The sequence below is a fragment of the Pantherophis guttatus genome, chromosome 4, assembly GCF_059756535.1.
Source record: "Pantherophis guttatus breed Tessera chromosome 4, ASM5975653v1, whole genome shotgun sequence".
Lineage (NCBI taxonomy): Eukaryota > Metazoa > Chordata > Lepidosauria > Squamata > Colubridae > Pantherophis > Pantherophis guttatus.
The window spans coordinates 86728162-86800250 of record NC_142066.1 but is presented as its reverse complement, the minus strand read 5'-3'; the positions used below and the strand labels follow the sequence as shown (position 1 = coordinate 86800250).

The 72089-nt window shown below is 39.3% G+C and overlaps 1 long non-coding RNA gene across 1 annotated transcript; it reads right to left on the bottom strand.

Annotated features, from left to right (window-relative positions):
• Positions 1 to 39078: 39078 nt before the first annotated feature.
• Positions 39079 to 47125, bottom strand: LOC148114213 (uncharacterized). Its single transcript, XR_015733917.1, has 2 exons — positions 47029 to 47125; positions 39079 to 42145 (listed from the first exon to the last, which is right to left on the bottom strand). It is a non-coding gene; the product is annotated as an uncharacterized LOC148114213 (long non-coding RNA).
• Between the last annotated feature and the right edge of the window lie 24964 nt (positions 47126 to 72089).

The following is a 72089-nucleotide window of genomic DNA, read 5'->3' as shown; positions in this document are numbered from 1 at the left end:
AGGGAGGGCTTCTTGAGGAGGGGTCTCACCACCGCCTCTTTCAAGGCGGCGGGAAAGGCACCCTCACTCAGAGAAGCAGTTATAATCCCCTGGAGCCAGCCTCGTGTAACCTCCCGGGAGGCCAGTACCAACCAGGAGGGATACGGGTCCAATAAACATGTGGCGGCACTAATCCTACCCAGAACCCTGTCCACATCCTCGGGAGCCACAGGATCAAACTCCTCCCAGATAATATTCTCAAGACCTGCCCTTGTCTCCTCCCCTGGACTCATCCAATTGGAGTCCAAGCCATCCCGAATCCAAGTGACTTTATCATGCAGGAATTGCACAAAATCCTCAGCGCGGCCCTGCAAGGGATCTTCCCGCACTCCCCCCCCGAAGAAGGGAGTGGGTCACCCTAAACAGGGCGGCTGGGCGGTTCTCTGCAGATGCGATAAGAGCGGAAAAATGGTTAGATTTTGCCGCTTTTATCACCACTAGGTAGGTCTTGATATAAGACCTCACCTGTGTCCGGTCGGAATCGGATTGACTAGTCCTCCAAATGCTCTCTAGGCATCTTTTCCGACGCTTCATCTCTCTCAGCTCCTCAGAGAACCAAGGAGCCAATTGAGATCGGCATCGGGTCAGAGGCCGCAAGGCACGACGTGGTCCAAAGCTCCAGCAGCCGCACTCTCCCAGGTTAACATAGAACCTTCCAGTTATGAGGATATCAAGATGTATCCTGAAAAGGAGCAGAATGCATGGAAAGAGGCAATGAGTAAAGAAATCAACTCATTAACTGAATTAGGAGTTTATGAAAATGTTAAAATGCCACCTGGAGAGAAATTGATTGGTTGTAGATGGGTGTATAAATTAAAGAAAGGTATATATGGGACTGTAACCCATAAAGCTCGCCTTGTAGCTCAAGGTTTTGCTCAAAGTGAAAAAGATTTTGGTTAGGTATTTGCTCTGAGTTTAAGAGCTAGCATGTTCAGAATAATGCTAGTGTGGGCAGCAAAGAATAAATATATAATTAACCATATAGATGTGGAGACAGCATACTTGCATGCTCCATTACGACATACCATTTATATGAGAAAACCATTAGGAGTTAAAACAAATAATCAAACTGATTGTTGGAAATTAAAAAGAAGCCCTTATGGTTTAAGACAATCAGGGTTTGAATGGAACCAGTGTATAGTTAAAGAGCTTAATAATATTGGTTTTTAGGAAGGTGTAGCAGACAAATGTCTGTTTAAAAGAGAGAATGATGGTTTGATATCATTTTTGCTATTATTTACTGACGATATAGCAATAGTAACTAAAACTGATAAGGAAGCAATGGAGATTATTAGAAAGTTGCAAGATAAATTCAAGATCAGGAATTTAGATCATATTAGACATTATTTGGGCCTTGATATTGTTCAAACAGCTAGAGAATATAAACTGTCTCAGTCTAGCAAGATAAGTCAGATGTTGAAATGCTATAGTATGGAGCTATGTAAGCCAGCTAAAATGCCTATGGCACAGGATCTTCAACATGGAGAAATCCAAAGTCCTGGATTTAGTAAGGAGATCTATCAATCCCTAATAGGAAGTCTATCATATATCAGCAATTGGTCGAGACCTGATATTTCATATAGCGTGAACCAATTAGCAAGATATAATGCAGAGTCAACAGATCAGCATTGGCAGGCCGCAAAATGGATATTGAGATATTTAAAGATGACAATGCATTATGCATTATATTTAGAACCTAACCATGATCTAATACTGAGCGCATATGCTGATGCCAGTTTCACTACTGATTTGACCACCAGAAAGTCTACATCAGGTATTGCGATAATGTTAGGTAACTGTCTAATTGGATGGAAAGCAATACGGCAGAAACATATCAGTCTATCCACTATGGAAGCAGAATTCTCATGTTTGTCACTAGTATGTACTGATCTGATTTATTATAAACAACTAATGATGGATGTCGGCTTGAAGGTAGATTATCCAATCGTGATTTATGAAGATAACCAAGCTGCTATAAAAATGGCAACCAATTTAGCAGTTAAGAGAAGGTCTAAGTATACTGATATTCGTTATTTAAATGTTCGTCAGAGTATTCAAAGTGATATGGTCCAGTTGGAATATTTTATGTCCGAAAATAATATTGCCGATAATTTCACCAAAGCACAGGGTGAAGTCAAACATAAGATGTGTTGCGAAAGCTATGGCTTGAGAATATGAACTGGTATATATTAGCCTGTCCAAAGGGGAGAATGTTAGGATATGGTGCATGGCTAACAGGTTGTCCAGGCAATATATGGACAATAAATGTGTTCTATGACTTTAACATGAATATGTATTCTATGACTTTAAGAAGTACTGTTGAGTCATTGTAATGCTGAGTCATTGTATCCTGATTGGATAAGCTCTGTAGTAACTGTATTTAGGAAGGGAGCTGAAATGTAGTCATTGATGAGATGCTATCATCGTGGGTGGATATGCTACCATCGTGATCTGTTACCAGCTTGAATGTGCTGCTATTTATTACCTACTGCTGTTTTGTATGGTAAGAAGACTTTTGTATCACTGGACTGATTTGACTGGCAAAGAGTTGGATTGTTTAAAGACTATGAGATTGCTTTTCACTATAAAGTAAAAATTTTGATAAACCTGTTTGTATGTATTTTATTCATTGCTCTCAGCACCGTTTCCCTGTGCTCGACGCTCTGCTGGTTGGTTAACACAACAATATCCTTAACAGAAATGATATTGGATTATGAATTAATTAGATTGTGGTGAAAGTAGAAATGATTAAGTTGTTCTTTGAAAAGGTATAGATACATATGTTTGATAAAATAATTGAAAATTAGAGAAGATTCAAGGAAATATATGGTGAAAGTTATTTGGTTTATTATTATATAAAAAGAAAAGATGACTATATAACTAACTGACTTTTATTAAGATGTTGGATTGTATTATTTAGAACAAGATTTAAGGAAATGTGTGGTATAAAACAATTGGGTTTATAAGAAATGAACGATTGTAACACCACATAATTAATTGATTTGTATTAAGATGTTGGATATTGAAACAGCTGACAATGGAAAACATTAATGATTATATTAAGGGAATATAAGGAAATACTAGGAATTATATTATGTGAGATTTTAAATCAAACCATTGCAGGGCCATCATGAAATGGTAGAAATCCCGCACTTTGGTGCATTGGAATTATGCAGGGTCACCATCCATCTGGCAACGGCACCCTCCAGGGCTAGGGTTGGGATTCTTGGGTTTGGAAATCATGCCCGTACTCTTGCATGTATGTGAGCATGTATGCCACAAAGAATCCTAATTGTTGTGGATCCCCATCAAACTTCACCCCAAGGGAGGGAGTTTTTCTTTCCAGGTGTGGTACTTGAGGCTGGTTGGGCACCAGTGTGCGTGCTGCCTGGAGGGGAGGGTTTTCTGGGTCTTCTAACACTGCTGCTGTGCCATCTGCTTGATAGGTAGGCTCCAGAAGGGAGGTGCATCCCCTGGCCTCATCCGCGGCTGCTGCCCTTTCTGCACTCCTTGGCTGTCGTCCTGTCTCTCCTCGGATATTGAGATTTTCCAAAGTTTCCATCACCAATTGGGTTATATGCTTCTTCAGATGATCCTCCCTCAGTGATGCTTTGGATAGTTTCCCCTGATCAGCGAGGGCTTCCACATCCAGTTTCCACTCTGGTTTTTGGTTACCGCGGCTGAGGGTAACTCCTCTGGTTCTCTCATCCCAGGTATCTTTGTTCCCGATGCCTATTGACCAGTAGGGCTTTTGGGGATTCTTCAGGGTTACCTTATCCTCTCCAATGGGGTGTACGAAATAGGCATCCAGGCGGGTGGTGGTTGATGTCCCCAGCATTCGGCTTTTCCCAGTTCCCTGCTTCTTTCGGACATGGTTTGCAAGATTCCCTCAGTAGACTGAAGATTGCTTCTCTGGGTTGACCATTTTGCAGATGTTGCTTTCTGTAAGGACTGTCTCTCCTTCCAACGTAAGAAAGTAAAAACTCTTGAAACACAGTATTTCAAAAGGAACCTTTTATTAAGCAGAAGTGACAGCAATGGATTCAAAGCAACGTCTGAATACCCTTAGGCAAGACAAGTAGGATTAAAGCAGTAGAGACCTTTCCCTTTAGCCCAGGGGGGAAATGCTCCCGGATCGAACCGGATTACTTGATCCAGTAGCAATTTTTCCATGCGGTTCAGCGATCTGATAGCGATCACCATCTGGGTGTCATTACTTCCTGGTTTTAACCAGAAGTAATTTTTTTTACCTTCCGCACATGTGCAGAAGGTTTTGTGCATGTGCAGAAGGTGTGCGCACACAAGTGACAAATCGGTAAGGAAGGTAAGTAGATTTCACCCCTGCTTTAGCCAGAATGCAGATTTTAGCCAATACACAAATATGAAGATGTTTTCTTTACCTGCTGCCCTGAGCATTGGATAAGCATGTATTCCCATCGCTATCCTCCATTATTCTTTAAAGTGAAACAGCCCACATGGCCGTCATAAACATTCCCCAAAGTTAAGGGGATCTCAGGGCGCTTTGGTGCCAGGATATAGGTTATAAAGTAACTGTTGACACAGGCAATGCTAATAAATTGAATCCAAGCCCAACCCTTCTCCCAACTAAATGGCAGTATCACTTATAGGGATCTGACATTTCTATTATCTTTTAGGAACAGGTATTATATGCTAAAACCCACAAAAAGTTATTTTTTTTGAACTCTACATCAAGCAATCTTATGTTTCAATATGTCAAAAGTACACAGAAAGTAAAACTGTTGTAAAATCTGGCCTTGAAAACTCCAAGCCAAATCATATTCACCAACCCTGAACCAATTTAAATTCCAAAAAGAAATTGCTGACAAAGATAATTTTCCTAGATTAATATTTTTCATCTGAGTTTTATATTTCTAGAAGAAATATACACCACATTGGTTATGCATTGATCAAACTTTTATTGTGCCAGCTGTACTTCACAGAAGTACACTGAAAAAAGTGATTCAAGCAAAACAAAAGAACATTAAAGCACAAATATAATGATATTAAATCCCAAAGAGGCAATTACTAGTTTGATTCCTGTGATGCAGCTGGACTACAATGGAAAACTAAACACTTTATCCATATTAAGTAGATATGAAGGCTAAGACTTAAATTGTAAATAATGTTTTGACTCTGCAATTATACTAGCTTTTTGGGTTATACTTGGGAAAATATGACAGCAAAATTGACATGCATTTGCATGGAAGACATAATTTCAGATGAGCTAAAAAGTCATCCATTGTTTGATAAACAATGATAACTTAGAAAATGGCAAACATATCACTGAAAACGTAGAAAATACTTTATTTAGAATAATTCAAAATATAAGAGATTTTAATTCAAACATAAAATATAGTTTAATATATTAAACAATACAGGTGTGAATACACAATATTTTGAAAAGATGGAAAACAGAATGTTCTTAATTCTCATCCCTGACAATTCATTACTTGAGTTTCCATTTAAGCCTTACCATTACTGGAACATAGTTTAGCTCCAGATGGTTCAGAAATGTAACCTCAGAAAACTTTCTGTGTGTTTTTGTGTAGAGAAAAGGCCAGATGCAATTATGAGTGAGAAGCCCTGCTCCCTTTTTCTAAGTATCACAAATAAATTCTAACTTTTTGATCCTCTCCATTATGGATGCCCTTTCATAGTTTTGTCTAGGCTTGGAAACAAAATTTATCCATAAATCTCAGTCTTCAAACTACTTTTTTAAAAAAAAAAATTTCCCCCCAACATAAACATAAAAAAGAAAATTTTTCAAGAACAAAGTCTTGGTCCGGTCACAAATGAGTACATTAATTTAACAAATGAGAAACAAACAATTTTAACATAAATTCCAACATCTTAAATAATTTTTTCTATTATCTCATCATACATCCTAATCTCCTACTAAGGCAAAGCTCCTTTTTATATTCAATTATGAATTCAATTATAAATCAGAATTCAATACCGCTTTATCTAAATTTTTTATCCCTTGCTCCTTTTGACATCAACATTAAGCACAAAAACAATCTTTTCTATTAATCTATATATTTACCTTACAATTTTATCACCACAAATCTTAATTTCCAAATGTATACAACTCAATTTTTATTTCAATTTATTAATCAAAATTTCTTTCTATTTTTCTCATTTTCTAAACCCAATCTATCCTATCATATTCTTAAACTTTTACACAGAGATCTCAAAATTTACCATTTCATTTTAATTATCACCCAACATTTCTTTTTCACCCCTTATTAATAGTTATTCTTCAATATATTCTCCTCATCTCCTCCATTACTCCACTTATTTATTTGGCTGATTTCCAGCATAGCATATTTTGGCTGAGTTTTCAGCATATTATCCACCTCAACTTCCCCCTTTGTTTGGCTGATTATCAGCATTTTCCATTGTTTTGGCTGATTTCCAGCATGTTTTGTTTTGGCTGATTAACAGCATTCTCCTCCTTAACTCCACCTAGTTTTTTTGGCTGATTAACAGCATTCTCCTCCTTAACTCCACCTATTATTTGGCTGATTTCCAGCATTTCATTATTTGGCTGATTTCTCAGCATATTCTCCTCCATTAACTCCAACTTCTATTCTACTAATTTATTAAAGATTTCTTTTTCCATACATTAATATATATTAATCCATTATTTCCAACTGTACTCTTCCAGGGTGTTTCCCCATTTATTTCTTAATATTAATCATTCCAAGATATATTAAGTGTAATTACAATTATAACATCCATCTGTCTACCTTAATACATCATCTAAAATCATTAACAATTAATCATAATTATCATCCACCACTTTGTTATCAAATTAAAACTAAAATATGTTACAACGAATTATGCTTTTATAAACATATCACTTTTAGTCACCTTTACTTCCCATTTCTATTTTTAATATTTCTACCTTTGTTTACCATGGACACTTCTTATTTTTATTTAAAACTCATTTAAATTTTGAACCATTTATACAATTAAACATTCAAACATTGCTATCCAATTTATCTATTTTGCTTCTTGTTTTCCTTATCTGTCCAAATGCATTTCAATTTAAAGTCAATACTTCCACGCTTAAAACTCTGCATATCCTTTTTAATTCTATTATAAAGTCTGTTTCCAGTAAAACATCAGCTTCTCTACTTCTGGTCCTGCGCCAAGTCTTTTACTGCTGTGTTAGTTAGTTAAAAGTTTATTAAACATTGAATTTCTTCTTTCTTTATGTAGCCATCTAACAACAGAATAGGAATCTCCAAAGTTCAAAAAGCCATAGTTCTTTTCAAGGCAATCCACAATATGTAACAAGTCAGATAGTTCTTTTCAGAAAAGAACAAGTTACCACAATAAACACTTTCACTTAGTCACAGCTTCAAATGCCATTTTGAAACATTTATGTAGCAATCCATTTGATCTCTTTGTCTGTCTTTTAAAGGTGGCAATTAATTTCACTTTTCTCTTTTCAAATTCATTTCAGTTTTAACAAGAAAGCTCAAATATCCAGTTCTGTTAATAATCAATTCCCTCCAATCAATCAGTGATGAAATAAGGTTCTTAAAGGGTTTAAAACTTCTTTCTCTCCCCGTTTTTTCCAAAATCTTCAAGCCCCTCAGATCTTCAGCCGCTAAGTAAGGTTAGGGGTCTTATTTACTAATATCCTCTTTAACGCGGTGTTCTTGCCTGGGCTGGTGTAACTCACCCAAAGCACATTGTCTTTTCTTCCTTCCTCCTGCACTTTGCTTGCTCTGATCTGTCGCAGTCTCGAGGCAACCGTCATGGCTGCCATCCCCCATGCTGACTTAGAGGGTTGCCTCTGGCCTCCGAGGAACTTGCCTATTCCTCTCGGCCGCCCAAGGGGTCCCTCTCTTTTCCCCTGTCCCTTCAGGACAGGGTAGGTCTGCAGACCTGTCAGTGGCACTTAGCCAGTCGGGGTTTTGGCGGGGCTCATCAGAGCCCCGCCATTTCCCCAACTGCATCCCCGCGATACCAAACCGGAAGTCAATCTTCAAACTACTTGATCTAGTTGCTGTTTGAAACAAAGATATTTGAGGTGGCAGGAAGCAAATATGTATTCAACAATACACAGATCCTTCTTTGAATCCAGAGCAGCCATCCATTGAATTCAACTATGTAAACTAAATCAAGTTAATTAGTTAAAAACAAATGGCTCAGGTCTCAAAGGTGCTTTTTCAAAATGCAACTGGACTGTTTTTTTCTTGAGGAAGAAGATGTTTCAATTCTCATACAAGGAGCTTCATCGGTTCTGGCCAGTGGTGGGATTCAAATAATTTAACAACCAGTTCTCTGCCCTAATGACTGGCTGGGTGGGGGTGGGTGGGTGGTCATGTGACTGGGTGGGTGTGGCCAACTCAACATCACTCATGTCGAGGGGCGCCTTGCCTCATCCCGTTTGCCTGGCCTCCTGAGCTCTTCTGATCTTTGTCTATTGATTTGTCTACTACTACAGTGTCTGATTGATTATCTAATGCCTGTTTGTCCTTCTGGATCCAGACCTCACACAGATTCTGAGCTCTATTATTCTCCATGATCTTCTGTGGAAACTTCTTGATGGCTGGCTAGGGAATTCTGGGAGTTAAAGTCCATACATCTTTTAGCTGAGAGACACTGATCTTCCCCTTGGGTTCTGTCTAGTGTGGTAAATCCCTGCTTCTATGGATGTGGTGCTTAGTGCCTGTTCTTGTGCTGTTATGATCAGTGATCAGTGATCAGTGATAAGAGACATCTAAAATGAAGATAACACTGCATATATCATAGTTTACCTTTATGCTCATAGTCTATTTAATTCAGAATTATTTCTTCTGGATCTTAATTGGAAAAAGAGCTTTCCTATCACTTGCTGGATATGTCATGGGTTAATTTGGGAATTTCTGTGAGCAAATTCTAATTTACTGGAATTGACTTACAATTGGCTTAATTGTAATTATATATTCAATTAAATTTGAAGCTTTTTATATAATTGTTTCTCCCACTTCAGGAATAATTATAAAAATGATTTCTCATTCATTTCTTTACTAATAGTAGCAACAAAATAAGCAGCTAGAAATCTCACCTAAAGTTGGAACCCTATATTTGGATTCTGATGGATATTGTTGTGAATGTTTTTGCAAAACAGTGGCTGGGAATACTTATGTAAGGATTGCCTCTCCTTCCAATTTAAGAAAGTAAGTACTCTTGAAATGTAGTATTTCAAAAGGACCATTTTATTAAGCAGAAGTGATAGCAGTGGATTCAAAGCAAGATCCGAATACCCTTAGGCAAGACAAGTAGGATTAAAGAGTAGAGACCCCTCCCTTAAACCAGAATGCAGATTTTAGCCAATACACAAGTGTGAAGATGTTTTCTTTACCAACTGCCCTGAGAACCGGATAAGTATGTATTCACATTGTTTCTCCTTTATTCTTTAAAGTGAAACAGCCCACATGGCTGTCATAAACATTCATCAATATTAAGGGGATCTCAGGGCTCTTTGACACCAGGATATAGGTTGTAAAAGATCTGTTGAAACAGGTAATGCTAGTAAATCGAATCCAAGTCTCCCGCTTCTCCCAATTGAATGGCAGTATCATTTTTAGGGATCTGACATGCTACCTTCCTTAGAAAACGAAAGGGTCCACCTGTGAAAAAATATAAACAAAAATTCATGATAGTATATTAATAAGGTTTGTTAGGGTATTGGGAGTGAAATTTTCTCAGTAAGAGTTGAAGACCTAACATGGTGTTTAGCGGCCCAGTCATTGTGGGCTGAGGGTAAATGTTTCCAAGCAACTAAGTATTGGATTTTCCCTCTGTGGATCCTAGAGTCAAGGATTTCCTTGATTTCAAAGTGTTGTTCACCTTCAATCATGATGGGAACAGGTGGTATAGATGCAGGTGGTCTGAGGGATGAGATTACTTCTCGCTTGAGTAAACTAATGTGGAATACTGGGTGGACTTGCCTGAATGTCTTTGGAAGGAGTAATTCAACTGCTACTGGATTGATGACCCTAGTGATAGGGAAAGGTCCAATGAAATTTGGCTCTAGTTTCTTTGATGGCTGTAATAATTTCAGGAATTTTGTAGATAAGTATACTCTATCTCCAACATGGAAAGGTTTTGGTTCCATCCTTTTCTTGTCAGCTTGAATTTTAAAAGCCTTTCTAGCTTCCTTTAAGGCTAATCTACCATATTTTTTGGAATATAAAACGCACAGGAGTATAAGACGCACCTACCTTTTTCGTTTTGTTTTGTTTTTTTATAAAAAGTTTTTTTTTTTTTAGACAAACACACATACAAACATACAATGTATTTTATTTGAACAGAGTATTTGGCCAGTTCACAAATTTAAACAGTGTTGAGTCATTTCAATTAAATTTACAATTTCTATATTTCCTTTTTGCCATATTTATTCCTCATCAATTTTTTTTTTAAAAAAAACCAATATTACCCTTCATCCTTGTTAGGATATGGTTTGAGCCTAACAAGTTGTCCAGGCAATATATGTGTACTGTAAGTTTAATATGAATATGTATTGTATGACTTTAAAGTTCTACTGCTGATTCATTGTAATGCTGAGTCATGCTGTAATTAGATAATCACAGGATGTGAACGTATTTAAGTAAGGTACTGTAAAGTATTCAGTTTGATGATAAGCTACCATAGTGTGTGGAGTTGCTATTCATTGAGCTATCATCGTTGGATGGATCTGCTACCATCGTGATTTGTGAACCAGAGTGAGTTTGTTATTCTAACCAACTACTGTTTGTGTGGTAAGAAGATTTTGTATCACTGGACTGATTTAACTGGCAAAGACTTGGATTGATTGAAAGACTATGAGACTGTTTTTCTACTATAAAGTAAACTTTTGATAAACCAGTTTGCACATCTCTTATTGATTGCTCTCAGCAACGTTTCCTTGTGCATTTACTCTGCTGGTTGGTAACACAACACCTTTCTAAGGTAGGTTAAATGAGGACCCAGTTTGTGGGGGCAATAAGCTGACTTTGTGTAAATATACAAAAGTATGAAGGCTATTGCTTAACGCCTTGTAAGCCGCCCTGAGTCTCCGGAGAAGGGCGGCATATAAATCAAATAATAAAAAAAAATCCTCATCTCTAATCTTAATCAAATTCAATTTTTCCCTTCTATTCTATATTATACCCCTTCCCATTGTCATCTATTTTTATATCCATACTCACATTGGTTAATTATGTAATATTGCAATTGTTTAATACAAATTCAACATTTTAATATAAATCAATTAATTATATAACTATCTTTTTTTGTATATTAATCAATATGAATATGAATATTCCAATTATTTCCATACAATCCAATTTCTTACAAATCAATTAATTATTTATCAATAATAATAAACCAAATAATTTTCTCCATACCACAACTTAACCATTTCTGCTTTCAGCACAATATACAATTAATAGTATCTCACTTATTACAATTCCCTAGTTAAATAGAGCGTTCCCCTTATGTTTCTTATTTTCATATCTTAAACTCTCCCAAAAACCCAAATAGTTTTGCCCATATAATCCTCCAAATCACAATTTATTTGTTTCTACTTTCATCACAATATATAATTAAAAATATTTCAATTGTTACAATTTCTCTAATTAAATTTAAAAATGTTCTAGCTGTTATCCAAGCTACAACTTAATTCTTTTTACTTTCACCACCATATACCATTAAAGGTATTTCAATTGTTACAGTTTATACTTATTCATATTTCTAAAAAAAATAAAAAATAAAAACTTTTTATCTAGATTTCAAAAATACAAAGATAAATATTCCAATTATTATTCATTTTATTTTTACAATTATGATTTCCCATTTATTTCTTACTACTATTCATATTTCAATTCTAAATAAGTATAACATCTTTCTCTTTCATTTCTTTTTCTTTTTCTCCCTTTCCATTTTTATTTTTTCCTTTTTCTTTCTTTTTTTCTTTTGTGTTTTAAAAACTTGAACTCTCCTCTTTTGCCCTAAATTTCCCATTGCTTGCACCTACCTTTTTTGGTGAGGAAAAAGAAGAAAAAAAATCTCCCTCTGCCTCTGCCTAATTTTGCAACATTACAGCAAACAGCCTGTTTTACTTTCATTTTCGTTTTCAGCATGGCTTGATTAGCACAAGAAAAAAGCAATCTTCTCCAGCAATTTACCTCTTTGCAGCAAGCAGCAGAGACCTGCACAAAACAGCTGATAGCAAATCAGCTGAGAGTCAGGAGGCCGATCTAATCAACTTGTGCTAATTAGGCTGTGCTGAAGCTGAAACGAGCTGTTTTTTCTTGCTGTTTGCTTGCAAGGAGGTAACTGCTGCAAGGCACAGGCCAAAGGGTGGGGGCCAGTGGGTGGGCGGGGCTACATTTGGTGTATAAGTTGCATCTAAATTTTCACCCCATTTTAGAGGGGAAAAAGGTGCGTTTTATACTCCGAAAAATACAGTAACCGTTGGCCATGTGTTTTGTAAATTATCCATCCACTCCTTATGGTGGGTCCTTCTGTGGGTAGTTCAGGCATGGGGCTGAAATCCTGGCCTGTTGCTACTCTAAAAGGGGTAAAACTAGTGCTTGAGTGTACAGAGTTATTAAATGCAACTTCAGCAAAAGATAAAAGTTTGGTCCAGTTATCCTGTTGAAAATTAATAAAACATCTTAAATATTGTTCTAGCACCGAGTTCAATCTCTCAGAATTGCTGTTAGTACATGCATGATGTGAAGAGCTCAACCCCTGGCCAGTACCAAGTAGGTCCAAAAATGCCCTCCAAAATTTAGAGGTGAATTGAAGCCCTCTGTCAGAGATGATTCTTTGTGGAGCTCCATGAAGCAGATAAATGTGTATTAGTAATAATTTGGCTAAGCTTTTAGCAGTTGGAATCTTTTGGCAAGGTATAAAAGGTGCCTGTTTTAAAACAGGTCTGTCATGACCCAAATAGCAGTATTTCCTGCACTGTCTGGCAATTCTACAATGAAATCCATAGCAATCTCTCTCCATGGCACTGAAGGCTTAGCTACTTTCTGCAAGAGACCTGGGGTTTTCCCCTGACATCTTTTTGCTGCTGCAAAATGGGGCAGCTAGCTACATAGCTTTCTATGTCCTTTTTTTAGTGATGGCCACCAAAATTGTCTTTTAATTAGGTGTAAAGTTTTCACAAAGCCAAAATGTCCAGCTAATTTGGAGTCGTGGCACTTTGCCATTAAGCATAGTCTTTGGCTGGCAAGCGCAGTCCTCTTTCATCAGACAGCTGGATTTGTGGTTCAAAAACCATTCATCGGTAGCCAATGCTTGTTTAAAATAAAAGTTTGGGTGGTGTCATTGTCCATCAATGTTTCTTGTTTTGCCCGGGATATAGTGATTACTTTAGCAGCTAATTGATTGTTTTGTACTATGGGTTTTATTACGCCTGACTTCGCACAATTGTATTGCGGTTTTCTGGAGAGCGCATCTGCCAGAAAGTTTTTTCCCTTGGGAAGGTATTTGAGAGTAAAATCAAACAGTTTAAAGTACTGAGCCCATCGTACTTGTTTTGGGGAGAGTTTCCTTGGGGTCTTTAGGGCTTCTAAATTTTTATGATCAGTCCAGACTTCAAAAGGGGTCTTACTCCCTTCTAGGAAATGCCTCCAGGTTAATAGTGCCCAACGAACTGCATAAGCCTCTTTCTCCCAAATGGCCCACCTTTGCTCGGTCTCATTCAACTTTTTGGATGTGTAAGCACATGGTTGTATCTGGTCTTGCTCATTCTTCTGAATCAGGACCGCTCCTATTGCCACATCACTGGCATCTGCTTGTATGATGAATGGTTTCTCCATGTCCAGGTGTTTTAGAATTGGTTCTGCTGAGAACAGCCATTTAAGTTTTTCAAATGCCACTTGGCATTCCATAGTCCAGTTCAAAGGCTGCTTTGGTTTAGGGTTGCCCTCCCCCTTTGTTTTTAAGAGCTTGGTAATGGGGAAGGCAATCTGAGCAAAAGCAGGGATAAACTGGCGGTAAAAGTTGGCAAAACCCAGGAAGATTTATAACTGTTTACCTGTGCACGGTGGTTCCCAATCAAGTACAGCCTGCACTTTTTAAGGGCCCATTTATATAAAATGGTGTGAAATGCGGTACCCCAAATATTCAATCTTTTTTTGGTGGAATTCACATTTAGAAAGTTTAGCATAAAGTTTGACAGAGCAGAGTTTGTTTAAGACAGCCCTGACTAGTTTTACATGTTCTGCTTTGGTCTCGGTATATATTAAAATGTTGTTCAAGTAGACCAGGACCCCCTTATACAAATGTTGATGTAGCATTTCATTTATTAATTGCATAAACACTTCAGGGGCTCCTTGTACCCAAAGGGGAGCACCTTGAATTGGTAGCACCTGAGAGGTGGGTGTTAAATGCTGTTTTCCACTCATCCCCTTCCTTAATTCTGACACGGTAGTAAGCCTCCCTTAAGTCCAGCTTTGAAAATTTTTTCCCTTTAGCAAGGTGTGCTAGCATATCTTTCATAAGGGGTAGGGGATATGTGTTCTCCACACTGATCGTATTCAAATTTCTAAAATCAACACAAAGATGTTTTGAGACATCTTTTTTTCTCTCTCTCTCTAAATAACACTGGAGCTGTGATTTTTGGTTGCGCTGGCTCGATGAAGCACCTTGCTAGGTTTTTCTCAATAAATGTTCTCAGCTCTTCCAACTCCTTCAGGGACATGCTGTACATCTTGGGTTTAGGAAGTTTAGCACCGGGTAAGATTTCTATTGCACAGTCAGTGGCGCAATGGGGAGGGGAGCTCATCTGAGGCTTTTTCACTAAAAACTTCAGCCCAATCCTTAAATTCTATGGGTATGCCCTCAATTGGCATGGCATGACCAGGCATGGCTGTTTCTCAGTTCTCTGCCCCCTCAGTTTCTTTATGTGAATTCTCGGCAAAAGTCACATGAATCTGAAATTTTATGATGCCTTCTTTCCAACTGATTTTGGGGTTCCATTTTTTCAGCCATACAAAGCCCAAGACTAACAGCCATTCCATACCAGGTGCCACTATAAATGTAAGTATTTCCTCATGGCATCTGATGTCTATATGTAGAGGCTTGGTGGCAAAAGAAGCTGGCTCCCCCCCACTATTGACCCATCTAGTTGGCAGAAAGTGATGGGGTTTTTCAGCTTTCTTATGTTAATCCCCAAATTCCCTACTAAGGTTCGGCTGATTAAAGAGTGAGTGCACCTTAAGTCCATTAAAGCAGAGATATTTATCTCCCTGTCATGGTTTGGGATAAATAGTCTTAAGGGGAGGGTAAGTAGTTTAATTGGTTTGCTTACCAGTGGTTCATTTTCTGGATCACTTCTGAATGAGTGTGATTCCTTCTGCTGAGATGCCAGGGTTTCCTCCCCAAAGACAGGGTGATGGAAATTCTCTGCTCTCCCTGCTCCTTAGGGCAGTCTCCTTCCCGGGCTGGCCAGGTTTTGCAAGTCCCCCCCCCCCAGTGGGTGTTTCTGGTGGGTGTTTGCAAACAACACTCTGCCCCTCTTTTCCACATTTGAAACAAGCTGAGGATTTTGGAGAAAATGCGGTTTGTGGTTTGAGGGGCTCTTGCTCCTATTGGGGTGGGGATTTCTTCCATATTTGCCCCGCTTGGTACTGGTTTCTGGCCATTTCGATCTCGGCTTCTTCGGCAGAGATGTACCACTCATGTAGGTGATTCGGTGTGCCTCGGGCCACGCAGGCATTGTATAGATCATCACTCAGCCCATCCTTGAAACAGCTCACCAAAATATCCTCTGGGCAGTTTACTCGATACACGAGGTCCCAGAATTCTTAAGTAAACTCTGCTACTGGATGTCGCCCCTGCCTCGCCACCTTAATGCGGTTGCATGCTTTGTGATCTGCTAGTGGGTCCTCAAACCGTCATTGCAGGGCCATCATGAAACAGTCAAAATCCCTCAGTTCTGGTGCATTGGCATTATGTAGTGTCACCATTCTGCATCTGGCAGCAGCACCCTCTAGGGTTATGGTCACAACTCGCACTTGTGATCCTTGGGTTTGGAAATCACTCCTGTACTCTTGCATGTAGGTGAGCACAGGTACCACAAAGAATCCTAATTGTTGTGGATCCCCATCAATCTTCACCCCAAGGGAGGGAATTTCTCTTTCCAGTTGCGGGACTTGGGGCTGGTTGGGAATGGGTGCCGGTGTGCATGCTGCCTGGGGTGGAGGGTTTACTGGGTCTTCTCCCACTGCTGCTGCACCATCTGCTTGATAGGCAGGCTCCAGAAGGGGGTGCCTCTCCTGGAATCATCCGCGACTGCTGCCTTTCTAGGGCTTCTGGTTCCAGTTTCCACCCCAGTTTTTGGTTACCATGTCTGAGGTTTATTCCTCTGGTTCTCTCATCCCAGCTATCTTTTTTCCTGATGCCAATTGACCAGCAGGGCTTTTCAGGATTCTCCAGGGTTATCTCATCCTCTCTAATGGGGTGTACAAAACAGGCACCTGGCTGGGTGGTGGTTGACATCTCCCCCCAGCATTCGGCTTCTTCCAGTTCCCTGCTTCATTTGGACATGGTTTGCAAGGTCCCCTCAGTAGAGTGAAGATTGTTTCTCTGGGTTGACCATTTTGCAGATGTTGCTTTCTGTAAGGATTGTCTCTCCTTCCAACTGAAGAAAGTAAAAACTCTCTTGAATCGTAGTGTTTCAAAAGGACCCTTTTATTAAGCAGAAGTGACAGCAATGGATTCAAAGCAATGTCTGAATACTCTTAGGCAAGACAGGTAGGATTAAAGCAGTAGAGACCCCTCCCTTAAGACAGAATGCAAATTTTAGCCAATACACAAGTGTGAAGATGTTTTCTTTACCAGCTGCCCTGAGATCTGGATAAGTATGTATTCACATCATTTCTCCTTTATTCTTTAAAGGCTGACATGGCTGTCATAAACATTCCTCAATGTTAAGGGGATCTCAGGGCTCTTTGGCACCAGGATAGAGGTTGTAAAATATCTGTTGACACAGGCAATGTGAGTAAATCGAATCCAAGTCTCCCCCTTCTCCCAATTGAATGGCAGTATCACTTTTAGGGATCTGACAACTTGCCACAGATAAGTTTACAAAGCACCTATTTCAAATAATATTTCTTGATTGTATATTCTAACTTGCCCTCTTGTACTGTACCATTGCATTTTGGATTCAAATGTAAATATATATACACGTAGGTCTTTGGTTATTCGGGTTTTCTCCTGCGTAAAATTGGAAGTGTCTTGGCGACATTTTGATGGTCACATTTGATGGCTGGTGTTTTCGGCTTTGTGCTTCTAGGAACAATGTGTGATCGCAGCTGTTTCTTCCTTTTAACTGCCAGTGAGGGTGTGAACTGATTGGGTGGGAGCTTGGCTGTGTTCTGATTGGGTGGAGGTGTGTTCTGATTGGTTGGGGCCTTGGCTGTGCTCTGATTGGATGGGGGGTGTTCTGTTTAGGTGGAGGCTTGATTGTGCTCAGGTTAGTCTGAGGGGGATTTGAGCTGGTGAGCTGCGCTGCTGTTGTTTGGCTTCGCGTTCGTGGTCATGCCACATCTTCATGGTGGGTGTCAGTTTGCTTCACGTATGGATTGGAGGGGTTTAAAGTGGCTAATGATGCAGATGTGGTCTGGCTTCTGGTTTGTGGTCGTGCCTCATCGGTGTGGATTTGGGTTTGCTTTTTGTGTGGATGTGTGGTGGTGACATCCTGTGTGGTTTTCGTGAATGTGGGTCTGGTGTCATTCTTAGTGTTAGGGACTCATTTGTCAATAAAGGCGGGTTTCCAAAAGGCTGGTAGGCAGGAGGTATCATCTCATTTATTCATGCTGTGTGGGCGTTTTTCTATCTCGATGGCTTCTCTTATTATTCTGTTGTTAAAGTGTTCAGTTTGGCAATAGTTCTGGTCTTTTTAAAGTCAATATCATGTCCTGTGGCTTTAAGATGTTGGACCAGGGAAGAAGTTGGTTCCTCTTTTCTGACTGAGTTCTTGTGTTCTTCAATGCGTGCACTTATTCTTCTGTTGGTTTGTCCGATGTATGTGGTGGGGCAGGCGGTGCATGGGATTTCATATACTCCTTGATTTTCTAAGTCAATTTTGTCTTTGGGGTTTCTTAGGATGGTGGATATTTTTCGGTTTATGCAGAATGCTGTCTTGATGTTGTGTTTGTGGAGGATCTTGCTGATTTTGTCTGTGGTGCCTTTTATGTATGGGAGGAGGGTTTTGCCGTTTTTTTGTTCTCTGTCTTGGATTTTAGTGGGGGTTTCTTTTTGGATTAGGTTGGTAATCTTATTTGTTTGGAATCCGTTGGATGTTAGTACATTAGTGAGAGTGTGTAGTTCGGTTTTTAGGTGTTGTTCGTCAGCTAAGCGTTTTGTTCTGGAGATGAGTGTCTTTGCTACGGAGTTGATCTGTGCTGGGTGGTGGTGTGAGAGTGCATGCAGATAGCGGTTTGTGTGTGTTTTTTCTGGTAGATGGTGTGTCCTAGGGAGCCATTGGATTTCTTGTAGACTAAGACATCCAGGAAGGGAAGTTGGCTGTTAGCTTCGATTTCCATGGTGAACTGTATTTTGGGGTGTAGGCTGTTGAGGTGTGTGAGGAAGTTGTCCAGTTTTTCTTTCCCATGTGGCCAGATTATGAAGGTGTCGTCTACGTATCTGAGCCAGAGTTTGGGTTTGTGATCAGATTTTTCTAGAGCTTGGGTTTCAAAGTGTTCCATGTAGAGGTTTGCAATGACAGGTGAGAGGGGTGATCCCATGGATGCTCTTTCTATTTGTTTGTATTTTTGTCCGTTATAGATGAAGTATGTGTTGGATAGGCAGTGGTTGGTCAGATCTAGGATGTGATTGGGGGGGTTATATTTGTTTTGGATAACTGTCAAGGCTTCTTTGATTGGCACTTGGGTGAAGTGGGATATGACATCGAAGCTCACGAGTAGGTCACTGGGCTGTAGGTTTTGTTTCTTTATGATCTCTATGAACTGGAATGAGTTTTTTACATGTGAGGTGATGGATTCTGCATAGGGCTGTAGTTGTTTGGCGAGAAATTTGGCTAGTTTTTGTAGAGACCCATAGTCAGCTCCATAGGCTTACCTCTACAAAACCTAGCCAAATTTCTCGCCAAACAACTACAGCCCTATGCAGAATCCATCACCTCACACCCCACCACATACATCGGACAAACCAACAGAAGAATAAGTTCATGAATTGAAGAACACAAGAACTCAGTCAGAAAAGAGGAACCAACTTCTTCCCTGGTCCAATACCTTAAAGCCACAGGACATGATATTGACTTTGGTGACCAGAACTATCACCAAAACTGAGCACTTTAACAACAGAATGATCAGAGAAGCCATCAAGATAGAAAAACGCCCACACAGCATGAATAAACGAGATGATACCTCCCACCTACCAGCCTTTTGGAAACCAGCCCTTATTGACAAACGAGTCCCTAACACTAAGAATGACACCAGACCCACATTCACGAAAACCACACAGGATGTCACCACCACACATCCACACAAAAAGCAAACCCAAATCCACACCAATGAGGCACGACTACAAACCAGAAGCCAGACCACATCTGCATCATTAGCCACTTTAAACCCCTCCAATCCATACAAGAAGCAAACTGACACCCACCATGAAGATGTGGCACGACCATGAACGTGAAGCCAAACAACAGCAACGCAGCTCACCAGCTCAAATCCCCCTCAGACTAACCTGAGCACAACCAAGCCCCCACCTAAACAGAACAAACCCCCTGCCAATCAGAGCACAGCCAACCCCCCATCCAATCAGAGCACAGACAAGGCCCCAACCAATTAGAACACACCTCCACCCAATCAGAACACAGCCAAGCTCCCACCCAATCAATTCACACCCCCACTGGCAGTTAAAAGGAAGAAACAGCTGCAATCACACAGCTGTTTCTCCTAGAAGCACGAAGCCGAAAACACCAGCCTGAAGATGACCAATGAGACTTCGTTGAAACGTTGCCAAGACACTTCCAATTTGATGCAGGAGAAAACCCGAATAACCAAAGACCTACATACATACAAGACCTACATACATACATACATACATACATACATACATACATACATACGTATATATTGTATGTATGTATGTGTGTGTATATATATATATTGGAGAGCACAGAGAAAGGAATGCTGCACCTATTTGCAATTCTTTAAGGCAGCTGCATTTTTTCCCCTGGGATTATGCAACTTCCTGGGATTATGTGGCTGGCTTTCTTCCCCAGAAAAGGCCATATTTTGTTTAAATAACTGCAGACAAATGCATCCCTGTCCACCATAGATAGCACAATCCTATGCTTATAATTTTTCTGCTTTTTCAACACAGGTGGACACTCTTTTGCTGATAGCTCTCTTTTTCACATTGCAGGAAAGTTCAGAAATGGCTCAATGAGTTAACAACTGAGTGGCTGATTTTGGGTCAGTCATTCCCTCTCTCAGCCCAGCCTACCTTACAGGACTGTGGTGGGGAAAATAGAAGGAGGAGGAGACATATTTGGAATGTTTGCTGCTTTGAATTACTTATAAAAATAATGACAGAATATAAATAAAGAAATAAATGATTTTTCTGGAGGGTGGTGTTTTGCTTTGTGGCAAGTCAGTTTCCCATTTTTAAAAAAGTTTAAACATATTTTGAAGAATATATAAATACAGGTGGAGTAGATAAATTGCAACTAGCAAGATATGTACAGCCCCCACAGAGAAGCAGTTGAAGCAGCGTCCTCAGAGTTTTGTTTTGTTTTTAGCCCCACAAACTTTCATTTCCCTTCTCATGATGGTGACAAATGCAATGGAGCTGGAAATTAGGTAGGCAAAGAAATCCTTGGGTAATTTGAGGAAAGCGATGGTGGATGGGGAAAACTCTTCTGCCCACAAAAACCTCATCTTTTCCAGCTGACATCGAAAGGCAGAGCAGGAGCTGCCTGGAAGAAGCCAGTCAGCCTGGGAGTCAGGAATACCCTTTCTCTCAGGCTGGGCCATGGGGACCACATGGGAGGCTTCAGAGAAGGTCCAGTCAAGCAGGCTTGGCCACGAGGAGTGCATGGGAAGGTGGGTAAGTAGGCTGGACCATGGGTACCATGTGGGAGGCCACAAGGAAGGCAGGCAAGCAGGCTGGGCCACTGGGACTATGTGGGAGGCAGCTGGTTGAGAAGCGAAGGAAGACTCACCAGGCAGAGATCAACTAGGCCATGTGGTCGAGGCAAGCGAGGGAACCAGAGAGCAGCAGCAGCTATGCCTCAGGCATGTCTCTAGGCACTGGCCAAGGCAGGCAAGGTGAGATAAGGAGTGACTGGAAGGGGCAGGATGAGGCGGGGCCAGCCAATGGTGTGATTAGCTGGGTCTCCAAACTGCGCAAAATCTTAACAAACATTTTACCCGAACCAGTCCAAACTGGCTGAAGCCCACCTCTGGTTCTGGCAGGATAGTGGGGGTGATGGGAGTATTAGGTAATGTTGAGATTGAGGTATTCAAATAAAAATTACTTGAATATTCATTTTTTTTTCTAAACTAGGAACCAAACAATACAAACCCGTTGCACAGAAAGATAAACCATGACCAGCAAAATTTATGTTTAGATTCTGAGTGCAAAATGAATTTTTGAGCTATATATTTAAGAATCCCTCTATCATTTGGAGATGCATTTTTCTCTCCAGCAACTGAGCAACACAACCATGAAAAACAAATCAAGACAAGACAAAATAAGCTAAGACAGCTTTTAAGATCCTAAAAATTACCATGGTTTCTGGCCTCAAGAAACCATCTGGAAGTAGCCTAGCACTTATCATGTCAATGATCTTGTATTTCCTCTTCTGTCATCATCATTCTAATATTAGCAGCTCTTGAAATAACTTCTTTACATTGCCTTTTACAAGAGGCTTATTATGCAGAAATTGATAACTGGTATTATTTAAACTTAGCAATTAATTTCTCTTGCACAAGTAACACATGACCCAAAGGACAATTCTTGTTGAAAATAGCAGAAAGATATATCTTCAGGAATCTAACTTGTCTGATATACAGTATTTCTTCTTACTGAATTTTACAGAGAAAGCAATTTTCTCCCTTTCCAATATTTTTCCCATTTAGCTGGTCAGTAATCTCATATGCATGTCTATTTGCTCTTCACCCAATATTTTCTTTATTTACTTTAGTTCTGTACTTGATATAATCTTCAAGTTTTTAATATTAATAATACTAATAATATTAAATCTATTAAATATTATTGATACAATAATATTGTATTTATTGCTCTTTATTCTGTTGTGCATCATCTAGAGTTACTTGATTGTTAAGATGGGCAGCTTTATAAACATGATTAATAAACAAACTTTTATCTTTTCCATTTGACTCTGTGTCACAGGGGCCCTACCAGAAGAAAAAAAAAAATCCCCCTCAGCAAGCTAAGAAAACAAGGGGGAAAACAACCCCCACCTTTTCTAGCAGTTGCTGCTGCTGTAGTAGAACTGTTCTCAGAGGAAAGGATATGCAACCTGAAATTAATTTTCCTCTGCATAACAAGCTACACCTGAGTGGGAAAGCGATATCAGAGAAAATGAGCTGCCTTTCCAATTATCTACCACATTCTTCTTCTCACAATCTTAAGACCCAGCTGCTGTGGAAAATGGTCGGCTTTGGTCCTAGCTGACTCCAGTGGCTGGTTGCATTCTTCTAATCTGGCTACACATCTGGCTATTTGGATAAAGCTGATTGGTGAAAAGTGATTTTTAAACTTTTTTTAAAAGCTTCTTCTTTTTTTTTTTAACCATGGGGGCATCAGCCATATGTGAACCAAGGGGAAGTGAACATAAATAGTCACTTTGTTCCATATATGATACTTCAGGATATTCAGGATTCTGGGCAATCTGCTTCTTCCACAGAAGTGAAAAAAACAGCTTCTGAAGAGGTTAAAACATTGTGGGAAGGAACTATTATAAGCAACAAGAAGGAGCAACAAGGTTGCTGGTAGCAAAAGCACAGATAGACTTTTTTTTGTTGATGTGAAATAATGCATAGGTCCTGTAGTACTAGGAGAGGTTGCAGAATTAACAAGGAAGCTTGTTCTAAGGGCACAGCCAGATGACTCTGTTAGTGCCATTCTATGGCCTGTATGTTAGCAGATACATTGATCTACAAGTTCCTAATTCTATTTGAGGAAAAGGCTATGGGAAGTACACCCAAAAGGACAGTGTCAGAAACCTCACAGCACCAGAAACCTCAGAAAACAGTGCCAAGAGACTCAAGCCAGCTCTTCCCCCTTTAAGAAAACCAAGAAGCACCAGCTGAAAGGAAAACTCAGAGTAGTCTGCTAATGGTTGTTACAAAAGTAATAAAGCTGACCACAGAAACACTTAAGTAGAGCCATTAAGATAAGGGGAATCAGGCTAAAAATAAACTCACTAAGGCACACCAGAACTCCCTTTTCCTGCCTCCCTGACAGGATTAACTCCTAGGACAGGAAAACCAAAAGACCTGGGACCAATATTAACCCAGTAAAACAGGAAAACAAAACCCAGGGCAATCAGAAACACATCAAAAACCCATCAAGCTGCAGGAGCTTCAAAGGGGAATTAAGCATAAAAGGCTCAGTGTCATACTCCCAAGTTTGCTTGCAAGCCAGGAATACTCAAGCTGTGTCACTTTTTGCTTCTTGCCTTCCTACATTAAAAGAATTCCACTTTCTGGCAGCTGGCTTCTGCATCCATTTCTTCTCAGCATCTGTGTTGTGTCCCAGCTGGGAACTAACTGGGGAAATTTCTTCCAACAAGGCTAACACATGATGTTGGCCCATACTGTCAGGTCTGCCAGGGTTGGTGCCTCAAAGGCACCCTGCTATCAAAGGCTAGTGGGGGAGGGGAAGGATAGATGGGCAATAAAACTGTGTATGTACATGATGAAAATAGGATGGGGGAATGATAGGTGACAACGATCAGAGAAGCTTGGAGCCAGTTTGCACTGGAATCCAAGGCCAGCATCCTGGGAAAGAATGTTGTTACCCCAAAACATCTCAGCATTCTCAAAACATTTCGCTGATCACTGATTGACTGAAGACAGACTGGCCATGGGGGGAGGGCCGGAATGAGGGGAAACCTTTCTGTATCTTTTGAGCATGGGAAACTCAAAGCTAGCCTGACTTTACTGCAGCCAACATCTTTTTAGTAAAATAACCTTTCAACCAAATGGAGTTGAGGGTCTTCATTTCTTAAGGGATCAGACTAACACAGACTAAGGAAAATGAGTAGTGAATTTCCATAGTTCTGTTTCTTCTCCAAAGGGTTACCTTCCAGTAAGAAAGAAGAGAAGAAGCAACCTGGAATTAAGGAGAAACTTCCTAACAGTGAGGACCAGTGGAACAGCTTGCCTCCAGAAATCATGGGTGCTCCATCACTGGATGTTTTTAAGAAGAGTCTACTCTAGACCAGTGATGGTGAACCTTTTAAGCATAGAGTGCCCAAACTGGAAGGAGTGCATGGCAGAGCGCTGGAAACCCAACGACCAGCTGGCCAGCACGCACGCACACTTCGGAAACCCAACGACCAGCTGGCTGAACTGGGGTGATGGCATGCATGCCCACAGAGAGGGCTCTGCATGCCACCTCTGGCACGTGTGCCATAGGTTCACCATCATGGGCCTAGACAGTCATTTATCTAAAATGGTATAGGTTTTCCTGCTTGAGCAGGGGGCTGGACTAGTAGACCTCCAAGGTCCCTTCCAGATTCTATTCTATTCTATTCTATTCTATTCTATTCTATTCTATTCTATTCTATTCTATTCTATTCTATTCTATTTTAACTGAACTGCTAAACATGACTTTCAAGTATGGGATGGGAATGAGATGAAGGAGGTCAATGGCATAAAAAATAGTTATCGTGGCATATTTCTGTTGCAATTCTGAAGAAAACCCCAAGATTGGAAAGAATGGGAATCAAGTGGGGTAGCTGGAGTTCCAAATGTAATATTGCTGCAGGGACTCACTTGCTCCTTGTTTCTGACACTGCCAAAATATCATGTAGAAGAGATATTTTTGTAAGAGCCTTGATGGCGCAGCAGATTAAGCACTGTTAAGTAACACCAGCTGCCTGCAATTACTGCAAGTTCAAATCTCACCAGGCTCAAGGTTGAGTCAGCCTTCCATCCTTTCGAGGTAGGTAAAATGTGGACCCGGTTTGTGGGGGCAATAAGCTGACTTTGTATAAAAGAACACCGCTTGTGGGGGGAGGGCAAAAGCCCTACTAAGCAGGTATATACAAAAGTATGAAGGCTATTGCTTAATGCATTGTAAGCCACCCTGAGTCTCCGGATAAGGGCGGCATATAAATCAAACCAATAAATAAATAAATAAATAAATAAATAAATAAATAAATAAATAAATAAATGTGCAAAAATGTGTAAATCCATAGCTTGGTGGATTGGACTACTGGCAAATAGAATAGGAAAACAGAATGAAGTACCCCTCCACCCCCCCAAATAAAGAGGAAGAGTTGTTCAGTAAGGATAAGAATAGAAGAACAAATCAGGATTGAATTTATTTCTTATATCCAACCAGGATTATCCTGAGCAGGAGACAGAGACATATCCATCATTCACCATTGTTTGCTTGCAATCACTATTGGAGACTGTTGCCCAGTTCAAAGATAACAATTAATTTTCACAATCAAAATCCTTTCACAGGCCTGCTCTCCAATAATGTATCCAGTCTACTTTGAAAGACATTAAAGTGGCCATCACCACATCTTTTAGCAAAAAATTCCACTAGTAAATTATGTATTGTGTAAAGATGTGTTATTTTGGTCTGTTTTAAATCACCTTCCAGGCAGCTTTATTTAATTTATTTTCAGTTCTAATGTTCTGGGTGTCAGGGTGCTAATTAATCCCATTCTGCTTTTGGGTAATCACACCTTGATTTAGAGACGTGGATTGAGACTTTTCCTTGCAAGTATACATTAAGAAAATAAACCCCGAAGATATTTTTTTCTAAGAAAAACTCATTTATCTGTTATAAAGAAAATAAAACATCTCACTATCTAAAATAATTACATTTTGGCAATGTTCCTGCCGGCCACCCTTCTGCGGCCGGACCTCTTGGCAGGAGAACAAAGAAAAGATAGAAGAAAGAAAGTGAAGGAATGCAGACATGTATAGTTAGCTTACTGATAAGAAACTTGGCAAGCTATGGAAAGTCTGAAAGTCCAAAAATATGAGCTCATCTGGTAAATACAAAAACGCAGTGACACTGAGAGAGGGAGAAAACCTTTTTTTGTTCTCTTCTATGCCAAGAATTATTTTAAACACCTAGAACAGTCACTATTCAGTGGCTTTTTTTTTTCTAAGTCAGTGCCTGTCTCTGTATCTCCTTCTCTCTATTTCTCTCACTCTGTCTATCTCTATCTCTATATCTACACACATACACGCATACATATATACAGTGGTGGGATATATATATATATATATATATATATATATATATATATATATATAGGTCTGGTTATTCGGGTTTTCTCCCGCGTAAAATTGGAGGTTTCTTGGCGACGTTTCGACGAAGTCTCATTCGTCATCTTCAGGCTGGTGTTCTCAGCTTCGTGCTTCCAGGAGCAAAGAACACCAGCCTGAAGATGACGAATGAGACTTCGTCGAAACGTCGCCAAGAAACCTCCAATTTTACACGGGAGAAAACCCGAATAACCAAAGACCTACATACAAACACCCGCGAAAACCTCAGAAAACATACACACACACACACACACACACACACACACACACACATATGTGTGTGTGTGTGTTTTCTGAGGTTTTCGCGGGTGTTTGTATGTAGGTCTTTGGTTATTTGGGTTTTCTCCTGTGTAAAATTGGAAGTGTCTTGGTGACGTTTCGACGAAGTCTCATTCGTTATCTTCAGGCTGGTGTTTTCGGCTTCATGCTTCTAGGAGCAATGTGTGATCGCAGCTGTTTCTTCCTTTTAACTGCTAGTGGGGGTGTAAACTGATTGGGTGGGAGCTTGGCTGTGTTCTGATTGGGTGGAGGTGTGTTCTGATTGGTTGGGGGCTTGGCTGTGCTCTGATTGGATGGGGGTTGGCTGTGCTCTGATTGGATGGGGGTGTGTTCTGTTTGGGTGGGGGCTTGGTTGTGCTCGGGTTAGTCTGTTCACACTCCCACTAGCAGTTAAAAGGAAGAAACAGCTGCATTCACACATTGCTCCTAGAAGCACGAAGCTGAAAACACCAGCCTGAAGATGATGAATAAGACTTCATCTAAACGTCGCCAAGACACTTCCAATTTTACACGGGAGAAAACCCAAATAACCAAACACCTACACACACACACACACACACACACACACACACACACACATACACACACACACATATACACAGACATATACACACACTACATATGTGTGTATATGTATGTATATACATGCATATCTTATCAGTGCAGTTGAAATTGGGATGAAGGTGCCTTGATGTGCATTACTTTACACTTTGAAAGACTGCTGTTACGTAAAGCAAGTAAATAATAACTAAATATGTTCGTTTTACATAGAACACTGAGGGGCATGTGTTACTTGACAGCATAGCACATAACTGTGGGTATTGTTGTATGACCATCTTGTATTTAAAAAGTCAGTAGACAGAGAATGTGAGACAACAAAGATTGCATGCATATGTATGAATTGGCTTTATAAGATTTATATAAGATTTTAATCCAAATACATGTTTTAATTTTATAATTCTTGAGACATCACACATGCTTTGTAGAAATGTGATTTTCCTCTTTCATTTAGCAGAATTGAAAAAAAACCCATCATGGTCTCTGGCATGACAATAAAACCAATGTGACATATCTTTGTGGATTGCTGGGAACACTCTATGAATTGTTGGTTCTCTTTTGTCCCCTGCTGCTCAAATGTTGCAATATTTCAATCTGTACTAGAAAACACAAATAATTGGTATTAGGGTCAGTTACTCATCATTTGTCAGCTTGTAGAGGAAGAGTAATTTGAGAGGCCATTTATTAAGGAAGCTGTTGTTAAATTGTTCTCCCTTTTTCATAGAAAAGCAATATTATGTATATGGAAAATGTTTCACAATAATTACTGATCCCAACATGATTTTAAAACTGAAGCTAAGTAATTGGATTTGGTCAGTGCCAGAAGGGGAATTTGGAAGTTTTAAATTGAGTTTTGTAATAGTTGAACTAAATTAAATCAAAACAGATGAATTGAATTAAATTGTAGTAACTCTGTGTGGATCATTCCATCCATATCACTGCAGTCAATTTATTTATTTTATTTCCAACATACCAAGTCAAAAAGACTCAACATAAATTAACAATAAAGGTAAAGTCAAAGGAACAATATCAGTTGCAACTTATAACAGATAGCAAAAGAAAGCAAAAGTATGTTCTTTCTTCTGCTTTTCTAAAGACAAAGAACGAGAGGGCCATCTGAACTTCAGATAGCAAGCTGTACCCTGAGACAGTGGCAGCCACAGAGAAGTTGCATCTGATTCTTTCAGCTGGAACGTATCACATCTGAGTCCCAGTTTGGGTAATGAAATGTCTGCAAGAAAACAAGCAAGCTCAAACAGCACCAAAGATCCCAAATGTCAACCCTGAGGTACAAATATTTTCCTTTTTTACATATTTGAGTCTTTTAGCCTGAATTTTTTTTTTTTTTTTAATTTGATTTATATGCCGCCCTTCTCTGGAGACTCAGGGCGGCTTACAGTGCGTTAAGCAATAGCCTTCATACTTTTGTATATTTATACAAAGTCAGCTTATTGCCCCCACAAACTGGGTCCTCATTTAACCTACCTTAGAAAGGATGGAAGGCTGAGTCAACCTTGAGCCTTGGAGAGATTCGAACCAGCAGTAAATTGCAGGCAGCTGTGTTAATAACAGGGTGCTTTAAACCACTGTAGTACCAAGGCTCTTATTTTCCTGATCAATTTTCTATTCTATTCTTCACTAGCATGTCTTATTTTTATGCTGTAACTTTTTTAATTTGAGCTAGTTTATTTGTGTTATGTTATTAAAGGTTGGACTGTCACTTACATTTATGCTGCATAATAAAGTAATAAAGAATTTAGTTGTATATTTTCTGTATGAACATTGCTTATACCATGCCTGCCACAGGACATAATGTCTTCTTCTTGAATCAAAACTTGGTCAGCTAAAGCAGGACACTTCTTTGGATTGGAAAGCACAATAGAATTGTATGTAAATGCTTATATAAAAACTTGATTTGCTTTACTTCAAAAGAAGAATTAAATACATTTAACCTTTTCACTGAAGATTTTAAAATATAAATGTACATGACCCTGACCATATTATGCAGAAATAAATCTCCATTTGGTTCAAACACAAATATTCTCTATATGAACCACTAGTTGTGAGTTTAACCTTGAAACTGTGTGGTCTTTAGTTCATGAGATGGACCTTTATTAGGAGGGGCCAATATCATGCCCATTTCTCATCAAGAAAATGAATAAAGAAATTGGATGACCCTGTAGAATTGAATGCAGAATTTATCAGTGCCCATTATTAGGCATTTTAGTTTAAGGAAAAGTACTTATAGAAAACCTAAAGCACTAGGTTAGAAACCAGGAGTGTTGGGATTCTAGTCCCACTTTAGGCATAAAAGCCAATGACCTTGGGCCAGTCACACTCCTCAGCCCAACTCATTTCACTGTATTGTAATGGGGAAAATAGGAGGGGGAAGGAATATTAGACATGTAACGTTTTGTGGCATATTGCACTGTGTTAGGTAGTATTGCTTTTGCAAAGAAAAAAGTCTTGTGTGCCAGTTATTTAACTCAAACAATACAAGATGAGAGAAGGCTATTGCTTCTAACCTATGACTGAACAGAATTTTCATTGTCAAGAAATATTGATTTCAATGACAGAGACAGATACATGGGGTCCTTTTTTGCACATAAAAATCTACACTTTCCATTGAAGTGAGATAACAATTCCCCATGAACAATCATATCGCAATGATCAGAATGCTATATATTCTCTTAACAAAAGATAATTGGCTCAACCTTATTATAATAATTTTAAAATACTTTCCCTTGATCTGGCACCTGTCATCATTCCAACTGAGCAGGGGTAGTATTCACTTACTTTCCCTACTGGTTCAGAAATGCACAAGGCTTTCTGCGCATGTGCAGAGCCTCGAAAACATGGAAAAATGGGATGTCATGATGTCTGTGCGGGTGGGTGGGGCATCCACAGTCATCCCTACTGGTCCACCTGAACTGGATAGAACTGGCTGAATACCACCACTGCAACTGAGTCTGATTTAAATTGATACACTAAATGCACACAGAATAATCATCCCTTTGAAGATAACCACAGTTATTCCATTATTTTCTTTAGGCAAAAGTGCCCCAGTGAGTAAGAATGTATAATTTGGGCTGAAAACATATGTACACTGGCATTTTGAATGATCTTCAACATTTACTTTTCACTTTTCCATACTTTGTGAGTGGAGTTACTAAGCCGAGTATGTCAACAGTACTTACGTAAAACAAGCCTAGAGCAATCAAATTACAAGCTAAAAAGATCTGGAATTGTAAAAGGTGAGACATTTTAATTGAACAAAATTCTATTGAGGACTATTAAATTACCTCAGTGGAATAGTTGCACAAAACACATGCTAATGAGACAGACTAACATTTTTAAATAGGTAAACTGAAAAATTTCAGGTACCCCAGTGTAAGACATGCCGAATGCTGATCATAGGAAATATGAATAATTTATGTTTTTTTTTAATGTGGAATGTAAATTTGTTTGGAATTAATTTCTGTGGGGAAATCAGTACACAATAAATATTTCTGTCTCTTAGGGCAGCATTTTTCACCCTATAAAATATTGTTATTGTTATTGTGATATTGTTATTTAATGCTGCTGTTTGGGCAAAATGGGAAAATAGTCCTGGCAAGACTAAAGCACAATTACACTAGGGAGATGCTAAAAAGCAAAATAAATTTATTTCTTGACTAAATACATTAAACTCTGGATAAACTGGAGCTAGATTCTCAGAATAATTTGGCATGTTTTAGATCATGTTGAAAATATAAAAGTATCAACAAAATGCCAAGGTTCCTCAGATGCTATAAGATCTGTCATTGTTTGATCCTTCAGTTACCTTCCAATTTCTTAGAGCAGCTGCTGAAATGAAAAAGCAAATATTTATAGATTAAAGAAAGAACAAAGGTTATCATATATTCCATTTAATGGTAAACAACACCAGGCAAGGATAGCAAAAGAGGAAACACCCAGCCAAAGTAATTCAGCGCCTGATGTAAAAAAAAATAAAAAGCTCAAAAGAGTGTACATCACACTATTCAATTCATTATACTTTTCCTTACCTTTCTATCACTTTAAAGTATCTGTGCTTCTGCCATATTGAGGATGCACTGCTTCATTCAGTTCTTTTTATTATTTAAATTTCTTATATCTGTCTTTTGGATGATCTCATCTATTTTAGTCAGCCACACAGTTTTTGTTCTTCCCTTTATATTGGACCATTCCCTCTTTGTTTCATATATTTGTGTTGCAGTTTGACCTATAGTAGTGGCCAAAATTGTGGAAACCTTTTGGGAAAAGTGTATTTTTGAGGTTTGATGGCTAATAGCACAACTTCTTTTGGAGTAGTGCCATAAAATTATATATTAATGGAAAGATAATTTAATCAAGAATGTAATGCCATAAAGTTTGTTCAATTATCTGTATTCTTTGAAATGTTATAGCCAAATTGTGAGGGATCTCACGAAGATCGATGGTTCGTTGAGGGCGCTTCCAAGAAAAGGCAGCACGCAAAGATGCAATCAAGTTAAATCTTTATTTAGAAATAAAGTAGGTAAAATGAGTTCCCTGGCATGGAGGCATCCATGCCTGGATTGAGCCCATGGATCAGTCCTGTAGGAAGTTAGAACAAGAGCCAAAGAGCAGCCCCTGTGCAGGGGTTCTTATAGGGCCCCTGGCCCCTCCCTTACCAATGTGTGTGAGGGGGCCGGAGGGTCATTAACTCTCCCCAATGGGGCTGCAGGGGCCAGAGCCCCTTGACCCACCAGTGGGATCAAAGGTGCCTCTTTGCTCCCATCTGGTGGCCTTTTAAGAAACTGCCATGGCTGGCACAAAACACCTAACACAAATAACCAGAAAAAGGAAGCACAACTTGCTTAGGTTGGTATCAGGTAGCTTTCCTTCATCTGATTGTTGTCAATGAGCATGAATGTTTAGAGAGCCAATCAGGTGTCATCTTGTTTTGGTAATAGCTCCCACTATTAATCTACTAGTTTATTTTAAAATTTTCTTTTTCAATATATTTATCTATTAATCCACTATTACCAGCTATACTCTTCCAGGGTGAATCCCCATCTATTTCTTAATACTAATCATTTCCAACATATATTAAAATCATTCTCAGTTGTTACTTCCATCTGTGTACCTTATTGTATCATCTATGATCATTAACCGTTAATCATAATTAACCTCCACCACTTTGTTATCAAATTAAAACAAAACATGTTACATCCAATTATGCTTTTATGAAAATATCACTTTTAGTCACCTTACCTTCCAACTTCTATTTTAATTATCTTTTGTTCTTTTTATTTTTTATCTCTATTATGCCATAAGCACCTCTTATTTTTATTTAAAACTCACTTAAGCATTAAACCGTTTAAACAAGTAAGCATTCAAACATTGCCATCTGATTTTATCTATTTTACTTCTTCATTTCCTTATCTGTCCGTATTTCAATTCAAAGTCAATACTTCCATGCTTAAAACTCTGCACGTCCTTTTTAATTCTGTTGTAAAATTTGATTCCAGTAAAATCCATCAGCTTCTCCCCTTCCGTTCCTGTGCCAAGCCTTTCGTTGCTGCACCAGTTAGTTAAGAGTTTATTAAATCCATTGTTGGTTTTTTTTTTTTTTTGTTTAAATTTGATTTATATGCCGCCCTTCTCCGGAGACTCAGGGCGGCTTACAATGTGCTAAGCAATAGCCTTCATTCTTTTGTATATTTATACAAAGTCAGCTTATTGCCCCCACAACTGGGTCCTCAATTTACCTACCTTAGAAAGGATGGAAGGCTGAGTCAACCTTGAGCCTTGGCGAGATTCGAACCTGCAGTAATTGCAGGCAGCTGGTCTTAATAACCAGCTTAATAACAGGGTGCCTTAGACCACTGTACTACCAAGGTTCTTGTGTTGAAGGAAAGAAGAAATTGTATTTCTTCTTTCTTTGTAAAGTCATTGAAAGACAGAGTAGGAATCTCCAAAGTTCAAAAATCCTTAGTTCTTTTCAAAGTAATCCACAATATGTGGCAAGTCAAAGAACTTGTCACATAGAACAAAGAACCTTTTCAGCAATAAACAAATCCACAGTCAGCACTTTAGTCACAGCTTCAATTGCCATTTTGAAGCAATTATGTAGCAATCCATTTAATCTCTTTGTCTGGCTTTTTAAAAAAGCCTAATCCTTAGTTATCACTTTTCTGTTTTTCAAAAGTCAAATCCATTTCAGTTTAACAAGGTTCAAGTATCTATCTATTTAGTTAATAGTCCTTCCATTCCAATCAATCAGTGTTAAGGTAAATTTCTTAAAGGGTCTTTAACTGCTTTCTTTGTTTTGCAAAATCTTCAAGCCCCACAGATCTTCAGCCGTTAATTAAGGCTGGGGGTCTTATTTGTAAATATCCTTATTCAAACGTTGCTTCTCACCTAGGTTGGTGTAGTCCTTTCTTCCTTCCTTCCTCCTGCACATTGCTTGTCCTGATTTGTCCCGGCTTCGTGGCAGCCACCATGGCTGCCGTCCCCCACCGGTGACTCAGAGAGTTGCTTCCGGCCCCGAGGAACTTGCCCATTCCTCTCGGCCACCTGTCCCTTCAGGAGAGGATCGGTCTGCAGACCTGTCAGCGGTGGTTTGCCAGTCGGGGTTTTTGCGGGGCTCATCAGAGCCCCGCTATTTCCCCGACTGCATTGCCAGGATGCCAAACTAGAAGCATTACATTCTTGATTAAATTATCTTTCCATTGATATATAATTTTATGGTACTACTCCAAAAAAAATGGTCTTATTAACCATCAAACCTCAAAAATACACTTTTTTCAAGAGGTTTCCACAATTTTGGCCACTACTGTACATTATTTTTCTTTATATAATCAAGTATGGACTTCAGAATTCCCCCCAAATTAAAAAAAATCAGATGCCCAATCAAAGGCCATGGACTAAAGCAGGGAGGTCAAACTGGCAGCCCGCGGGCTGGATGCGTCACAGGCAGACCACGCCCACCCCAGCTCCACAAAGGGTAAAAATGTCACAAAATGTCACGTGATGGCAACATGATGTTATGAATTTGACACCCGTAGATTAAAGATGTCAGGGTTTCAAAGTTAAACTCACAAGTAATGGTTCATAAAATGAATATTTATATTAGCACAAAATGGAGTTTTATTTCTGTGCGATATGGTAAAGAATTCTGGGAGTGGAGGTCCATACATATAAAAATTGCTATGATTGAGAAACACTGGTACTTGAAACTGACCGCTCAATTTCCATTTGATTTATTTTTTTCAGCTCTAATTGCTTTTTAAATCCTTCTCTGTTTTATCACATACATCCCTTAAGGAATTTCTCCTGGCATATCCAACTCCCATATAACAACATAGGTTGACACATGCTTTTCTATACAGCCTTTCTGGTTCTTTTGACAAACATTAATTCCCCACACTAGTTGTCAAACAGTTTTGTGTGTCTTAACATTTCTCTATTTTCCCATCTTTGATGAACATTCTGTTACTTGCACACAATTATTTACTTTAGTTTTTGTCATTTATGTATGACTTGCAATTTTATTCAGTTTTCTTTGTAAAACATAGCTATCTTCGTATTTGATATATTAATTTTCAGATTCATACTCCTGGCTACTTAGGGCAGTCTAACAATTGTTGTATGTCATTTGTTTTCTCAGCGATTATTATGGCATTTTCTGCATACTAAAACCATGATATGAATAAATATGTATTTTTGTAAACAATAGGCATTGCTTATATATTCATCCATAAATACATTAAACATCCAAGGGACATCACATATCCTTGTCTTACTCTCTGCTGATTATGAATCACTCTCTAAGTATTGTGTTTGATATGCTCTGATTCCCTCATAAACTGTATCCCAGGTTAAAGTCACACTGCAGTTCTAAAATTTTGCTCATTGACCCTTTTTTCTCCTTTCAGTTTAAATTTTTTGTTAATTGCCTTCCCAGAGGTACTTAACACTCTAATTCCTGTGTAGTTTTTATGTTCACTCTTGTTATCTTTTGCTTCACTAGTGGGATTATAATATTCTTGTAACTATCAAGCACAAATGAAATCTTTACACATTTAAATAAGTTGAATAGCCACTCTGTTAGGAAATTGCACCCATATTTTAACATTTTTTTTGCACTCACAACCTTATCATTTTTCAATGTACTTGAAATATTGACTTTCTTTTCATCATTTGTTTTCTTGAACACTAACATTTATAGCATTTGCTCCAATTCCACTTCTTAACATATAACTATCATTCTCATACAAATCTCTGAATTCTCCTTCCGGTATTGTTTATTCTTAGTGCTTTTTTAATAATCTAGAATTTAAAGGCATTTAAAAAATATTATTTTTTATTATGCTTCACATCTTAACTCCATTTTATTTCATGAATGTAGGATTATTTTCTCCATACATTGCAAAAATATTAATATTTTTGCAATGTATGCAATGCTCATAAAAATACTATAAAATGTTACTATAAAATCTGAAGTAAATGTCCTTTTTTAAAATGACTTTTCATCATCCCATTATTATTTATTAATATCCTTTCTTTACACTATAAATAATTTTTAAAAGAACATTGTTTGTCAGGAATGATTGCTAGATATTCTATAAGCAGGTCTGACATTTATCACAAATATAAACAAATTAGGGGCTTCCAGTTGATGTTGCAGTAAGATCGGGCACAAGGAGTGGGTTTCCATGCACCCATGCTGAGTTCTCCCCATTGGTGAGCTCCCAAAGGAGCCAAAGATGCCCTGTAGGGGCAGCGAAGCAAAGAGAGGTGCTCTGCGAGGTCATGGAGAGTTGCAACTCTAATCCGGGGTTCTTTTTCCCTCTCAGCCATGGTGAGGAGAAGAGGCAGCCTAAAGATGGCTGCCTTGAAGCTGAGACAACTGTGGAACAACTAAGACTGATGCTGGAGTGAAGTAGGTGAACAGTGACTGGAACTGGGGGAGAGGATTCCTTTTCACGTAAAACCTCACTCCAAGGAATGATTGGTTGCAGTTAGTGGCAATTAAACATTCTGAAAAAAATACCAGAGTGGAAGGAAAAGATTTAAAGTGAGAAAAACAATAAATCTCTAAAAATACAGAAAATTGGACTTTTAAACTGGGAAGACGTGATAGCAAGGAGGCATTTTAAAATGCTGGAATTATTTATTTAAAAAAATTATCCTGCTTCTATAATTAAATTACAATCAAAATTACGATCAAAACTAAAATTAGACTGACTAGTGGTAACACTGAAATTTAAGTTGAGTGTGCCACGTTCTGACGAAAGGAAAATATACAAGACTAGGAATACTTATATGAAGGATTGTGAAAATATTTACTGGGTTATATCTAACTATCCCACAACTACTGGAGACTCAAATATGAGAACAAGGAAGTTATTTAATTAAAGTGACCCCTGAATGTTATACTAGAAGATTGAACCCGTAAAGGGGATGTAAAGAGGCTTTTAATAACTTCTGGGAATATTTAAACAGAACTGATTGATTACCTACTGGATACAAAGAACTGTGATTAGTGTACATCTTGGAGGGCAATTTTAGTCTGAATAAATGGTTCTTGGACTACTGGACAAAGTGGGATTTCTTTAAAAAACAAACATTTCTTCATAAGGAAGAAATGAGTGGAACTTTAAAGGACAGAATGTTGATTTTCCAAAACACAAAGGACATCATGGAGAAAGGATGATGAGTAAAGATCTAGACACTCAGAAAAAGAAGGAGCTAATAGAAGGAATGGAGGAAAAGATAGAACCAAAGAACCAGCAAACAAAAGAAGAAGACAAGGAGGAGATAATAATAAAAATAATAGTGATTAATGAATTAAACCAGGGGGAAAATATTTTAAGAGAGTTGAAAAGAGGATTGGAGATACAGTGTCAGATATGCCTCCTTTCAGTACTCAAGAAAGAAAAACCCTGACTCCATTTTTATAAAGAAAGGTACTTTTACTGAGTATGAACTGAATGCAACCAAAGAAAAGCAAGGTCTGAGGCAATAGGCATGAAAAATCACATACAGAAAGCATCCCCAAAACCCTCTCCCCAAGGGACCAGTCAGGATTGACCAATCTATATCCCCCCAAGGTGTCATGTGGGGTGCAGATTCAGATGGCTCCATCCTTCTGGTATGCCAGGACGGTTGACCTTGACTGGTTATCAACACGCCTCCCAGCTGCAGAGAAAGCATTGAGGGAAATTCACTCCCTGTTACGAGACATTTCCACCAGCTCACTTCTCCCCTCCCAACTAACAAGACAGCTCCCCCCTCCCCCCATTACAATGGCAGCCATAGCAAGCAAGCAATATAGAGGCGGAGGCTGACATACAGGAAGATACTTTTGAATGGGAGATAGGGATTTGGGCAAATACTTTGGAAGCTAGGCAGTGGAAGAGGGTAGAGATGGGAGAAATACTTAGATTGAATAGCCAAGAAATAGATGAAGACAGAAATAAAGATCCAAGAGAGGAATATGGGAGGCAATTCAAAAAAAAGTATAGCAACTAAAGTACTGAAGCAGGCAAGGGATAATGGATAGAAAGGAAAGGATTTCTCTCTCTCTCTCTCTCTCTCTCTCTCTCTCTCTCTCTCTCTCTCTCTCTCTCTCTCTCTCTCTTTAATGTATTGATTTGCTTTTCTTTTTCTCTTTCTTTCCCTTCTTTTTTAGAATGATGGCATGATTAGAAGTTAGGTAGAAATAAGAAAAGGGGGAAACATTTGTATATACATACCTTTATATAATGGAATAAAAGTAACAATAAAATGGGAAAACTAGAGATTGAATGATAGTATTATTAAGTACATTTTAATAATATTGTGGTTGGCATTGGAATAATATATTGAAACATTGAGCAATTAAATAATGAAAGAACATACTTTAATATAAACATGTGTATTATTATCAGAATTATATAGATTTGATGATTGTAAAGAATATGATTATGTCAGAGTTTCTTGCAAAAATGAAATCCAGAAGCACACACACAGATAAACTGATGCAACAGGATTCATTAACTTCTTTATATTCACAATAATACATGAAACAAATTTACAATACCAATAGCAGATTCACAGTTTCACTTCAGCTCAGATCAGCAGATAAGTTCACACTCACTGGTTTCACTTTCTCTTACAGACTCAGAAGCTGCAGGCTAAGACAAGCCCTGGGTCCAGTCTGTCTCAGCTCCCAATTGGCTGACTTAGTTGCTATGCCTATTCATTGGCTGACCTTGTTACCATGTCTTCCCAGTCATGAATATTCTGACACTCCTCCCTTCATGACTGGGATAGACATAAAATTGAATAACTTAATATTCTTCAGATATCTGTATTTGAAGAACTCAAATTCACAGTTCCCTTCAATACCAGAGAACCCTTTTACTGTGATACATCCTTTGAAATGAAACAAAAATCATCCACAAATGCTAATAGTTTACAATCCCCATTTTGTAGCCTTCCAGTATATATACAACCATCAGCTGGCAGCATGGAAGCTTCTGGTGCTAATATGGTTTCCAAAGCTTGCAACTCTTGAACCCAAGACCATTCAATGCCTTATCTAGACAGATATTCCAATTCCTGGCTGACTGCTTCAGCCCATAAATGGCTGTGATACACAGGAAATGCCTGTACCCAGAAAATAATTGACAGAGAGTTGAGAGATAAGACAAGAATACAGTTTATTAATTAATTATTTCTTTGCAAAGGTCCCCCTCAAAGTGAGAGAGCAAATTACCATCCTTTCTCGCCGTCTTTTATACAATTTTCAGGTTACATCTTACAGGATACAAGCATGTCCCTTGAGTACAATTTCAGACTTTATATAATAGATGAACACATGATATTCCCATTATGGAAAGTCCCCATAATTCCAGTATATAAAAATACCCTACTTAAAAATATTGCTTACACATGTAATATCAGCATAACAGTAATATCAGCATATACGCACTTCCCTTTCTTAACGAGGTCAAGCCAACCTGGACATCTCAAGAACACAACTTCCTCTAAAAACACAGGAACCACACATCCTGTTCTCATGCTCCTTAAACTGTCAGCTAAATTATATACTCAGGTTATACAGAGTAAAATAAGGCCTTAACATGATTTTAAAATGGCGTAACTTAGGCTATATTGTTTTACAGGAATAACCCTAATTTCTTTATTTCTCACAATCCCTCCTTCTCCTCTTTATCAGTTTTTATTCCTGTAAACTATGTATATCTTGCAACATTATAGAAACCTCTCTTCTCCCCAAGCCACCATGCGAATCTTCAACTAATTTCTTTTGCTTCTTTATTCGGCAGCAACACTTCCAAACATTACAGCAAAGAGGTATACATTTAATACAAAGACAGGAAATAAGACATATAACTACAATCAATAATATGCCTACAAACAATTCCCTTAACCATGTAAAGCTAGGTAACCATGAAGTTAATATATCCCAAACTTCTTTGAAAGTTGTATTCTCAGTTACATATGTTAAATGTGCAGTAATATTGTGTAATGTTTTTATCTTAGATTCTATAAATTGAGACCTATCGGATACATTGAAACAACAAAGGCCGTGGAACTCCTCGCACCCATGACCCATTCTTAATAGCATATAATCTATAGCCACTCTATTTTGTAATAAGGATTGTCTTATTTCTCCCATCTCATCAGCTAATGCAGCAATAGCAGAAGATGTTTCATTTATACTCTTAGCTAAAGCACAAGCCAGGTGTCCAAGTTGATTCTGACTATATTGTGTAGACATCCATGGAAACATTCCCAAAAGTCCAGCCTGAACCTTATTCAGTACTACCACTTCATCATTACAATTAGCATCAAATTCCAATTGTGTAGCATCTCTTTTACCTCTATAAATCCCCTTATATGTTCCTTCTCCAACATGGTCATATGTTTCTATCGGAGTAATATGCCATTTAGTAGGATTCTTAGGAGCATATATAATCAAATGAGGTTCTCCTTCAGGCCTAGGAATTTCTCCATTTCCATGTCCCTCTACACTTTCAACACCTCCATGCGTAGTTACTTTAGTCATTACTTTCTTCTGAACACGGTCAGTATGATACAGACTTGCATTCATCATCTCATAATAAAACTCTGTTTTATAATTTATATCTTTAAAATGTGCAACAGCCATAACAGTAGTTAAACGGCCAATAGTACAAGGACCACCTACTGCATGTGCTGGAATATATGCATAAGCATATAACCCACAAAAGAGAAACCAACCTTTAGGCAAATATAGAACCTGATTTATAGCTTCCACTTCCTCCGTCTCTGAGCAGTGAAAAACCTTTTTATTAGGCACAGGAACATATATTACCTTCTCCGGTCGCTTCTCAGGATGTTTATATATTACACAATCATATGCTGGCAATATTGTCTTAACTTCAATCACCAGTTTCTTCTGATTTGTCCACTTAGTTGGCTTTTGTGGACTCCCAAATAATGTTATAATATGTGACAAATTAAGATTATTTGGCTCTATTACAATATTTGCTTCCTCAAACAGAAACTTTCCCGGTACTGGTACCCCCACAAAGCATGTAGCCATTATATCAGAGACAGTTGTCTCACCTCTGACACAAAAGGAAGTACTGTTTAAAGCTACCTTCATTAAATCCAGAAATATATTGCCTTCTCTCATCCTCCGTTCAGCAATACTTCTGGCATGTCGTAAAGGTGCTTTAAGATAACCAACAGCACATCTTCCCTTCCAAAAATAAGGCAATTTAGGCAAAGCCAAATTTCCACATAAAAACATTAACTTCGAAGGGGCCTTTATTTCAAAATATGGAAAATGTAATCCCTCCTCCAAAATACGGAACTTCTTATATGAAGGAGTATGATTACCATAAAGATCAGTACATTGATTATATAAAAACTCCATTCTTTCTGACAAATCAGTGTATTTAGGGGTAATGTCATATGTATTATTACAATTAGCATATCTGCCCAAGGGTATCCCATCTACAAAAGATGATCTTATACATATATCAGCTTCTTCAGCACCCTCTATCAAGGTCAGTGTCTCTATTAAAGAATATCGGTGCTCGAGTTCAGTATGGAAACATAACTGCTGCCATGTTATTGGATAATCTTGTAACACATCCAACATCTCTTTTTCCATCCCTATCTGCACCTTCAATAGAATAAACAGAAACACCATATACCCCATCTTCCTAGTGAACTAATTCCCCTCTCCAATATAGCTTCCAGAAAGATAAAATATTATTATCTTACCACCAAAGTATCAAACTGTCGAGGTGAACTTACATCCACTGGATACCAAAGCATAGATTTACACCAATCAATTATATCTTTTCTTAATACAATCAAAAATATAACAAAAATCAATATCACTCCTAACCAAATACAAAATTCTTCATAAAACTTTTCTTCCATCCGTTGGTCATCAATCATCTAAAGGTTGTCTACGAAAGGTCAATTTCAGCGGATCTGTAGATTTTGCATCCACCGTCCATCCATATGGCGAAGACACTGGTCCTTTCACTCTGGAATAATGCACCCAACCTCGTTCCTTTGTCCTCACAGCCGATTCAGTAGTCAGCAAAACTTGGAACGGTCCTTCCCACACCGATTGCAACTTTTTCTCCTTAAGTGCTTTAATCAGGACCCAGTCTCCACTCTTATATTCATGGATTTGGAAATCAAGCGGTGGAGTTTGCGCCAATAATCCTTTAGACCTTAAAAGAGAAAAACACTGGGACAGTCCTTGTATATATTTTCTTAGAAAAACATCCTTCAATTCTATTCTGGGCATTCCAACTTTTCCTGTATACGGCAATCCAAACATCATCTCATATGGAGATATTCCTATATCCTTTCTCGGACTTGTTCTTATTCTCAATAGAGCTAAAGGCAAACATTTCGTCCAAGGTATTTTCAATTCTAGCATTAATTTTTTTAATGCAGATTTTATAGTCTGATTAGCTCTTTCCACCCTTCCCGAGGAACTAGCTAAATGACTCAAATGAAGCTGCCAATCAATTCCCAATTGATTCATTACTTGCCTTACCACCTGGGCCGTAAAATGTGTACCTCTATCACTATCTATTGATTCAATTAACCCATAACGTGGTATCAATTGTTCCAATATGATTTTAACAGTCATCTGAGCATTTGCCCTAGCACAAGGAAAAGCTTCAACCCATCCTGTCAAATGATCCACTATAACCAACAAGTATTTAAGAGTTCCAACCGCTGGCATTTCAGTATAATCCACTTGGATTCTTTGAAAAGGCCAGACAGCCAACTCTCTACCTCCCATAAGTTGTTTCCTCATAATCTTTTTATTAACTCTTACACAATGTATACACTTTTGTAATATTTGCATAGCTATAGTATACATCCCCCTACACACATATGTACGTTTAACAAAATCTATAAGAGCTTGTGTTCCCCAATGAGTTCCCTCATGCACACGTTCAAGCACATTCCTCATCATTGCTTTATTCAAAACTTGCACCCCATCCTTAGTTATCCATTTTCCATTCACCTGACGCACACCCTCATTTATCATTTGTTGTTCTTCATCATTAGTAAATACAGGAGTCACGTCATCAGTCAAAGCTGGAATTAAAATCATAATAACTTCTTCCCCTAAAGCTGCTTCCTTAGCTGCTTCATCTGCCATCCTATTTCCCACTATCAATTTTGAAGTTCCTTTCTTATGAGCTTCAACATGTATAACAGCAAGCTTAGTAGGACCTTCAGCTGCCTTTAAAACAGCAGTTATAAGATCAACTTGTTTAAGTTCCTTTCCCTTAGTGGAAATCAATCCCCTCTCCATCCAGATTTTTCCAAAAGTATTCAAAATACCATAAGCGTATTTTGAATCTGTATATATATTTCCCACTTCATTAGCCAACAAATGCAGAGCTTGCAATAAGGCAAAAACCTCACACGTTTGCGCCGACCATTCAGACGGTAACTTCCCCGCTTCTAAGATCTCTGAAGTATCCCCATTTACAACAGCATATCCATTTACTCTCCTTCCGCCCTTAACTCGAGAAGAACCATCAATAAATAAGTTAATACCGCCCTCTAATGGACTATCCTCTAAATCTTCCCTAACCTTGGTTTGCAAATCAATTACTTCCACACAATTATGCTCTATAGAATCCCACTCCTGTCTCTCTCCTGACAAGAATTCTGCCGGATTCAAATTTCTATCTGTAGAAAGAACTAAATTCTCTTGAGACAATAAAATAACTTCATACTTCAAAAGTCTTGCATTTGTTAACCACCTATGCGCCTTCTGCATCAAGATAGTTCTAACCTGATGTGGACTACTCACAACTAATGCACCCCCAAATGTCAATTTTCTACTCTCCTCTACCAATAAGGCAGTTGCTGCCACTGCCTGCACACACAACGGCCATCCTCGTACTACAGGATCCATCAACTTTGACAAAAAAGCTATAGGTTTCTTCTTTCCCGCCCAAGTTTGAGCAAGCACCCCTTTTGCAATTCCATCTTCTACTGCCACAAACAGATGAAACGGTTTTTTAAAATCTGGTAAACTCAAAACCGGAGCCTGCATTAAGGATCTTTTCAATTCCTTCAATTTAGACTCATCATCATCTTTCCATATAACTGTCCAAGGTTCCTCCTCTATTAACTTATCATACAAAAACCGCACCTTATCCGTATAATCATCAATCCACAATCTACAATAGCCCACTAAACCAAGCAATTTCCTAACTTCCTTCTTAGTTTTCGGCAACGGCTGTGTTATTATTCCTTCTACTCTCTCAGGATTTATCCGTTTACTTCCCTGGCTTATCAAGTGACCTAAGTATTTAACTTCTAACTCCACATACTGAAGTTTCCTTTTTGACACCCGCAAGCCACTTCTCCCCAAAAAATTCAACAATGCATTTGTTCCCTTCTCTACCTCAACCTTTTTCTCTCCAGATAACAACAAATCATCTACATATTGTAACACCTGTAGTCCAGAAGGAATACAAAATCCTTCCAACACTTGTTCCAACATCTGTCCAAACAAATTCGGACTTTCAGAAAATCCCTGTGGCAAAACACACCATCTATATTGCTGGTTCCTATGAGTATCTGGATCAGCCCATTCAAAAGCAAAAATATCTCTTGATTCCTCATCCAAAGGACATGTCCAAAACGCATCCTTCAAATCTATCACACTAAAATATTTATGGCTATGTGGTATTCTCCCCAACAACGTATAAGGATTTCCTACTATCGAATGTCTATTGGCAACCAATAAATTTATTTGGCGAAGATCCAAAACTATCCGGATAGATCCATCAGGCTTCCTAACAGGTAATATAGGTGAATTATATTGGGACATAGTAGGTTCAATCAATCCATCTGCTAACAACTTCTCAATCACTGGCTTTAACTCTCTCCTCAAATCTATAGGAATATTATACTGTTTCACCTTCACAGGAACTGTCCCTTCCTTCAAAGTCACTTTCAATGGGGGAATATCTAAAACTCCCCTATTACCTTCCTGTTCCCACACAATAGGGTCAATATTCCTCTCCTGTTCTTCCGTCAACACATTAACTATAGAATCATTACAAGAGAATTTTAACTCACAACCAAGAAGTGATAATGCATCTCTTCCAAGCAAATTAATGCCAGCTTCTGGTACAAATATAACATCTAAATAGATCTTTTGCTTTCCACAACCCAAGGTCATATTATTCAACAATGGCACTTCAAAAGGTATTCCTTGAACACCCCTTATCTTAATGGTTGCACCTGTTTGATGCACTCCATTAGGTATTTTACAAATAGAAGTTCTAGTTGCTCCCGTGTCTATCAAAAACACATATTCCTCTTCTTCTGGTCCCACTAACAATTTTATCAAGGGCTCTTGGTGGGATCCCTCTATCAAAAGCCCCTGACCCCACTAATCATCCTCTTCTCCCATAAGGGTATAGAGGCGTGGTTCCATTCTCTGGGACCTCCTCTTCTCTGGACAATTTCTAGCAAAATGCCCCTCCTTGCCACACGCAAAACATTTCCTACTTTCCTGGCCACTAATTCCAGGCCTCCTCAACTGTGGAAATCCTCTTCCTATCCCTGGATGCTGTTTCAATACAGTGGACGGATTCTTTCCAAAATTTCTTCCTCTCCCCATCACTTCCTTCCTATCTGCTGGCTTATTTGCAGCCTTCATTACTGACACCATCATCTGACTCTTTTGCCTAGTCTTTGTTTCATCTCTATTCACATACACTTTTTGAGCCTCCTTCAACAGGGCGGTAATATCAGACCCAGCCCAGTCATCATTTTTTTGTATTTTCTTCTTGATGTCTGGCCATGCCTTTGTCACAAACTGCATTTTCATTAAGGACTCATAAGCTGGCGTTTCAGGAGAAAGACCAGAATACTTATTTAAATTGTCCTTAATACGTTCCAGAAACACTGAGGGTGTTTCATCTCGCAGCTGTTCCACCTCAAAAGCTTTAGTCAAATTCTTTCCTTGAGGTACAGCTGTCTTAACTCCCTGAAGTATAATCCTCTTCAGGTCCTCCATTTGCCCCCGGTCGGCTGCATTGTTATTATTCCAACCAGGGTCTGCTAATGGAAACTTTGTCTCTGCAGCCACGGGTTGAGCGGCCCCGACCTGGGTCTTATCCCAATAGGCCATAGCCGCCTTCCGTATTTGTGACCTCTCCTCAGGGGAGAACAGGTAACCCAATATATGCTGTAACTCAGCATACGTATACAAATTGGGCCCCAAGAACAGATCCAATGATTCTGACAACTTAATTGGATCCGCTTGTAGAGATGGCATATTACTCTTGTAATTTCTCAAATCTGAAGATGTTAAAGGCACATTTACAAACGTTGTCACTGGGAGGCCTGCACCAGTTAAACCATTTGGCATCTCCCTCAAAGGCAACATTTTCTTAGTTTGTAGACGTGTCCTACGAGGGGAAGGAGGTCTTACCGGTGTTGACAATTCCTCCGACTCCCTCTTTATCTGTTGATATCGCCGAGCTGTTGAAGGTACTCCCCCACTGCTCCCAGCAGCAGCTGCCTCAGCTAAGCCACCCACTGCCCCAGCAGCATTCGGGTTATATGGAGGAGGTAAAGGTGGGCATGTAGCATAAGCCAAAGGATCCCACCTTTTCTCTTCCTCCTCTTCCCCATACAACACTCTAGAATCCCTGGGTGGAAAGGGATCAAACCATTGAACATGAAACCACGGTTCAACATATGGCAACTGAGAAATTAGTTTCTTGCCTTCCAATACCTTCTTCAAGGCATTGATCCAATACGGGTCAGACTCCCCAAACTTACTCCACCTGTAATTAGGCTTTATCAAGATAAATTTCGGCCACACTCTTGTACAGTAATTAATCATAGCCACCTTATCCAACTGTTTAGTATAAACCTTCAACCAATCCTCTGTCCACTGAGTTAACAACTCCCCTAAAGGTGATATTGGAGGAATAGAGGGTATTTCATTGTTAGTATTTTCACTACGTTTACTCCAAGAAAGCCCCATACTGTCACACTCACACACACACTAAGCACACCTAATAAAAACCCCAGAGAGAAAAAGTATACTCACTCCCAGTGCAGTCCCCCGGAACGTTCCTCCTGTCTCCTATCCTGATCTCCAAGTCTCCGTCCCAGGGTTAATTAGAGAAGCTGCTCCCGTCCGGCAAGAAAACAAACCTTAACACCAAAACAGTGTTTAGCGCGCTTTTTTAGATTTATTTGCTTACCCGACGAAAGGTCCTCAAGTCCCTGTTCAGTGCCAATTGTGATACACAGGAAATGCCTGTACCCAGAAAATAATTGACAGAGAGTTGAGAGATAAGACAAGAATACAGTTTATTAATTAATTATTTCTTTGCAAAGGTCCCCCTCAAAGTGAGAGAGCAAATTACCATCCTTTCTCGCCGTCTTTTATACAATTTTCAGGTTACATCTTACAGGATACAAGCATGTCCCTTGAGTACAATTTCAGACTTTATATAATAGATGAACACATGATATTCCCATTATGGAAAGTTCCCATAATTCCAGTATATAAAAATACCCTACTTAAAAATATTGCTTACACATGTAATATCAGCATAACAAGTAATATCAGCATATACGCACTTCCCTTTCTTAACGAGGTCAAGCCGACCTGGACATCTCAAGAACACAACTTCCTCTAAAAACACAGGAACCACACATCCTGTTCTCATGCTCCTTAAACTGTCAGCTAAATTATATACTCAGGTTATACAGAGTAAAATAAGGCCTTAACATGATTTTAAAATGGCGTAACTTAGGCTATATTGTTTTACAGGAATAACCCTAATTTCTTTATTTCTCACAATGGCCTTGTTCAATTTATACACCATGTTAGGCTTTTTACTTTCATATCCTGGTGCTTGAACCATGTAAATTTCTTCCTCTAATTCTGCATTGAGGAATGCAGTGGTTATGTCAAAATGCCAAATTTTATGGCCATGTACTGCTGCCAATGCTAGTGCCAGCCTTATGCTATCACTCTTTACTGTAGGTGCGAATACCTCATCATATGCACATTTTTCAACTGTGAAAAACCTTGTGCCATTAATCTTGCTTTATATTGTATCTCATTATTGGGTAATACTTTCTTCTTGTCCACCCATTTACATCCTACAGCTTTGCTACCTTGTGGTAAAGTCATAGATGTGAACACTTTATGTTCATCCATGGATTTCATTTCCTTGTCCATGGCTTCTTTCCATTTTATTTGTACAATTTTAGGTAATGCCAATACTTCCTTACAGTTCCTTGGCTCATACCACACATTACACACTTTAACTTTACTAGCAGAAAAGTCAGGTGGAATCCCCTTGTTCCATCACTCTGACCTGCATGGCATTGACTGCTCCTGTTCTTTAACCCTCTCTTACTTCATATCTTTTTCAGCTTCTCCTCCCTGAATGCTGACACCATCACTAAGTGAGTTACCATCACTAAGTGAATTACCGTCACTAAGTCAATCACCATCTCTGTGGATCATATCATAAATTTGCATAAATTCTGTTCCAATTTTGCTCTGCAAAACTAGCAGACCTGGAAATCACTATTATTTTGCTTCCACTGCTAAAGCGATAGCCTTCTGATATGATAGCCCATATCCCATAAACCTGAGCTTTCTAGCCTTTGGTTGTCCTTTTCTTCTAACTGCTTTTGGAATATGCACCCACACATTATTTCCAAAAACTCTTAAATGTGCTAGAGATGGGGTTCTCCCATATAGCACTGCATATGAAGTATCATTAATGGAGGAACTCCACAGCCTATTAGTTAAATAGTTAGCAGTCAACATGGGTTCACCCCAGGGGTGAAATGCTCCCGGTTTGGACTGGATCACCTGATCCGGTAGCAATGGCTGCAGATGGTTCAGAGAACTGGTAGCAAAAATCCCTGCCTCCCCCCCATGCCCAGTTGAGCTGCGCAATCATCAGAGGCTTTTTTTAAAAAAAATTAAGGCATTTTTCTACAACCCTTTGGCTGAAAAAATGATTTTAAAAGTAAACAAAAAGCCTCTGATGATCGTGTGGCTCAGCTGGAATTGTCAGAGGCTTTTAAAAGCATTTTTAAAATCCCAGTTGAGTTGCCTGATCATCAGAGGCTTTTAAAAGCATTTTTTACAACCTCTTCAGCTGAAGAGGTTGTAGAAAAAATGTTTTTAAAAGAAAAAAAGCCTCTGATGATCAGACAACTCAGCTGGGATCATCAGAGGCTTTTAAAAGCATTTTTTAAACAACCTCTTTGGCTGAAGAGGTTGTAGAAAAAAATGGTTTTAAAAGTTAAAAATAAAAGTTGCCCACGCTCACTCAGTCACATTACTCACCACCCACAGAACTGGTAGTAACAAATTTTACATTTCACCACTGCTTCACCCCAATATGACCTGATCAGACCAGAATCCTCCAGCAGTGAGTCCTTCATGGTTTATAAGACTCCATTTCATCTCTCCACAACACCATTCCCAGTTGCTGTGTATGGATTTGTGCATCTGTGCTTTATTTTTAACTGTCCCAACCACTATTGAAAACTTGTTGACATGAATTCTGAATCTTTGTCAGTTTGCAGCTGACATACCTGTTGTTTATATCTTCTTTCTATGAAGCTTATGCATGCCCTATGCACATAAATTCCCATTTCTCTTTATGAGATACCTCCCATTTGCAAATGTGGTCTCAAATCCTTGCTTGTCTAAACTAGAGACACTCAGCAAATTATGCTCCATTTCAGGCACACATAATATATCATTAAACCTCATTTCCAGATGTGGAATTTGCACACTGCCTCTTCTAATGACTTTAGCCTTCTGGCCATTTGCAAAGGCTACTGCATTTCCCGCAACTGAATCCATTCTATAAAACAATTTAGAATTGTTAACAATTGTTTGACTTGCATCACTGTCAATCAGCCATTTGTCTCTGCTATTGTAATAGCCAACTTTTGCAACAGCAACCTGTCCATCTTGCAATATTCCTTGCAAACAGTTCCTGTCTTGCAAATAATTTTTTCTTTGCAAACAATCCTTCTTTAAATGTGTTCTTTCACCACAACTGAAACACATCTGTTGTTGCTTATTCTTTCTGCTTGCAAAGTCTTTGCTGGGTTGTAATCTGATATCTTCTGCTGCTATTTATCTCTTTGGAGACATCTTGTCTGTTGCTAGGGTCTCTGCAGATAGCTAGCCTGTGGAATTTTCTGTTCTTCTCTCTCTGCTTCTTGGGCCTCCACCTCAGGAATTTCTCCTTGTACCTTTTTCTATAATGCCATTTGTTCTCCTCAGCAATCAAACAGGCTTTAAAGGCTCCTAACACAATTTCGGTTCTGATTTGCACTCAAATATTGCAGAAACAATGTCCCAAGTTTCATCAAGACTGTTTAACCCTAGCAGCATCTTTTGGGACTCAGGGATCTGCATCCCATGCTGTTCTAACTCACAAACAAAGTTTGCATTTGTACAAAATGCTGTTCCACAGATCCTCCTGATTGCAAACAGGCTTTGTATAATTGTCTTGATAACTGAACAATATTGCATGCAGACACACTCACATGCACATTTCTTAATTTCAGCCAGACCTCCTTTGCAGTCTTTAAATAAGTTACATTGATAAAATATTCATCTTCTAAACTCAATATGATATAAGCCATTGCTTTATCATGATGCCTCTGATCTGCAGCTGTAAATGGCACCTGTGTCATTTCCCACAGCTCCTTTGCCTTCAGGAAACATTCCATCTTTGCAGCTCAAATAATATAGTTCTTTTTTTCCAAATGAGGCAGAGAGCTTTCCTTAACTTCAACAGCAGCCATCCTGCAAGCTTCCACAGCTTTGTTCTCTTCTGCTTAGAACACAGGCTGTCCCTCAGCTTAATTACGATTCAGTCTTTCTGTGTGCTCTGGGCCCATAATCTGTCAGACTTTCTTACAAAAATCAAATCCAGAAACATACACAGATAAACTGATGCAGCAGGATTCATTAACTTCTTTATATTCACAATAATACATGAAGTAAATTTACAATACCAACAGCAGATTCACAGTTTCATTTCAGCTCAGATCAGCAGACAAGTGCACAAACACTGGTTTCAGTTTCTCTTTATAGACTCAGAAGCTGTAGACTAAGACACTGCCTGGCTCCAGTCTGTCTCAGCTCTCAATTGGCTGATTTAGTTGCTATGCCTATTCATTGACTGACCTTGTTACCATGTCTTCCTAGTCATGAATATTCTGACAGATTAGAATAATTTTGTATGCCTAAATAATATTGTGATTGGTATTAGAATTGTGTATTGAAACATTGAATAATTAAATAATGATTGATTGTATCTTAATACAAATAGATGTAAAGAGTGTAATATGGGAGGTAAGTTAAAAATGAACAGAATTCAAAGCACCAAAGTGGGTGAAAGATACTGGAAAGAAAGAAAACGTCTTTTAATAAAAGGGTGATTAAAAGTTAGAATAGAGATTGAAATAAGAGAAAGGGGGAATATTAGTGTATACATTTTTACATAATAAAATAAAAGCAGTAACAAGAGGAAAGCTTAGAAATTGAATGGCAGTATGATCAAAAAGTATGGTGAGTGGCATTAGAGCAATATATTAAAACATGGAATAATTAAATAATGATAGACTATAACTTAATATAAATGTGTATTATTATTAGAAATATATAAATTGGTTGAATGTAATAACTATGATTAATTTTACTAGTTTTATTGGTATTAGAATGTATGACACCCAGATACCACACTGTTCATGCATTGATATGTATATATAAAATAAAGTAAAAAACTTGAAACAAACAAACAAAAATTATAAACAAATTAAACAAATATTTTCTAGTTTTAACTTTCAACATTACAGGATTCCATTTTATCATAGTTCTGTTCTAAATACACAGTACATAGAAAACAAATACTTCTCAAATTGATTGATAAACTGCTTTGTTAGACTAATAACAGACCAGATACAGTGGTATTTTTTTTATCATTTTATGGGGTATTGGCATGTAAGTATTAAAAGTAAGCCTAGTAACTAGTAAAAACATTATGGCAGCCACAAAGTTCCAAATATGGGACTACAATAATATTACAGCAACATAGCAATAGCAACTTTGACTTACATACAGCTTCACAGTACTTTACAGCCCTCTCTACGAGGTTTACAGAGTCAGCCCGCAACAATCTAGGTCCTCATTTTACCGACGTCGGAAAGATGGAATCTTTCCGACGTCGTTGATGGAGTCAACTTTGAACCTCTCAGAATCGAGCTTTTGGAGTGAGCAGTGATTTAGCCTGCAGTACTGCATTCTAACCACTGTGTCACCATGGATCCTTTTATTTTCTCACCTATGTACAACAACCATATTTTTGAAAAAATGATATAAGAACAAATCTGAAAGATGTTCCTAAGAATTAAAAGAATTAACAGCTTTGCTTTATAAAGGAAAATTCAAGAACAAAACTAAGGGAAAAAAATAAATTAAATAAATCTAAAGGCAGCTCTCTGAAATAAAGGATTGTCCTTTGTAACAAGACATGTGTTTCCAGTAGCAATAGGACCATGATGGCGAACTATGCCAAGCGTGCCAGAGGTGACACACAGAGCCCTTTCTGTGGGTACACATGACATCACCAGCTGCTCTTCTGGTTTCTGGTGCATGCATGCATGCCAGCCAGCTGGTCTTCACGCATGCTGTAGCACCAGAAACCCAAAGACCAGCTGGCCGGTGCACATGCGCTTACATGCATGAGCATGGACACATGTGCCAGCTGGTCTTTGGATTTCCAGCGCTCTGGCACGCACAAAAACCAGCTGGCTGGCATGCATGTCTGCACCAGAAACCCAAAGACCAGCTGGCCAGCATGCACAGCTGGTCTTTGGGTTCTGGTGCTCCGGCTCATGCATGCGTGCCTGTGTAAGCATTCTGGTTTGGGCACTCAGTGCCGAAAAGGTTCGCCATCACTGCAATAGGATTTGGCAATAGCACTTAGACTTATATACTGCTTCATAGTGCTTTAAAGCCCTCTCTAAGCAGTTTACAGAGTCAGCATATTGTCCCCAACAAACAAAATAATTTACTGACCTCAGAAGACTGAGTTAACCTTGAGCCAGTAAGGTCAAAGGAATCGAACTCCTGGTAGTTGTGAACAGAGTTAGCCTGCAATACTGTGTTCTAATAATTGCACCACCACACACCACCTATTAGATACTTGGTCTTCTGTATTAGAAATCAAAACAATAGGCAAGATCAGTCCTGGATGTGGGCAGCTCATTTGAAGTGTAGACAAGACCCAGGAGTTAGGGTTTCTTGAACAGATGAACAAACACCATAGCACCAATACATTTTATTTGTGTTTCCTCGAAAATTTCTTGTGACCACTAATACAAAAAGCCATGGAGCTTTCCCACCATTTTGACCTAGAATACAGAAATATTGTAATATAACCACATGTAAGCCTTAAAATAGACTGAATGTAGTTTAGAAGCAGAGACTCTTTAATATTGTTTAAAAATAAAAGGAAACATTCTAGTCCTACCAATTCCAGTCCTACCAATTATATGTCCTTACTAGTTCCTATATTTATTATGTGTTTATTATGGCCTTCAGCCCCCCCACCCCCCGGAAAAGCAGCTAATCCTTTGGCCATGAAATCTGCTTTTGCTCATGAGAGAAGCTTCCAATGAAAATTCCTAATTCTTATTGAAAAATTGCTAATTCTCAGGTAGTATGATAGGCTATATTTAGAGAAACATTACACCATTCAGATCTATAACTGGGGTATAGGCTGGTATCATCAATTTATAAAATAAATTACAAGTTAACTTACTATTTAAAGGAACTAAACCATACCTTCGAACCGCTACACCCCGCCGCAGGGAGGCGGAACCGATGAAGTGGTTCTGCCCCAGGAGCCTGATGGACCCAGATTGGTTCCAGACAGAGCTTGGGCCATTTCCTGAGGCTCTGGCTCACAGCTCAACTGAAGACCTGGTGGCCGCCTGGGATAGGGCGGCCGCTGGAGCTTTGGATCGGGTTGTGCCTTTGCAGCCTCTGACTCGGTGCCGATCTTGCTTGGCTCCTTGGTTCACTGAGGAGCTGAGGGAGATGAAGCACTGGAAAAGACACCTGGAGAGCGGTTGGAGGGCCAGCTGGTCTGAATCTGACCGAACACTGGTAAGGTCTCATATTAAGACTTACCTTGTGGTGATAAAAGCAGCGAAATGTAACTATTTTTCCACTCTTATTGCATCATCAGATAACCGCCTGGCTGCCCTGTTTAGGGTGACCCACTCCCTGCTCCTTCAGGAAGTACGGGAGGACTCCTTGGAGGGTAGAGCCGAGGACTTTGTACAGTATCTGTATGATAAAATCGCTCAGATTCAGGAATATCTGGACTCTGATGGGGTAGATTCAGGGGGGAGAATGGAGGCAGGTCTTGAGAATATTATCTGGGAAGAGTTTGATTCTGTGACTCCCAAAGATGTGGACAGGATACTGAGTAGACTGAATGCTGCCACATGTTTATTGGACCCGTGTCCCTCCTGGTTGGTGCTGGCCTCTCAGGAGGTTACACGAGGCTGGCTCCAGGGGATTATAAATGCTCCTCTGAGTGAGGGTGTCTTTCCCGCCGCCTTGAAAGAGGTGGTGGTGAGACCTCTCCTCAAGAAGCCTTCCCTGGACCCAGCAGTATTGGCAAATTACCGTCCAGTCTCCAACCTTTGCTTTGTTGTGAAGGTTGTTGAGAGTGTGGTAGCACGACAGCTCCCTCAGTACCTGGATGAATCGGCTTATCTGGATCCATTCCAGTTGGGTTTCAGGCCTGGGTACAGCACGGAAACAGCATTGGTCGCATTGGTTGATGATCTCAGGAGGGCTCGGGACAGGGGTTGCTCCTCTGTCCTGGTCCTATTAAACCTCTCAACAGCTTTTGATACCATCGACCATGGTATCATGCTGCACCGGCTGAAAGAGCTAGGGGTGGGAGGCACTGTGTTGCGGTGATTCTCCTCCTTCCTCTCCGACCGGTCGCAGTCAGTGTTGGCAGGGGGTCAGAGATCAACCCCGAGGCCCCTTGTATGTGGGGTGCCACAAGGGTCAGTCCTCTTGCCCCTTCTGTTCAACATTTAGATGAAGCCGCTGGTGAGATCATCCGTGGTTTTGGGTGAAGTTCCACCAGTACGCTGATGACACCCAGCTGTACATCTCCACCCAGGACCACCCCAATGATGCCCTTGAAGTGATGTCCCTGTGCCTGGAGGCTGTACGGATCTGGATGGGGAGGAAGACTCAGGCTCAAACGATCCAAGACCGAGTGGCTGTGGTTTCTGACATCCCGATATAGTCAGTTGGTGCCATCACTGACTATTGGGGGCGAGGCATTGGCCCCCACGGAGAGGGCTCACAACTTGGGGGTCCTCCTTGACTCACAGCTGTCTTTAGAAGAGCACTTGACGGCTGTGGCCGGAAGGGCGTTTTATCAGGTTTGCCTGATTCACCAGTTGCGTCCCTTTCTGGATCGGGACTCGTTAAATACAGTCACTCATGCCCTTGTCACTTCTCACCTGGACTACTGCAATGCTCTCTACATGGGGCTCCCCTTGAGGAGCACCCGAAGGCTCCAGCTGGTCCAGAATGCGGCCGCGCGGGTGGTTATGGGAGCGACGGGGTGTTCCCATGTGACCCCCTTCCTGTGCGAGCTGCACTGGCTCCCCTTCCTGTGAGAGCTGCACTGTCTTCCGGGTGCGCTTCAAGGTTTTGGTTACCACCTTTAGAGCACTCCATGGCTTAGGACCAGGGTATTTACAAGACTGCCTTCTGCCACCAGTAGCTTCTCACTGACCAGTACGCTCCCATAGGGAGGGGCTCCTCAGGGTGCCATCGGCCAAACAATGTCAACTGGCGGCCCCCAGGGGGAGAGCCTTCTCTGTGGGGGCACCCGCCATCTGGAAGGATCTCTCCCCGGAGATACGAAGGATCCCGGACCTGTACACTTTCCACTGTGCCATCAAAACATTTCTTTTCCAGCAGGCCAGCCTGGCCTAACCTCTCTTTTAAACTTTTTAAAAAATTTTAAAAATTTAAAAATTCTTAAATTTTAAATTTGTCTTATGAATTTGGGGTGTTTTAAATTTCGTTTTCCGGGCCAATTATTTAATTGTATTTTAATGGTTTTTTAAAATTTGTATTATATGTATTTTATTTGGCTGTTCACCGCCCTGAATCTTTCGGGAGTAGAGCGGTATACAAATTCAATAAATAATAATAATAAATAATAATACAAAACAAGATATGGCTGTTGGTGAAAAAGACTGTTATTTTCTATTTTTGTATTCTAAAATTCTTCATTCTTATAGTTTTATATATGCTTGACAAATATTAATGCAATTGAAACCCAAGATTTGTTTCTCTTTAATATATGACAGCAAAGTATGGTCAAACACAAAGACTTTTCCCCATTGTTTTTATTATTTTGGAACAACCTCTTTTCTTTTTTTCTTTTTAATTTTTTTTATTAATAATACAAAATTTTTAAAAAACATTGGACACAGATATGACATCATTGGTTCCAAACATTTTCCGTCACTTTACAATAATATTAGTACTCATATAAAGATATAGTTCTTAAACATACATTTATCTATAATAACATCTATATTTCTGTTCTAACACTATACATTTGTCTTGGCTACCTTCTCGTTATCTATCCAATCATAAAATTGTTCCGACTTCCGGTTTGCTTCCTGATGCCGAAAGACGGTCCCATTTTTGGACCGCCAGCCCCGCTGCCTGTAGAGCCACTTTGATTAAGAAAAGCGGCTCGGAAGTTCCAGAATCCTGCAGGATTAATGGAAGAGAGTGGGTGAGAAGCAGGTTGAGCCCCTGTGAGCCCCCAGATAGCTATCGTTTGCTTCTGGGGAGGAAACAGGCGCGGCTCCCTTTCAGCTCGCCGAGACTCCGGACAGCATGGGACGAGTCTGCCTAAGCAGAACAAGGCGCCAGGAGCAACCCTTTTTTTACTGAAAAGAAAGCAATTCAAATTACCAGGGTGGAACAACAACTTGAGCCTCAAAAACTGCAAGTATTACTAGCCCTGTGATTTATTCTAAAACGGAAGAGCGAATGAGTGAAAGTCTCTTGAAAATGGCGCCCGGCTTCAGCGTTAAAGAGCTGAAAGCGAGAGTGGATTTCAACTAGTTACAAAGTTGCATTGTCTGTAATAAGTGGAGGAAAAGAAAAGAAAATCCTTTTTAAAATAAGCCTGATTTTGCTTCAACTTCACCCTTATTTTGATTAAACCTGGGGGAATTTTTTAGAGGACTTTGTGGTGGAGGAAAGGGAAAAAGGATTTCTTTTTTTGGAAAAGCCAGCTTACGTGGCAGGATGGCTTCTAAGCAGACCAAACAGGAAGGGAAGGCGGCAGGGGGGGGGATCCCCCACATGTAAACCTAAACAGCAGCCTCCCAGCCAGCAGAGCCAGAAAAAAGAGACTGATCTCGAAAGCTTAAAGGATTTTATTACTCAGGTTTTGGATGAGAAATTCAAAGAGTCACAACAGGAAATTAAGCAGGAGATTAAAGAAATTAAAGAGGTGGTGCAAGAAAAGTATGATAAGGTGACCCAAAAATTAATGACTGTGGTGACTGGATTATCAGAAGCAATTATTAAAACGGATGCTAAGGTGGAAGAATTTAAATTAGAAATGGATGCCAAAATGAAGGAGACTGACTATAAAATCTTTGATGCTGATAATAAAATGCAGAGATTTGAAAATGAAATTACAATGATGCAGTTCAGGTCCATGGAATTTGCCATAAGGCTGAGAGGCATAAAAGAGAACGATAGACAAGATTTGAGACAGATTTGTTCTGATGCTCTTGCTGTGTTGTTAAAGATTAGCCCTGAATAGATTTTTTGCAAAATTGACAAAATTTACAGAGTGAATTCGTGGGTGGCCAGACAAAGACAATTGCCTAGAGATGTGGTGATATATTTCACAGACAGAAGAATGAGAAATGATATTTTGCAAAAGTCTTTTCTCTCTGCTGTGCAAGTGGAGGGAACGCAGATTGGAGTTTATAAAGAGCTACCACCTAAGATGTTAAAAGATAGAAAAGATTTTGGATTTCTAGTGAATGAATTAAAACAACAACAAATTCCATTTCGTTGGGATGCTCCAACTGGCATAATCTTGAGGTATAATGGAGAAAGATACCGATTAAACACTGTTGAGAAGGCGGAACAATTTTATTCTAATGTTTTTAAAGAGAGTTCACCATCCCCACATACATCTACTGTGTTGGAGATAAAGGAGAGTGATAAGGAGAAGCAACTCCAGCAAGAGATGGAAGAGCAGCTTAAGCAGGTGGAACCAGAGGTAATGGAAATGCAGGGAGCTACAGGAGGTTTTCTGGAGGAGCCCCTGCTAGACCTTCCTTCGAAAATTGTGATTGAACCACCTAAGACTACAAGAAATGTGGCTTTGGACCTAGCCCGGATGGCTGAAGCTAAAGATCAGCATGTAACTCGAGCAATTTCTAAGCAACTCAAAGAAAAACAACAACAGGAAAGGCCCAAGCCACAACAATATAAGAAAGGAGCCAAGAGCAATTTACTAGAATGTGAAGCCATGGGGGGAGCAAAGCCGAAGACTACTGACTCAGAAAATCTTCGGCAACTGTGCTCATCGCTTCAAAAAAGTGTACATGACGATTAAGTTTTTATCTTGGAATGTGAATGGATTAAATTCACCACAGAAAAGGAAGAAATTATTTACATACCTGAGACAATTCAACAATGTTATAATCTGTTTACAAGAAACTCATGTTAGAACACAAGATCAAAAATATCTGATAAATTCAAGATTAGGAATACATTTTATAGCCTCAAGTCTGGAAAAAAAGAATGGTGTGGTTATTTATATAAATAAAAGACTGTCAGCTAAAATTATAGAAGCGGATGAAGGTGGTAGGTTTATAGCAATTGAACTGCACACACCAAGTGGCCCAACTCTAGTGATTGGAATTTATGCTCCTAATCAACAACAGGATAATTTTTATAAAACTTTGCATTCTAAAATATTGTAATGGGACTATAGATCTATTTTAATTATGGGAGATTGGAATGGAGTAATTGATTCAAAAATAGATAAAAAGAGTTCGGCGAAGTCAAGGATTAAACTACCACAGACTTTTTTTGATATGAAAGAAGATTTGGAATTAAAAGATATTTGGAGAATACATAATCCAAAAGAATTGGACTTTACTTTCTTTTCAGATAAACATAGGTCTTTCTCTAGGATTGATTTTATTTTACTATCAACCGATTTACTTGTAAAAACAAAAAGAACAAAGATTTTTCCAAGGACTTTAACCGACCATAGCCCGGTATGGATAGAAATTGAGATGGGAAAGAGTGAGAGAAGATCATGGAGATTAAATGAAAATCTGTTTAGATATGAAAAAAATATAATAGAACTCAAAAAGCAGATGAAAGAATTTTTTGAAATGAATTTGAATAAGGGTACCCCTATTGAAATCGTGTGGGATGCGAGTAAAGCGTATATGAGAGGGGTACTCATTCATATGAACTCTAAACACAAATTGAATAGACAAAAGAAAAGATCTGAAATGGAAGCAGAAATAAAGAATAAAGAACAGTTACTTATAAAAAATCCAACAGATGAAAGAATATGAGAAGCTATAAAACTTCTGAAAGATCAATTTCAAATGCTTATGGCAGAACAAACAGCAACAAATTTACAATTTGCAAAACATAACACATTCTGCAACGCTAACAAACCGGGCAGATGGTTGGCTTATATACTAAGGAAGAAGCAGAGTACACAGATTATTGATAGTATTGACATTGGAGGGAAGGAAATCTCTCAACAAAAATTAATTAAAGATGTTTTTGTAGATTATTATACCAAATTATATACCAAAGATGACACACAGAATGGACTTATAGAAAAATATCTAGAAAATAAAAGAGTTACAAAAATTACCAATCAACAAAAGGAGAGAATGAATTATCCTATAACAGCCGAGGAGATTATTGCCACAATTAAACAATTGAAAACAGCTAAAGCTCCTGGGACGGATGGTTTAACTGCGGTGTACTATAAAACTTTACAAGCAGAAATGATTGAGCATCTTAAAGATTTATTTTGTAATATACAACAAGGGGTTAAAATACCCCCATCATGGAAAACAGCTTATATTTCATTGATACCGAAAGAGCAAATAGGTCCTAAAAAACCTGAGAATTTTAGACCAATATCTCTTCTGAATAATGACTATAAAATATTTGCAAAAGTATTAGCCAACAGGTTGATGCCAGTTATTCAAGAGGTGATTCATTGTGACCAAGCGGGATTTATAGAAGGCAGATACATGAAGGACAATGTAAGGCAAGTCATAGATTTACTGGAATATCTTGAGAAGAATAAAGAGATCCCTGCAGTGCTGGTCTTCTTGGATGCGGAGAAGGCCTTTGATAGAGTGGATTGGAATTTTCTATTAAAGACTTTTAAAAAGATGGACTTTGGGGATCAATTTATACAGGCGGTTTCAGCAATTATCAAGAACAAAAGGCACAGATTATTATTAATGGAAGCTTGACAACAGATTTTAATATTGAAAAAGGAACAAGACAAGGTTGTCTGTTATCCCCATTGTTATTTATCTTAACATTAGAAGTCTTGTTGAATACAATACGGGACTCGAGCACCTTGAAAGGAATAGTGATAAGGCAAGGGGATTACAGAATAAGGGCATTTGCAGATGATCTGGTTGTTACCCTAACACAGCCGATGGAATCAATAATCCAGATGAAAGACATTACAAAAGATTATGGTACAGTATCAGGATTTAGATTGAACCAGAAAAAAACTAAGATGATAGTTAAAAATATGACACAAGATCGAAAACACGAACTTGAAAGCAAGGCAGGTTTTGAGATAGTACCACAGGTCAAATATCTAGGAGTTCATGTTGCAGAATCAAATATGAAACTGTTTCAAAATAATTATGAGGTGTTGTGGTGAGACGTACAGAAAGATATGGAGACTTGGAAAAAACTGCAGCTGTCTTTACTTGGAAGAATAGCAGCAGTTAAGATGAATATTTTGCCAAGATTTCTTTTTTTGTTTCAAATGATTCCGGTGCTTAAAAGTGATAAACAATTGAAAGAATGGCAAAGAGGATTGAATAAGTTTGTTTGGAACGAGAAAAAGCCGAGAGTGAAACTGAAAATTATGCAAGATGTTCCAGAAAGGGGAGGCCTTAAACTTCCAAACCTACAATTATATTATGAAGCAGCAGCTTTGACGCAAGCAAGTGATTGGTTTGGAAGGAAAAAGACTGGAATACTGAATATAGAAAGTTTTGATCTTGAATTTGATTGGCATGCTTATTTATTTTATGAGAATAAAGTGGACAAAAAATTTAAAAGCCATATACTTAGAGATTCCTTGATGAGAGTTTGGAAGAAGCACTGATTCAAATGGGATTACAAAATACCGTTGTGGTTGGATCTTGGTCATATCATGTGGAATACAAATATAATGTCACTCGGGGGGTTGTTATATAAAGAAGTTCTTTTTGCAGATGCGGGTAGATGGCAACTGAAGACTTTAGAAACACTGTTGGAAGAAGGAACTAATTTAACTTGGTTACAGTATAATCAACTTCAACTGAGGTGGAAAGAGGACCAAAAAACTGGTATAATGATGTATGAGGAGGAATTGGTTAGACATATAAAAGAGAAAGGTCCAATGCATATTAAAAGGGTATATAATGTTTTGTTAGAAAGGGATTCAGAAACTGAATTGGTTAAAGACTGTATGATAAAGTGGGCACAAAATTTTGCAGAAACAGTGATGTTGGAAACATGGGAAAAAATATGGGTTCAGAATGTTAAATTTACTCAGTCGCAGAATTTGAGGGAAAATTTTTATAAAATGTTTTATAGATGGCATTTAGATCCTAAGAAACTGTCATGTATGTACCCTAATGTTCAACCAAAATGTTGGAGATGTGATTGCTTAGACGCCACATATTATCATATATTTTTTTAAATTTGATTTATATGCCGCCCTTCTCCGGAGACTCAGGGCGGCTTACAATGCGTTAAGCAATAGCCTTCATTCTTTTGTATATTTTATACAAAGTCAGCTTATTGCCCCCACAAACTGGGTCCTCATTTCACCTACCTTAGAAAGGATGGAAGGCTGAGTCAACCTTGAGCCTTGGAGAGATTCGAACCAGCAGAAATTGCAGGCAGCTGTGTTAATGACAGGGTGCACTAAACCACTGTACTATCAAGGCTCTATATGTGGTGGACTTGTAAGAAAGTGAAGGCCTTTTGGGTTAAAATTTGGTGGGTTATGCAGAATGTTTTGAAGAAAAAAATTCAGTTTTCTCCACAATTGTTTCTGTTGGGTATAGTTAAGGGCTTTACATTGGGTGAAACAAAGTTGATATTGTATATGATAACAGCAGCAAGATTATTGATAGGGCAATACTGGAAAAATGAAGTTATGCCTACTATTGAAGAATGGACTTTGAAGATGGCCAGTTTTGCAGAGATGGCGAAGATTTCAGCATATTTAAAAGATCGTTCACAAGAGACTTATCTATGGGAGTGGAAAAAGTGGATAGACTATGTGCAGAATAAATATCAAACTAGGAAATACCAGATAGCTTTTAATTGAAAGTATTATATAGGGATAGAATAATAGAATTTTTGTGAAGATGTGAAAAATATATAGGGGGTGGATGGGTTCAAGTTTTATAAAAAGGGGATTTTGATTTGGATTATATTCTGAGGAAGTCAGTGGGGGAGGGGAGGGTTAGGGAGGGTTAGGGAGTGTTAGGGAGGTTAGGGAGGGAGGGGGGGAAATGGGGAGAAAATGTAATTGTAAAACTTTTTCAATAAAAAATAAATAAATAAATAAAATTGTTCCCAGATTTTGTAGTACTTAGTTTCACTTTTATCCTTGAGTTCCAAAGTGAGTCTCTCCATTTCTGCGCAGTGAAAGAACTTCAGTAATATTTCCTCTTCAGTTGGAATATCTTTCTCTTTCCATTTTTGAGCAAAGGCTATTTGTGCCGCTGTGAGTATATGCAGTAATAAATAATTTGTATCTTTCTTATATTTTCTTTCTATAATTCCCAGTAAGAAAAATTCCGGTTTGACTTCTATATTTGTTGACAAAATTTCTTCCAGCCAATTCTTTGGTAAATTCCAAATTTTTTGTGCCTTTGGGCATTCCCACCACATGGAGTAGTAATTCCCAACTGTCTCTCCACACTTTCAGCATATCGAGGATTTCCCCTTATTTATTCGTGCTAATCTTGTGGGGGGGGGAAGTGCCACCTATAGAACATCTTATAGAGGTTTTCCTTGAAGGAAGTTGCTAGTGTGATTTTTAAATTTTTTCCCCATAAACTTTCCCAATTGTCCAAATCAATATTGTGCCCAAAATATTTACACCAAATTATCATCGTTTCTTTCACTTGTTCCTCAATTATATCTTGTTTTAATAAATATCGATATAGTTTACTTATGGTCTTGCCTTCCCTGCTAAATAAATTTTTATCTAATTCTGATGATTCTTGCTTTATGCCCCATTCCTTTTTATCTTTACTAAATTTAGGTTGAATTTGGAGATATGCCCACCATTCCAATTCGATTCCTTCTTCCTTTAAAGTATTTCTTGCTTTTAATTCTCCTTTCTCATTCAAAATATCTTTATTGGTGACAGCTTCCCCTCGTTTTGTCAAATTTGGATGTGTGTACATTTCTAATGTTGACACCCAATTAAGAATTTCATATAATTATTTCTTTTTGTTTTTTTCCAAATATCCAATAGTGCTTTCCTAATATAATGCCTCCGGAAGTACTGATGGACTAAAAGTTTTTCATCCCATAGAATAGCATGCCACCCTGTCTGTAAGTCTAGTGCCAATAGTCTTGTGTTTTTAAGATACATCCACTCACTTAGCCAAACCAATGCCACTGCCTGATAATACTTTGTCCAGTCTGGTAGGCCAAATCTTCCTCTTTCTCTAGCATCTTGTAATAATTTGAATCTAATTCTCGGTCATTTCCCTTGCCATATGAATTTTGAAATGAATCTGTCCAAATTTGTAAAAAAACTTTTTTGAGCCAAATTGATATGCATTGGAATAAAAACATTTTCGGAAGAACATTCATTTTGATGGTGGCTATCCTGCCCATTAGAGATAGCTGTAATTTTCCCCATTTTTCCAAATCAGACCTAACTTGCGCCATTAATTTGTCATAGTTGTCTTCTTTAAGTATGATGCATCTCACTGTCAATTGAATTCCCAAATATCTTATTTTTTTCATAGTCTGAATATTTATCTTTCCCTCCACTTCTTCTTTTTTTTTTTTTTTGCTCTTCAGTCATATTTTTAACTATCATTTTTGTTTTATCCTTGTTTATTTTCAGGCCTGCTACTTCCCCATAGTCCTCCAGCACTTCCATCAGTCTAAGACCAGATTGTACAGGTTCTTCAATAATAAATGCAAGGTCGTCCACAAACGCCTGTATGTCAAGTAGCAAATCTCCTTGACACACATGTCACCAACGTGATGAACCTGATGGCAAGAACCTTACCCATGCAGCGAAGGGGTGTTCAAGAATACATACCTACTTATAGGTATGCTTGTTTTTTGTTGTGTTGTCCTGTATGTTATTTATATGGTGTGTTGTCTTTTGTTTTTAATGAAAAATGTAAATAAAGATTATTTAAAAAAAAAAAAAGAATACATCCGGATTCAGCAACGGAGCACGGTGGAGGGGGGGTGCGCGTATAGGAAACACATTGATGGTGATAGGTGATGGACAGTATAGGAAAGAGGAAACCAAGGGGGGGGAAACCCAGGCAATCTGAAGCAAAAGCAGTGACAACAGCTGATGACATCATCCACTGGCATTCTCAGCCTTCGAATGGAAGGGGCGGGAGCTGGCGGTATATTCAAAGATGCTACAGCTTTAAGTCATTTACAACACCTGTAGAAATGCAGCAACTGAGCAGCCAGCTAACTCCATCTTTGAGCTGAAGTCACGGCGTCAGCGTTTTCTGTAAGAACATTGTTTTAACCGAGATTAAACCCTGGGTTGTATTAGCCAATTCCGTGTGTGTATTGTGCTTTACCCAGCTTTGGACAGACGGTTCCTGGAACACTGAGAGAAAGACAGAGTTTCTCATGATTTCTTTGCTCTCCATGTCAGGGCATTGATTAATCACATGTTTGGCTCTGGGACAAATCACCCTGGTTAATTAGAGGATGGATCGTGGCTCCTCCTTGTTGCAATATTCTGAAAAGAAATGTGAAGAATAATAAAACTCATTTATTTGTTATAAAGAAAATAAAACACCTCACTAACTAAGAAAAGATAATGGTTACATTTTGAAAGTAAATCGGGCCAGTTGCTTTTCACAGCAACCGGCACTCCTGGCATGAGAACAAAGGAAAGAGTGTGTGAAGGAATGTGAAAGAATGCGGACATGCGTAGTAACTTTTGATAACAATTCTTGGCAAGGTACGGAAAGTCTGATAGTCCAGAAATAATGAGCTCAGCTGGTAAATAAAATAACGCAGTGACACTCCGTTGGGGCGGAACGACGGCAGGCAGCTGATAGGAGCGATGGCAGAAGGGGCAACGGATGGAGCATCTATGCCAGATTTGGAGGTGCTGGAGGGGGCTGAGGAGACAGAGGAAGGTGCAGAAGGGACGGTGGAGTGTGATTGCCAGTAGTTCGCCCTAAACAGCGAGTGGTTCAAGCAGAAGAGAAGAAAGGGGCCCAGGACTCTTTGGGAAGAGAAAATGCTCCCACCTCCTCTGAACATTGGTGGCACAGCTCCGCCTTTCTTGGGAAGCAGGGTTTATGAGCACCAACCCCTCCCCCATTGTGGGTGCAGTGTCAAGCCTGGAGGGAGAGACAGTGGGGAGATGAAGAGGAGGGAGATTGGAGCTATTCTGCTGGTCCTGGAGCTACCATGATGGATAGATTAAGGGATAGATTCAGAGAAGCTAGTTTTAGAGACACTCCCTCCTGGCAACCATGGGCACCTGGAGCAGACAAAGGGGCATGGCAAGGAGTGGGAAGTGGTTCATCGATGGGAGGCCCTTCTGAAACCAGATTCTGTCTCGCTAGCCCCAAATTGAGATTAGACCAGGCAAGATATCACATCAGGGGAGAGGAGTCTGTAAACCCTGAATCAACATCTTCACTGGGGAGAGCAATGAGAAGTGGGGCTCACCCTCAGGGACAAATCCAATGTGAGAGGGAGGGGGACCCAACATGTAGGTCCCGGACCGGAATGGGTAGGAGAGCCCATGATGGTGATGGAACCATTCGAGGCAGAGATCAAGGACCAATGTGGATGCCAGGCATGTGGCCGCTGCAGCTACCATGGGCCCCACCCCGGTTGCAAGCTACTTTTGATGGGAACTCTGAACGTTTAGCTCTTTTTCCTCAGTCAAGTGATAAGTCATATGGACACCTATGGGCATTTTTACCCCTCTCAATGGGCAAGAGTAGTAGCTGTTACTACGGTCTTGACGGTGAAGCAGCAGACTGGGTGGCTGGCTTGCATAATAAACACGCTAGGGAGTTAGCTGACCTTGGGCCTTTCTTGGAGGACCTTCGTAGATGGTTTGAAGATGATGCCTGTACCCAGGCTGCTACCGAGGGGGAGTTGATGTCGTTGAGACAAAGGGGTCATGCAGCGAAAGACTACATACAGGAGTTCCGCAAAATAGCTGGACAATTGAGAGGCTGGCCCAAACGCATGTTAGTACATCAGTTCCACATGGGCCTCAATAGGAAATTACGGCAAGCCTGTGTGTACCGAGGATTGGGGACCAGCTTAGCGGAATGGTATAGGTCTGCAGTAGTGCTTGACATCAGCTTGAAAGAGTTTCGTCCCAACGTGGAAAAGCCAAGTCAACCCCGTAGACTGCCGGACAGGACATCAGCAGGGCGGGGGGTGGGTAGACTCTACATACCAACAAATATCAGACCAGCAATCAATCAACAATGCACATTTTGATGTTTTCGATGTGACCAGGAAGGTCATCGAGCAGTGGACTGTCCCCTTCCCCCCATTTGGGTGTCAACCCCACAAGCAGCAGTGCCAGGGAGACGACCAAAGCCACAAGCACAAGTGACCCAGGAGAGGTCTCGAATAGCGGCCCAATCGCCGGGCATTGAGCCGGAGGTATGTGAGGGAGGCGGTTACCGTTCCGGACCAGCTCGATTACCAACCCAGATGGAAGCTGCAGAGGAAGAAGAGGAGGCACAAAACCCTATGGTATGTGCTCCCATATGTCCTTTCATAATTCCGATGATGTTAAAAATACCCAAACGGGTAAGGAGGTACAACAGGGAGCATTAATAGACACCGGGTGTACACGTTGTTTGTTAAGGCAGTCGATAGCAGATAACCTGGGTCTTCGTATTGTTCAGTTGCGAAAGCCCATAGTGTTTGAACAAATGGATGGCTCATTACTAGGAGGACAGCCAGCCAACCATGTCACTGAACCAGTACGACTTGAATTCAGACAACATTGGGAATTAATACGGTTTGTAGTGATTGGGGCCATGATTGAGCCCCTCATTTTGGGACTTTCCTGGCTGGATAAATGGAAACCCACTATTTGGTGGGAGGATGGGTATCGTAAAGTAAGGATTGCAGTGGGTCGTGAACCCTTGGAGAGTACTCACGGAGCGGTTGGGAAGGAAATGCCTCTGCCACTTCCAGTAGGGGTTCCGGATATATACAGGGATTTGGTGCAAGTATTCAGTGAGAAGGAGTGAGTCCCTTCCACCTCATCACAACACTGACTATGCCATAGAATTAAAACCGGGTGCCAGGCTTCCAAAACCACAGATGTATTTGATGGCCCCTCATGAACTGAAAGAATTAAGAAGCTATATTGATAAAAACCTCGCCAGAGGGTTTATTAAACCCAGTAGGTCTCATATGGTGGCACCAGTATTATTCAAGGAAAAGAAAGATGGTGGGTTGCGATTATGCGTTGATTTTAGAAAATTGGATGCTGTTTGCATGGAGCCGCTATATCCGTTACCACTCATGACCGATTTGATGGCGGCCTTAGCAACTGGTAAGATTTTTACCAAACTAGACCTAAGAGAGGCATATTACAGGGTCCGTATCCATGAAGGTGATGAGTGGAAGACCACCTTTAACTGTCCTCTTGGCAGTTATATGTTTCAGGTGATGCCGTTCAGTCTGCAGGGCGCCCCTGCTGTTTTTATGCAGCTTATCAACGAAGTGCTCCATGACCATTTGTATCGGGGTGTTCTTATTTATTTAGATGATATCTTAATTTATTCTAATACGATGGAGGAACACATACACCTAGTAAGACAAGTCCTGACTAAATTATTGAGGGCTCGACTGTTTGTGAAACTGTCAAAATACAAGTTTCACAAAACAGAAATCGATTATTTGGGCTTTAGGATTACAGGTAAAGGTATAGAAATGGATCCCAACAAGGTTAGAGCAGTGTTGGAGTGGCAAGCACTGAGAACCCGCAAGCAGTTACAAAGCTTTCTGGGCTTTGCCAATTTTTACAGGCAATTTATTCCATCTTTTGCCCAAATAGCTTTACCCCTGACTGATCTTTTGCAAACCAAACATTCTAAATCAGGAAAACCAAACCCAAAGCAGATCATAGAATGGACACAGGCCTGTCAAATAGCATTCGAACAGTTAAAATCCTTATTCGCCCGAGAACCTATCCTGAAACATCCTGACACATCACAGCCATTTGTGTTGCAGGCCGATGCCTGTGACATAGTGGTAGGAGCAGTATTATTACAGAAAGATAACTAGGGGGTGCTTCATCCGTTCAACACAGAACGGAATTGGACTGTATGGGAAAAGGAGGCTTACGCCATCAAATGGGCACTCCAGACCTGGAGACATCTTCTAGAGGGCACTAACATACAGTCCGAAGTCTGGACCAATCATAAAAACTTGGAAGCCCTCCATACTCCCTGTAGATTGTCACCAAAACAAATCAGATGGGCACAGTATTTTTGTCGTTTTACATTTAGGTTGAAGGTAGTGCCAGGGGGAAAGAATTATTTGGCTGACGCCCTATCCCTTATGCCTCAATACGAGAGTAAAAGAGATAATATAACACAAGCTCTAATACCCCACCCCCGACAAATTGGACATCAGTTAAGAGATCGTGGTCTTGGGAAGTCTCCATGGATAGATGAATTAAAGCAAGAATTGTCAACCGATAGTTGGCTTACAAATCATCAAACATTAATAACACATAGGGGAGGACACGCTTGGAGAGGAGATAAAATATATATCCCTTCCGCTCTAAGGGATAAAGTGCTAAAGCAGTGTCACGATGTGAAAACTGCAGGGCACTTTGGCTTTGTAAAAACATTGCATCTGGCACATCAGCAATTTTGGTGGCCAAAGATGCGGTCTCAAATAGAAGCATATGTATGGGGTTGTCCCATTTGTGCACAAACTAAACCGGCCCCAGGTAAACCCTTCGGTCTTCTCCAAGAGGTAGCATATCCACAGCATCCATGGGATGAGGTACCAATGGACTTTATTGTCGAACTACCAAAGAGTGATGGGTGTATGGTTATATGGACCATACTTGATGTGTTTTCAAAACAGGCACATTTTGTACCATGCTTACCTTCAGCGAGGCGTCTAGCAAAACTATTTGTACAACATGTGTACCGCATACATGGTGCACCCAAAAGAATCATATCAGATAGGGGACCCCAATTCACTGCTCGCTTTTGGAGAGCATTTTTGCAACGGATAGGTACCAATCAGGGACTTAGTTCCACCTTTCACCTGAGCACTAATGGGGCAGTTGAACGGGCCAATGCTATGATAGAAAGATATTTACAATTATACATCTCATACCAGCAAAATGATTAGGTCGACCTTCTTTCGTTTGCGGAAGCAGCATATAATACTATACACAGTAGTACAGGGTACACACCTTTCCAAGTTGTATCGAGTAAAGAATTTCCTGCTATTCCCGAACTAGATAGCCAAGTATCGAACCAATACAAACCCCCTGATTAGATAGAAAAAATAAATAGAAACTGGCCACACATAAAAATTGCTTTAACCAAGACATTCAAAGAATATAAAAAATATGCTGATAAAAGGAGACATGATAGCCCACCCTTCTGGGTGGGAGATAGAGTATATTTGTCTACCAAATATATTAAACTGCGAATACCAAGTAGGAAACTGGGTCCGAAGTATATAGGCCCTTTCACTATTATTAAAAAAATAAACCCAGTAACAGTAAAGTTAAAACTATCACCTTTGTTAAGTCGAATACACTCTGTATTCCATAGTAGCCTCCTTAATCCAGCAAATAACATACGGATAATAGCTAATTGTCCAGGATCTATAACAGGTAATACGTATGAGGTGGAAACAATACTTGATTCAAAAATAAGGCATGGAACACTTAGATATTTAGTGAGATGGAAAGGATATCCTGATATAGATGCGTCATGGGTACGTTGAGAGGACCTAAACGCTCCACGATTGTTAAAACAATTTCATAGAAAGCACCCAGACAAACCAGGAAATGCGGCAGGTAACAAATAATCAATGTCTTTGTTCTCACCCCTGCAGGAGGAAACCTGTTAGGGGGGGCAGCATGTCGAGCAGCAAATCTCCTCGACACACACGTCATCAACATGATGAACCTGATGGCAAGAACCTTACCCATGCAGGGAAGGGGTGTTCAAGAATACATCTGGATTCAGCAACGGAGCATGGTGGAGGGGGGTGCACGTATAGGAAACACATTGATGGTGATAGGTGATGGACGGTATAGGAAAGAGGAAACCAAGGTGGGGGGGAACCCAGGCAATCTGAAGCAAAAGCGGCGATGACAGCTGATGACATCATCCACCGGCATTCTCAGCCTTCAAATGGGAGGGGCGGGAGCTGGAGGTATATTCAAAGATGCTACAGCTATAACTCATTTACAACGCCTATAAAAACGCAGCAACTGAACAGCCAGCTAACTCCGTCTTTGAGTTGAAGTCACAGCGCCAGCGTTTTCTGTAAGAACATCATGTTAACCGAGATTAAACCCTGGGTTGTATTAGCCAATTCCATGTGTGTGTTGTGCTTTACCCAGCTTCGGACAGACGGTTTCTGGAGCACTGAGGTTGTACCTTAAAACTTTCTTTTCTTACTTTTAAACCTTTGATTTCTTTGTCTTCTCAAATTGTTCTAATTAAAGCCTCTAGTGATAAAATAAAAAGCAGTGGTGATAATGGACAACCTTGCCTTGTGCCTTTTTGGATTAAAAAGTTCTTTGTCATTTCCCCGTTTATCACCACTCTGGCTTCTTGTCTGGAGTAGATTGTTTTAAACATCTTATAAAATTTCCCCCGAAATCCATATATTTTAATTGTTCTAATATGAAGTACCATTTAACGTTATTGAATGCTTTTTGCGTGTCAATAAATATCAACTTCATTTGTTTTTCATTGTTAACTTCATAGTATTCTATCGTATCCAAGATAATCTTGATATTGTTCCTTATATGCCATCCAGGAAGAAAACTGTTTTGATCAGCATGAATGAAATTCTCTAAAATTTTCTTTAGTCTGTCTGCCATAATTGTCATAAAGATTTTATAATCCGAATTTAGTAGGGATATCGGCCTATAATTTTTAATATAAGTCAAATCGGAATTTTCCTTGGGAATCAATGTGGTTGTTGCTTCTTTCCACGATTCAGGTATCTTAGCTTCATTAAGTACATCATTATACACCTCTAATAACAGCGGGCTTAATAATTCCTGGTGATTTTTATAAATTTCTGAAGGTAGACCATTTGGGCCTGGTGCTTTGTTACTTTTTTGTTTTTTGGTTGCCTCAGATATCTCCCATGCTGTTATCTCATTATTTAATAAATTTTTACCTTCCTCCGAGATTCTGGGGAATTCTTACCTTCTTCTATCTTCTCCTTATCCTCATATAGATTTTTTAAAAACTCATATGCTACCTTCCTCTTCACCTCATTTT